This window comes from Sarcophilus harrisii, chromosome 4, assembly GCF_902635505.1.
Source record: "Sarcophilus harrisii chromosome 4, mSarHar1.11, whole genome shotgun sequence".
Taxonomy (NCBI): domain Eukaryota; kingdom Metazoa; phylum Chordata; class Mammalia; order Dasyuromorphia; family Dasyuridae; genus Sarcophilus; species Sarcophilus harrisii.
Genome location: NC_045429.1, coordinates 118,689,767 through 118,761,855, shown reverse-complemented (window position 1 = coordinate 118,761,855; position 72,089 = coordinate 118,689,767).

Here is a 72,089-nt window from a genome sequence, read left to right as displayed (position 1 = left end):
TCAAATTCTTTTTCTAAAATGAAGATATTTGGATATCTTATTTCCTCTTCTATTAAACTGAATTTTGTATTGTTGTAAATATTCATCCACTTCACTTATTTTGTCAGATTTACTGGAATGCCGCTGGACAAAATAGCTCCTAATGACTGATTTAATTTCCTCTTGATTAATCTTTTCATTTTTGATATAGGTAATTTGGTTTTCTTCTTTCCTTTTTTTAAAGAAATTAACCAAAAGTTTATTTATCTTATTGTTTTATCATAAAATCAATTCTTAGTTTTATTTATTAATTCAGTAGTTTTCTTCCTTTCAATTTTATTAATCTCTCCTTTGAATTTCAGAATTTCTAATTTTTTTATTAAATTGAGGGATTTTGTTTGTTTTTCCCCCTAGCTTAAAATTGCATGCCCATTTCACTGATCTGCTCTTTATTTTATTCATGTAAGCATTTAGAGAAATGAAATTTTTCCTAAGTGTTACTTCAGCTATATCCCACAAATTTTGCCATGTTTTCTAATAATTGTCATTCTCTTTGATGTAAGTGATTATTTCTATACTTTGTTGTTTTGACCCACTCATTTTTTTTTTTGGATTAAATGATTTAGCTTTCTATTAATTTTTAAATTTATCTTTCTGTAGCCCTCTATTACATGTAATTTTTATTGCATCAATATCTGAAAATGTTGTCTTAATATTTCTGCCCTTCTGCAGTTGATTGTATGTCCTAATACTTTGTCAGTTTTTTGCAGAGGCGCCATATACTATTGAGGAAAGGTATATTTCTTTTTGTTTTCACTCAGTTTTCTCCAGTGATCTATCACATCTGACTTTTTAAAAAAAATATGTTCATCTCCTTAACTTCTTGTTTATTTTTTGGCTAAATTTATCTAATTCTGATAGGAAGAGGTTGAGATCCCCCATTAGTATAGTTTTTTGGTCTGTTTCTTCTTGTATCTCACTTGACTTCTCCTTTAAGAATTTGAATGCTATACCACTTGGTACATATATGTTTAGTATTGCTATTACTTCATTGTCTATGGTACCCTTAAGAAAGGTGAAGTTTCTTTTCTTATCTCTTTTAATTAGAACTGTTTTTGCTTTTGTATTGTCAGAGATCAGGATTGCTACCCTGCTTTTTTTTTTTTTTTTTTTTTTTTTTTTAGCTGAAGCATAATATATTCTGCTCCAGCCTCTTACTTTTACTCTGTGTATGTCTCTTTGCTTCAAATGTGTTTCTTTTAAATGACATATCACAGGATTCTAGTTTTTAATCCACTCTGCTAACTGCTATTTTATGGGAGAGTTCACCCCATTGACATTTATAGCCTTGATTACTGTGTATTTCCCTCCATCCTGATTTCCCTTTGCTTAGACTTTTCTTTCTTCATTCACCCTATCCTTCCTCCTCATTGTTTTGCTTTTGACCACTACTTCTTTTCTATCATTTCCCCATTTTCTTTTCCCCTTCCCCTTCTCTACTTACAAGATAGATTTCTTTACCCAAGTGTATATGTTATTCCTTTTTTGAGTCAAATCCAATGAGAATAAGATTCAAACAATATTCAGCTTCTTCCTTCCCTCCCTTTATTGTAATAGGTCTTTTGTGCCTCTTTAGGTGATATAATTTACTCCATTCTGTCTGCCCCTTTCCTCTTCTCCAGTACAATTTTTTTCACTTCTTAATTCATCAGGAAAGTTTGAAAATCCCTTATTTCATTGAATGTTCATCTTTTCCCCTAAAAGATAATGATCAGTTTATTGGATAGTTGATTCTTGGTTGCAATCCAAACTTCTTTGCTTTCCAGAATATTATATTCCAAATCCTCTGCTTTTTTAATGTAGAAGCTGATAAATCCTGTGTAGTCATGATTGTGGCTCCTTGATATTTGAATTGTCTCTTTCTGGCTGCTTGCAGTGTTTTCTCCTTAACCTGGGAGTCCTGGAATTTGGCTATAATATCCTTGTAATTTTTATTTGGGAATCTTTTTTCAAAAGGTTATCAGTGGATTCTTTCTGGTTCTAGAATATCAGGGCAGTTTTTTTGATGCTTTTTTAAACGATGCTGTCCAGGTTCTTTTTTGATCATGGTTTTCAGATAGTTTTATAATTATTGTAATACCTCTCATGGATCTATTTTCTAGGTCAGGTGTTTTTCAAATGAGGTATTTTATATTTTCTTCTATTTTTTTCATTCTTTTGTTTTTGCTTAATGATCTTGATATCTCATAGAGTCATTAACTTTCACTTGCCCAATTCTAATTTTTAAGGAATTATTTTCTTTAGTTAGCTTTTTTGCCTCCTTTTTTATTTGGCCAATTTTACCTTTTAAGGAGTTGTTCTGTTCTTTTCCAAGCTGTTGACTTCTTTTTCATAATTCCCCTGCATAACTCTCATTTCTTTTCCACCTCTCTTATTTAATTTTAAAAATCCTCTTTGAGCTCCTCCAAGAAAATTTTTGGGCTTGAGGCCAATTTGTATTTTTCTTTGAGGCTTTACATATAGTTACTTTGGCATTGTTGTCCTCTTCTGAGTTTGTGTTTGGAATTTCCCTGTCACCATAGTAGTGGTCAGGTCTTTTTGTTTTTTGCTCATTTTTAAAAGTTGAACTCTGCTCCTGGGACACAGGGGTCAATTGTCTTAAGCTTGTTGCACTGGGATCCAGGTAATGGATAGAATATATGGTGGACAAGGGACCTTTTTCCCACCCCTGTCCCCCACAAATACTAAATACCTCAAAATCTTGGTAAGGAAAACCTTTAGAAGCATGCTACAGCAAGACTTGGAACTAAACCTATGGTCAAATCTTTTTTTGTTTGTTTTTTGTCATTGTTTATTTATTTTGAGTGCTCTTTAAAGAAAAAGAATAGAATTCTAGATTCTCACCACCACCACTACCCCTTCCCCATCCACTGAGAAGTCAAACAATATGATATAAATATATATGAAATCATTCAAAATCTATTTTAGCCATATAAGATATAGAACATAAGAAGATGAAACTTCAATTTGCATTCATCATTCATCAGTTTTCTCTCTGGAGGTAGATAGCATTTTTTTAATCAAGGGTCTTATGGAATTGTTTTGGATCATTATATTAATCAGAGATACTGGAATGATTGGATCAATTCATCATTATACCAATAGTGCATTAATATACTTATTTCACCTCATTCCTGCTAGCATTTTTTTCATTTCTGATAGATGTAAAATAGTACCTAAGAGTTTTTTTAATTTATCTTTCTCTAATCAGTGGTGATTTAGAGTATTTTTTTTCAGATGACTATAGACAGCTTTAATTTATTTTCTGAGAATAGCTTGTTCATAATTTTTGAAATTTATCAACTAGAAAATAGCTTCTTTTTTTAAAAAAACAAAAGATTCAGATTCCTATATATTTGAGAAATTATTTTTCTGGTTACCAGAAAAAGAGAAAGTTTTAAAAATATATATATTATTTTATGGTCTCTGGTCCCTGGTATATAACAGAGTATTGGATTCTGATTTCTAATCCATTCTGTTATTTACTTCTGATTTATAGACAAGCTCATCCCATTCCCATTGACAGTCATGATTACTAACTGTATATTTCCCCATTTTTTCCTATTTTCTTTTATCCTGTTCTTCCTCAAAATTCTGCTTTGCTCCTGATTACTGCCTCTCTTAATCTGTTTTCCCTTTTATCTTTCCCTCTCCCCCCTGCCCAATGTTTCTTATTCCTTTCCCCTCTTATTTCCTGATTGGATAAGTAGATTTCTATATCCAAGTTTGTGTATATATAATCTTCCCTCTTTGAACCAATTCTAATAAGAGTGAAGTTCAAGTATTTCCTACCATAATACTCCACCCCCATTTTTTCTTTCAATTCTTCACTTATTCTTTTAATACCCCCAGATAATTCTATAAGATTATAAGTTACAGATTTATTGATCTATTTCTGTAGCGGGAATTTTCATGTTTGGAGCTCTAAACCAAAGAAATCACAGGTCTGGACCACAAAAAGCTGACATTACTTCAGGGAAATCTACTAGAATTCAGAAAGACAGTAATTTAGAACAGAATGCCCCCAAAAAGAAAATTTACTAAAACTCCAAAATATTTCCCTACTCTGCCCTTCACCCAAGAGATGTATATGAATCAAAATAAATAAAGTCAACTCAAAAGAAATTGCCTCTCTAACTGGACTACTAGTACAAGACTGAACAAATAATTCCCATTTCTCCTATCTTAGCTTTATGATAAGAACTATATGTACTTGAGCTGGGATCAAAGGAGAAATATTCACACATCAAAAAATGTGTATTTGAAGGAAATGAGAGCAAGGACATTTTAAATACAAGACTATAATGTCCTTTGAAGTCATATCTATACTGACCAAATACTGTATCCCAAACTATTTACACAATCAAAGCCTCAGATTCACAATTAATCTAGCTTTGTCTTCTTGGTGGATTTGCAATGAGACAAATGAAAATTGTTTTTAATAGATAAAGCAATATGAGAAAAAATTGTATTTTGGGAATTTTGCATGAGAGAAAGCTTTAACTCTAAATTGTTTGTGAGATTTGATGAGTAAAAAAACCCAACCTCTATCATCTTGTATGTGCTACATTTTTAGAAATCAAAATTTTATGAATGTGACAAGCAGATGGTCACAACCAAGTCAATCTGCCAGGTGTTTTAATGAGTCTTAGCCCCAAATCTAGCATTGCATTATGGGACTAGAACATAATTCCAAGAGTTACCTAGGATACCTCCAGGTTGGCATCTTTATTAAATAACAGCCTTTGGCATGTGAGAATGCCTCAGGTGAAACACTTGAAAAGCTGCGTGAATATTATCATGACAAAGAGACCAACCAACTGGGGGTATATTCCATATTTCCCACCCCCCTCCATTGCTTTGTTAGACAAGAAAGATGACTTCTTTTTAAAAGAATTATCTTGGAAATCTTTGCTCTGATTCATAGCTAAATCCAAGGTTTTATACCTAAAATAGATGTTGTTTATAATGATTCATCCAGGTTACCTTCAAAATTGCCCAGATGATTTCTTTATGTAACTAGATGAGTAAATCTTCCCCTCCCCCTTGTTCTTAAAGGGATAATGAGCTGCTATCATTCAGTAGTCCTCTTTCACTGATTACTGCTTATTAAGCTTCAGCATGAGGCAAAGTCTGTGTTTCTACCCAGCCTTTTTTTTTTTTTTAAATCTCCTAATGTGTGTGCACACCATGCATATTATGATACGAAAATGCTCATTTTCTCTGCCTGGCCAAATCACCAAGAGAACCCTTGGATGTGCTCAAAGGCAGGCAACCTTACAGCAATTTATATTGACTGGGAGACAGGACTTGATTCATGGGGAGTTTCTAAACAGGGAACAGCATCTGTAGAAGCAGTTGGGTGGTTTTTTGAAGTATGAGAGAAACATAATCCTTAATACAATATTCAATTCAACTCAACTCAACAAATATAAAAATTAGGCATATATCACTCATTGTGCAAGGTTCAGAGACTACAAGGAAAGGAAAAACAGTCCTTGCCTTCAACAAGCTTATTAGAAGTCAATCTTAGAAAGCCAGGATAGAATACTGTGCTTTCATATATCTGCTAGAACTATAAATAAAAGGCATTTACTTCCATTTGTCTCACAAAAAACTTACTACCTTACTCTATATTTAGACCACATATATCTTGAGTCCAGAACTCATTCTAATCCTAGGCCAGTAGAATTTTAACAGAAGTCGATTTTATTATTATATAATAATTAATATATTATTATGTATTTCAATAAATAATTTATTTATATTAAATAGAAATATTTATGATTATCAATAATAATTTATAATTATACAATGATTTACAAATTGATTTGTAAATGATTGTATAAAATACAAATGATTGTATTTGGGTCAAATACAATGGTCAAAACTATTTTCAAAATAACATTAAGACAATATTTGACTATTTAAGTAGTCAAAATAGATATCTATGTGATGCTGGATCTTCTTCACATATCTCAACCAAAATAAGAAATCACAACAGATTGAATACAGAAGCATGAATAAGAATCTAGCTGCCTTTCAATGAAGCCAGACATTAAAGAGATTTGCAAAAACATGTAAAATAACACCACTCTTCTCAAAAATTTTTTGTATTGAAAAATATAGTCATTTTTCATTAAATATGTTATTTACACTCATATAAATGGTTGTTATTGTTATTTTTAAATGAATTACTAGCTAAATCCTTTTAAATTTTTTATCAGTTTTAATTTCTAATGTGGTATATTTGATAGATATGATTCAAAAGCTCTTTGGAGTCTTCAGTTTTTAAGAGCACTTTCAGAAGCATAGTGGATAGAGAAACTATTTTGGAGGCAAAATTACCTTGGAAGATGTCTTACCTCTTATACTTCCTGAGTGTGAGATCCTGAGCCAGTCCCTTAAATTCTAAGTATCCCAGATGGCTCTCTAGAAATGTTAAGTTGCAGAATCAAGATCTATTTTGGTTATGATTTGTATTTCTTAAACCCAACTTCATACTACAATAATGAATCAAAGGTCTGGTCTCCCCAAGAAATTTATAAAGCATTTTCCTCAAACATGACAACCTATGAGGTAGGCAGTGTTGTGATTATAAAACTGCACCCTTTTTTTAGATAAAGAAAGTGAGACTTAAAAAGTCCCACAATCAAGAAACAGGTGAAGCTAGAATTAAATCCAGGTGTTCTGACAATACATTACTTTGCTCTCCAGCAGCCATATTCTGGGGATTCCTATTCTGATACCTTCTGCTTTTAAATTCTACCCCCTAGGCTCATTTTCTTCATTTATAAAATTAGGAGTTTTGATCAAATGACCCCCAAGGTCCTAGGTATATTATTACGATCTTTCCTTTAAATGTTCAGAAGTGAGAGAAAAGACAATCTCTAGATTGTTCTCGTTCTAGTTTCTGGGACCCCTAAGGAATAATTTTAAAATATTGGAGACAGCATGACAATTAAAGGAAACATGAGAATTACTGGAAGAGAACATACATTCTGATTCTTGAAGTATAGGTTTCCCCAGGATATTAAATCAATATTTCCCCATCCAACCTGGCTTTATGTAGGGATTAGGGCTGCTCAAATGATGAGCAGAAAACACTGGAAATGTTTAATCAATATGGCAGAGCACATAAATTCAAAGTACCTATTTAATGGAATTATTTCATCTGATCATTTTCATTCTCTCATGGAAAAGTACTCATGGAAAATTGTCTATACCAACTTTTTCCTTCACATGAGGAGAGGAGAGTTCATCATCATTTGGATCTGACCGATTTTTTCTTCCCGAATCTAACAATCTTGGAGATGGAGGTTAAGACTGTTTTTACTCATTCAGAGTCTCAGAGATTTTTTGGTGGGCTAGGCTATGTTTCCAAATTTCCTTCCTCCCCTAGTTTTTCTTGAAGAAATTTACAGAAATGTTTGAGGCTAACCCCTCTTCAATGAAACTAAGCTGACCCATTAAAAATATATCTCAATTTGTGCAAATTCTTCATGAAGATACTATGAATTCTGGAGCTTTTGAAAGAACACTTGAAGGAGAGGAACAGAAAAACTTGATCAGCGCATAGAACTCTTTGCCTAAATTTGGACTAGCATGCATTCAGCTGCAGTAGACATTTTGTTGATGTCTTGCCAGTTAGTCTTACTAATATTCCAAAATTCATTTCCAACTAGGATGATTTTGGTATGAGAAAGGCAGGCCACAAATATTTTCTTTGTAACTAAGAAAGCCTCTTTTCCTGGCAGTGTTCTTTTCCACCCCACAGATGGTTGGATCTATATACTATTGGAGTTCTATTTTCTGTATATTCTATGTAGTTTACATACATATTATACATGTACAATGGTATATATGATTTATTATTTAGACATTATAGTTTGGGAGACCCTTATTTTAGTTATGTTATAGTAGTGATATACCCAACATTTTTTTTGCAATACCTACTTAATTCAAAGGAAAGAATTCACATCCAAAATAAATTCTAAAAGTAATATTAATACTTATTACTGGGAAACAAACTGTAATTTTCATATTTGGTAAAGTTCACAATTGACAAATCGAATCTTTTATACTCAGAAATCATTGTGCTCTGAAGAATCACTTCTAACTTCCTAAAACTGCAATACAGCTTACTAGTCCTCTTGTTATTGAATGGAAAGTTCTCAATTAAGAATTCTGATTTGTGTCAGTAATAAACTCTCATCAAGGACTCTGATAAATACCTCAAAGTTTTTTTTTGCAAGCATCCAAAATATCTACTTTAAACCTGTTTCTAATTTTTGGATTTACAGTTTCCAGGGTATACAACAGAAAGACCTCTAGTTTTGCAGTCTGAGGACTTGGGTTCAAAAATGATTTTACTATTTATTACTCCTTTGATCTTAGGAAAAACACTTTATCTCTCTGAACTTCAAGTTCTTTCTCTACAAAATGAGAAGCTTAGAGTAGAAAAGTCTCTGAAGCTTCTTCTAGTTTTAAATCTATGATATATAAATGGAGAGACCCCAACCTTCCCAGTCACAAGTGTCCCCTGTGTCTAAAACCATATTCCTACTATTAATTGAAGTCTTCCAAAACCATTTCTTTCATGTACTATTTCTACTTAAGGATTTTATTTCATGGTCTGATTCAAACCCATGTTTCCAGGCCAATTTCATAATATTCCCCCTTTAAACTTTAAAAATAGGAGGGCAAGTGATTTGTCTTATTTGCTGTTCCATGAATTCAGTAGTCTTTCTCCTACCCTCAAACCAAACCCCATGCCTGAAATATACTTCCCCATCCTCTTTACCTGTTAGAAACCCTAGCTGTCTTCAAGAGGCAACTCCTATTGGTGCCACTTCCTATTGGAAACTATTCTTTATCCCTTAACTTACTTTTTGGTATTGTTACCCAAAATTGTCATGTATATTTTCATTTCTTTATATTTCTATCCCCAATAGAAAGTAAGTTCCTGGAGCATGGAATCTTTTTCACTTTATCTTTTTGTTCCTAAGTGCCTTACACATACTTGTTGGATTACAAATACTTGTTGGATTGAATTGGAGTATTCTTTGCGGTCTCTCACTCCTTAAATTCCTCATAGAATGTCACTGGAACATCTACAATGCACTTATAACATCCCTTCTTGGTATTACAGCTGTTTATATACATATATATATATATATATATATATATCTTTTCCTCCTCTTTATACTATAAGCTCTTCTAAAACAAATACTTTCCTATCTTTTTCTGTATCCCCAATAGTCAATATAAAATCTTGTGCCAGATAGATGCTTAATAAATATTTACTTAACTAAATTAGCTGAATCACATGAGTAATGACTTAAATTGTTTTACACACAAAGTTATCGTGAAAAAAATTAATCCTCCATTCTCTTGAACAGAGGAAAAGAACAAAGGCTATAATATGAAAAATATATTAATTTGAGAAATAATTTCCTACCTTTTAGTGGGATTCAGTATTGGAATGGGTTAATGAGGTTATTTTTGCAATTTCCTTTTCTAGAGATTTCATCTTATATTTTGGGGGTAGTTAAAATAGGTTCCTATTTGAAGATAGAAAGATGGACTTTCTATCTGACTCTCTAATTCAATATTCTTGCACATATATCTTTCTATGCATGAGGTATTATAGAAGAGAGAAGACAAATACCTTATTCATCAATGAGCTTTTTCCTCTAGATAAGAACACTGAAGTATAGCCAACAAACCTCAGTACTGAGTGACTTAGTGGAAAGACTGTGAGCTTTGAGGTCAGAGAACCTGGACTTAAATCCCCACTCTGATGCTTACTACTTAAGTGACCTTGGGCAAATGACTTGGTCTCCTTCCATATCCTCATCTGGAAAATGAACAGATTGGAATCAATGGCCTCTAAATCTAGATTCTATGACTTTCCTACAGGGGATGTGAATGATTCTTTTCCTAAAGAAACCCTGACTTGCAAATTGCTAAGGGAAGGGGGAGCAAGCACAACGCTGAATGGATTGTTGAGCAAATCAGGAAGTTATGAACTATCAGGACCTGTAGGGAGAGATCAAGAGAGCAGGCATAAGGCACTCTGAGTTATAAAGGAGGCCTTCCTAATGGAGGAAGTTACTCCCTTTCCATGCACGTCTCTCAAGAGGACATTGCTAATTTGCTGCTGGCAAAGGGACAAACAATACATTGCCTTTTGCCAATCAGGAAGAGCAAATAAGACCTGTCCAAAAGACCAGGCAACTTCATGTGACTGAAATGGGAAGAGAAACAATGTTTTACATTTTTTTCTTCCTTGCAAAAAGTTCGTCCTAACCTCTTGAGAGATTGAGGATAGGAAAGGAGGAAAGAGCTGAAAGACTGTTGTCAATGGCAGATCTTTGTTCCCAGAAGAGAGATAAAAAGGGGGATTTCCTAATGTTCTTTTTTAGGGCCAAGGGCCTTAGGCAGCATCTATATAAGTGACTCTCAATCTTGTTGAAATTATGATACCCAAGTTTTATTTCTTTTTCTTTCATAATCCTTAAAGTAAAATGAAAACAAATTGATATAGAGCTCTATTTATTTATTTCATGATGCTCTGGAGTTTATTGCCAAACTCAATTTGGGGAATTATTTACATAATTACGTAGATTTGGATGAAAATGAAAAAACTCAGTAAAAAAAAATTAATCCCCTAAGAACATATATCAAACAGTTTTTCAAAGCTCTAGAGTTTAATTAAAGTTTTCATCGAGAATCTTCCACCTAGAACTGGATAGGACTTAAAAGGTCATGTACTCCTAAGCCTTCATTTTATAGAAGAGAAAACTGAACATTTGAGATATTAAGTAATTTGCTTAAGATCATTCAGTTAGCAATGGTAGAATTCACACGCAGGTCCTTTGATTCAAACTGTTGTCCTTTTTTATGATACCCTGTTGTCCCACTTCTCTTCAGTTTTATATAGATATTGCATTATTAAGCTACCAAGGACAACTGATTCAACCTGAGCACTTGTACTAATGCTAGTGAAGAACAAAAGTTCTTTTCATAAGGTTCCCATGCTGTACCAAGGATCTGGATACTCAGTTTCTAACTGAGGTCTACTACAGAACTTATCAAATATTTCCCATCCCTGTCCAAATTTTCTTATCTGCAAGATTGAGAATATTTCAACCTATTTCCACTCTAAAGTATTATAGGTGATAAGTACTAATTAGTTAGTGCTTATTTGTAGCAAAGACCCTTAGTAAGTAGAATATGAAATGAATTCATATCACATGAAATAAATCCATATCATAAAAGATGTGAAAAAAGCCAATATATTGAATTATTGGACTGAATTCTGAAAATGAAAATAGGGAGAGTAAGAATAAAATTAGATACTGTCTGAAATACTTCCATAGCTGACTAGAGAGTAGTAAAGCAGATATAAATAACTGGATGTATTTTTAGCCAAAATCTTAGTCTATATTTTTCCTTTTCAAAGTGGGATTGCTTAGTAAGGCAATGATTTGAAGAGTCATGAACTGATTGCATGAGATTGAGCATAAGAACTATTTGTAGTATGTAGAATACAAGAATTCTCCAATTCTCCAATCTCATATCTCAAAATATGACCCAACCTCTCCACTCATACAATTATACTAGTTTTGTTAGTACTCCTCTGAATTTCTTTCTCCACCATGAGCTCATACAAGAACTTTCCTGATCTCTCTATTCTCAACTCTCTGGTTTAAAAAATACAAAGTAAGAATACACCATTACCTCAAAATGTGTTCACAAATTCTACTGATTTAAGAGATCAGATAAAGATTAGGAAAAACTCTACTTTATTAGCATCAATGGTATATACTATAGCATCTTTGTGAGGTTTCTTTACTTCTTGAACAAATGAGTGAACCTTCACTAGTTCACTAGTATCAAGGTGTTGTGATTACTAAAGAAATAATCACTTCTCCAGGGTGCTAGAAAATGGACATTTTATAAACAGGCCATAGCAATAAAGATTATGTATATAAATGGAATCACAAGCTAGCTTCTTGTGTTGGAACTGGCCAATCAGAAAAAAAAAATGGTAGGATCTCTGAGTCTATTACAGTTTCCTCTTAAACTGGCAAGAGTGTTTCACTCATTAAATTGGATTTTCCACTTATAAAATGAGGGTGATCATGCTAGCCTAGTGAATGATGGTATCACCAATGTCATATTGAAGCCCAATGCTATCTATTGTTTGGCTTAATTGATCAATATGGTGCTCAATGTTAGTTAATCAACAGCCATTTATTAAATGCTTTCAAGGTTCTAGGTACTGTGCTAAACTCTCAGGCTCTTGTAAGCAAAAAATGCTTCTTTTTTTACCCAGATCTATGGTTTTATATAGAGATCCCTCAGAAAGATTTACTCCATCAAATTAGCTTTTCACATGTTCTGCAATATGGAGTCTTGGAGATTTATTTATCTGTGTATAGAGATTTTGAATGACTTGTACATAGTCATTGTCAGGATGTACCAACACTGGCATTTGAATCAAGGACTTCCTAGCTTCCTGATTCGAGGCTAGTTTTTTTCTGTTGTACATCATGCTAACTTCTAGGAAACATATGGAAAATATAATTTGCTCTTTGTTAACAACAAAATAAATAGCATCTATGCCTCTGAAATGGAGAATTTCCCATTGGATAGTGAGACTGCTTAGATTTTTATCTCTGAATATGCTCTGAAAAGTATTTGAATGTATTATAGCATGTATATTATACATAGTGATAAAATATGTCATAGATATATACATGATATATATGTGTGTTTATATATACATACATATACATACATATATATTATTTATTGAAAGAGAGAGACAGAGAGAGAGAGAGGGAGAGAGAGAAAGAGAAAGAGAGAGAGAGAGAGAGAGAGAGAGAGAGAGAGACAGAGAGAGAGAGAGAGAAAGAGAGAGAGGATTATAAAAGTTAAAAGTAGAAGGGAACCTAGACCCTGGTATATCCTTTAGGGTAGTCATCTTTTGTTATTCTCATTTCATGGGTGAGGCAAAAATGTTCCTAACATGTTTAATCTATATTCTCAATTTCCATAAGTATGAGTTGTATTGTAATTTTCTCACAGTTCCATTAACCTGCAGCGAATCAGCTATTTATATATCAAAATTGGAGTCAGTAAAACTTGAGTTCAAATCCCATCTTAGATATTTATTAGCTGAAAAACTGGAAACTGAATGGATGTCCATCAGTTGGAGAATGGCTGAATAAATTGTGGTATATGAATATTATGGAACATTACTGTTCTGTAAGAAATGACCAACAGGATGATTTCAGAAAGGCCTGGAGAGACTTACACAAACTGATGCTGAGTGAAATGAGCAGGACCAGGAGATCATTATATACTTCAACAACAATACTATATGATGACCAGTTCTGATGGACCTGGCCATCCTCAGCAACGAGATCAACTAAATCATTTCCAATGGAGCAGTAAGGAACTGAACCAACTATGCCCAGAAAAAGAACTCTGGGAGATGACTAAAAACCATTACATTGAATTCCCAATCCCTATATTTATGCCCACCTGCATTTTGGATTTCCTTCACAAGCTAATTGTACAATATTTCTGAGTGTGATTCTTTTTGTACAGCAAAATAACGTTTTGGTCATGTATACTTATTGTGTATCTAATTTATATTTTAATGTATTTAACATCTACTGGTCATCCTGCCATCTGGGGAGGGTGGGGAGTAAGAGTGAAAAATTGGAACAAGAGGTTTGTATATTGTTTTTTATTTATATTTTATTTGAGTTATATGCATGGATAACTTTACAGCGTTAACAATTGGTTTGCAATTGTTAACGCTGTAAAGTTACCCATGCATATATCCTGTAAATAAAAGGCTATTAAATAAAAAAATAATAATAATGATAATTGAAAAATTGGAACAAGAGGTTTAGCAATTGTTAATGCTGTAAAGTTACCCATGCATATATCCTGTAAATAAAATGCTATTAAATTTAAAAAAAAAAAAAAAGAGGCTTTCTGGTAGAGTGGTCAAAAAAAAGATGTGTCAGCCCACTAGCATAGTTTAGAGAATTTGGTCAATTTCTTCAAATTATTTCTTTTACTTTTGAGGACCTTCAAAATCTTTAATTCAATATTATTTTAAACATATCTTCAGTTTGTATGTATTTTGTATAAATATATAAATAAACGTGAATATTTACATATTGAATATAAATACATAAATATATATTTATGTGTAAAAAAAAGATATTTATTAGCTGGATGACTATGAGCAAAGTCACTAAACCTGTTTATGCCTGTTTTCTCTTTTTTTTGAGTGTTTTTATTTTTTCTTCACTTTTAAAAGCTTTTTATTTTCAAAACATATGCATAGATAATTTTCAACAGTCAGCTTTGCAAAATCTTGCATTCCAAAATTTTTTCCCCTCCTTTCCCCCACCCTAAATGGCAAGGAATCCAATATGTATAAATACATATATGCCTCAGTTTTCTCATCTATAAAATTAAGGTTTGTATTTGATGGCTTCCATGTCCTGTTACAGGTTTTATATATATACATACATAAATCCATGATCCCACGAATATAAGAATGGAAAGCTAGTTGGATAAAGGACAGAGCGCCTGACCTGGAAATGGGAAAACTCATCTTCAGTTCCCATCCAGTCTCATACATTGTGACCCAAGATAAGTCATTTAATCCTATTTGCCTCAGTTTCCTCATCTGTAAAATGAGCTGGAGAAGGAAATGGCCAACCACTTCAGTATCTTTGCATCTCTCTCCCAGACCTCGGCCTTGCTTCTAGCCCAGGCATCATTCGATTCAGGAAAGCAGTCACTATATACATTCTACTGACCACTTCTTTTGCAGGTCCTGAATACTCCACTTCTTCTTCACTCACAACTACTGAAGGCTCAGAAAAAAGTTTCTCCTATCAAAGTCCTCAGGGCTGTCAAATGATTCAATTTTTTAAAAAATGAATATGACTTTTCCCATAGAAACTGCATTAAAGATGTTATTACTGTCTGCTTTTGCTTCTCAATAGCAAGGACTATGGGACCTTTCCATCTGATTTTTAGCTAAAACTTCTCTCTTATCTCTGCATTAGAATATGGAGAAATGTCTCCAATTTTCTATTTGTATTCCAACTTAGAGCACAGTACTTTGCACGTAGTAAATGCTTAATAAATACTAATTCATTCATTCATTCCTATTGTTGCCAGCATGAACAAATAGATTGACAGCACAGTGTTAAGCCCATTTGTACAGCAGCTTGTTGTCTGGGTCATGGCTCCCTTAAAAGCCAGGATATACAAGAGGGAAAGGAGCCAAGTTGAGTCAGCAGAAAAGAGGGATGAGCCAGCAACAGCCTTCATCCCAGGTTCTTTTTGGCCATCTGTGGTGATGTCATCCTTGGTGTCCTGTGCTGGCAGATCCCAGTTCTGGGACTGGGGGTCACAGGGCACTGCAACACTTCCCAGAACATAATCTCACTCAGCAGCTCCACACTGGAGGGAGACTCCCCTGCTCTGTGATCACAAAGATAACAGGAACATCCAAAGCCATGGCCTTGAAGGGTAGCTTTACCTATTTGAATAAAACATGTACTGAAACATTTTGAAAACCTATCTAGTGAATAAAAATTTTAGCCAAGCTCCAGGAGGTAGAAGAGCTGGCTTATATTAAGTCATAGAGAGGTGCCCTCCACTGATTCTCACAGTGGGGGGGAAGGTCAGACTATGAGGAGAACAGGCATGTGTTGTGAATTTTGAGGATGAAATGGGTTTCAGTTTGAATTTTTTTGATGGATGAGAATTGGCACAAGGTCTTTTCCTCTTCTCCCCTTAAACTAAGAAAGAGCTGGCTTGAACTGAGAATACATAGGTTAAACAATAAAAGTCTGCCAATAATCACAGGGTTCCATGATTGGCTGAGAGTGACACTGTCTTTACAAATAAGGCAAATTCACATTCTTCCAAGTGCACAAGTGGGCCAGTCCCAAATCAAGGGGCGGTAGTCTGGGAAGAGTATTCTCTTTATTGGATCAACCAAGGAAGAAGATGTTTTGAAATCCCAGAGGGAAACTGCATAGACTCAGTATTCAACCCAGAACCTTAGATAATTTAGGATAGAATTACCCAGTCTATTATGCCTATTGTCTTTTTACCTTGCTCTTGTGTCTTATTAACTTGAAAACTGAAAATGGCACTGTTGAGAAAAAATATAAAGGTTAAAAAGAAATCTTTATTTGTGGTATGATTTTTAATTCTTTTATATATGTAACCACTCCAAACACTTTGTATTCTATTTAATTTAATTGTAAATAAACACACGTTTTGATTATGTATAGTATCAAATTTAAATATTGCTGGTTGTATGTATACACACATGTATATGTACATATATGTTCTACAGATCACACATATACACACTTGTGCTATATCTATATGTTTTCGGAGAAGGTGTTGACCTGCATTTATAGATAAAGAACTCTCATCCAGGAGTTCTCAATACCAAACAATAAAATCACAGGTCTGTTCCCTGGCCACATAGCTATGTATGTATGTACATATACATGGATATATACATATATAAATGTGTGTATTAATCTACTTGCTTTGTTGATTTAAATTCTGTCTTAAATCTTCAAATTCATACTTTTATCTAATGGGTGAACATTGTTTTTGGGAGATTTCCATGTTCCAAGAAACCTCATATAACTCTTAAATCTAGAATTTTCTCACAAAACTTCTAAATCATACTATTACTAAAATATCAGATCACTTGTTTAAATTTTCTTTTTGGAGCTTCTTCTGTTAATTGTTTTTTGTCTGTTAAGTTTTTCTTGGGCTTTATTTCAGTTTGTTTATATGATTTTATTTTTTTTTTTCTGTGAGTGACTAACACATAGCAAGTACTTAATGCTTGTTGGTTGAATGGCACAAGGAAAGACTGGCCAAGAAAAACTGGAAGCAGGTATTTATGGATCCCTCCTAATGGACCTTTGAAGTCAGAGACCCAAACTAGCTTGGAGACATGAAGATCAAAGGCACTTCAGACCATAAATTAGAATATGGTAAGAAAATATCTCTGAGAAAATGATTTCCTGGGATAATGAAGTCTTCAACTGGGCTTAGACCTAAGGCAGTTCTAGATGAAGGAAAATGAGGGCTCTAGGACCTCCTGGCCTTGTTATACTACATCTAGTAATGCACTCACTTCTTGGAACCATAATTTAAGAAGGCCATTAATAAATTGTAGAGAGACTAGAGTAAGAGGAGGGTTCCTTTTGTCCAATATAGCCAGGTGGATTTAAGATGATACCATCCAAGATGTGATGTAAAAATTGATAATGTTTAGCAAAAACTTAGAGAAATGATAGTGGTCTTTGAAATATTTCATGAAGAAAAATAATTAGATGATTTCTGCTTATCCCAAAGGGAGACTTTAAAAAAAACAATAAAGTTCATTCCTTCACAGTGAAGTTGTCCCATAGGGGAGAATAAGGAGCAAAGGATATAACTTTCAGAAAAGTATTTTAATTTGACAATTAGTCAAATTATTTAAGTGTGTGATGTGCTGCCTTAGGAGGTTAATGTCCTCCTTACTTGAGATGTTCAAGGGCAGGTCAGATGGTCATGTGGATATGTTGTAGAGTTGTTTCTCAAAGAGATGTGAGCTGGAATAAATAAGTTCAGACTTTTTGAAGTCAATTATCAGAATCTCAGTTTACTTATTTGTAAAATGGAAAGAAAAATGATATAGCCTAATCTCACAGAGTTGTAAGGATCAAATGAAGCCATTTATGTGAGTTTACTTTGGAATGGGAAAATCCTATAATAATGATACCTAATACTATTAAAAACAACAATCCATGATACAATTTTTTTAAACTAAGTTATCCAAGTTGTGTGATATGCAAAGCATCCCAAAAATCTTAGGGCAGTGAAATCTTATCTGGACCCTTTTTTCGTGATTACTACCTTTCCTCACAGGCATTTATTAAACTTTATTGAAGGTCAACTTGCATCAAGATTTGAGATGCTCAAAATTTCTTTAAGGTCTTTATAATTTTAGCTCCTTGGGGTTTGATAATTACATTTTTGAGCACTGGTTACAGAGTAGAGGAAAGGTTGAAGTTATAAGACACTGAAGTCTCTTCCTGCTGAGTTGTTTTTTGCATAAGGTAGTTGGGTCCATCATGGACACCATTAAAGGAGATTGTTTTTCTGAAACACGAAGAAGACATCATTATAAAGCTATTTCCTTGAAAAAAAGAGTATTATGTCATGGTTCTTGAAGAGGTTCATTTACCAGTTCAAGGACCATATCCTCCTCCTCCTCCTCCTCCACCTCTTCCTCTTCCTCCTCCTCCTTTTCCTTGACTTCCTCCTTCTCTGCCTTCTTACTATAGCATAATGCTTTAAGGCTTAAAAAATTCTTTATATATAGTATTACATTTGAGCTTCACAACAACTCTGTGAAGTATATGTTATTATTACCTTCATTTTATAAAGGAGAAAATCAATATAAAATATATAAATCAAATAGGTATTAAATATCTGAAAAAGAAATTGAAAACTTAGGTCTTCCTGACTCAAGAGTCTTCCATGAAACTCTCCTTGAAATGATCTTCAGATCTTAAAATAACATTTTATTATATTTCTCTTACACTCTGATCTTGTTGGGAAAGGGATTGGGTCAGTTTAAATTATAGTTATAAATCCTGTCTCTTATTAAATTGACATTTTTATTTGTTAATCATCCAATAAACATTTATTAAACACCTATGATATGCCAGACCCTATGCTAAGCCCTAGAGATACAAAGAAAAAAAAAATGAAACCATCTCTTCCCTAAGAGTTTACATTCACATTCTAATGAAGGACTCTCTCTCTTCTCTCTCTCCATATATATATACACACATACACACACAAAGAATACACACACACACACACACATATTCATTTTGTTTGTATATTCATAATATATGAATATACAAACAAAATGAATCCAAAGTAATTTGGAGAGAGAAAGCAACTAGAAATTTGGGGATCAAGAAAAACTATATGTTAAAGTTGGCATTTTTATCTCATTTTTGATAGAAAGCAGGGATTATAAGAAATGGAAGTCAGAATGGAAAACATTCTATATATGGGAAGTAGTCTTTGACTGAAGGCTGAGTCACTCAGGAAATGTGTTTTATTTAATTTTTGCATTTGCTCAAGTATCTAGAATATGGGTAATAGGTGCTTAATTCTGCATTGGGCATTTACAAACCACTATTGAAGTGACTTTTCAGAAAAAATAATATTCAATTCATTAGTTAAAAAAAAAAAAGCTGATGGACCACTGCTTTAAGGCAAGAACAGTTCCAAGAATTAAAAGCAAGCACTTTGAGGACTGATCTTGCCATTAAAGTTCATTTCTTTACAATGAAGTTGGAAAGCACAGTGTTGCCAAATGAAGGTTTAATCAATTCAGAACAGAAGCCAGTTCCTTCTCACTAATTCTGAGTTCTTGAAAACCCCCTTAAAAGTTCAATGCCCTGTTTTCATCATATTACCTTCTTTTTGCTGGTTCAGTCCTGTAGAATATTCATTAGGATCACAAAGTTTTGAACTAATTGTGACTCATACATATGGGAAAACAATGTATGTGCCTTTGCTTTCTTGTAGGAGCAGAAACTCAAATGTAGATACCAAATAAAGCAAGTAAAAGTTAAAGACCTCAAGGAACCAGATAAATGATAAAGAGACTTTTTAAAGATGTCTTCTTTATGAATAGATCTCTACATGAAGACATTTGTTTAATAATAAAACTTTACATTTGGACAGAGCTTTTATCTTAGTTGTTAGCAGTCAGTCTAGTGTCCTTCTCTTTCCATGAAGTGAAGAAGAATACAAACACACTTCTGAAATTACCCATTCTGCTTTCTCTCTCATTAGAGATCAACCTATTATTATTAACTTTCATGGAAAGCATTCAGTTATAGTTGGGTTCTCTTATGTAACCAGTATTACAGAATAAGAAAAACTTTAAAAAATTCTTGTTTGAGGACATAATTTAATTTTGAAAGCACAGATTTGCTCAGATTTACTTCTTGAGAATCAGACATCAAAAATGAAAAATAACCTACAGTATAACTTTTTACTGTCTTAAAAAAATCATCTTTTTTCTGATTCTTAGGTAACATAATTTCTGGAAAGACAGTGCTAAACCATTCCTTTTACTTATTTTTTTTTCTTTTTAAATCATTATGACTGCAAAAGTTATGTGCTTGAGAATTTGCTGTATGCTATTACGAGAAAAGAGAGAGTAAACCAGTGGGTTAAGGGGGTGGCAAAGCACTAACCATAACTAAATGCAAAGGGGCAGTTATGGGATTAGAATGCAGAGGAGTCCCCCATGCTAGGGTCCTACTAAGGTCCCGCCAAATGGTTAGACCCTAAGTTACAGTAAAAGATGAATACCAAGAATCCTTTGGGTAAATAGTTTGGCAGAGAATGGGCACTAAGTTCAGTTTAATTTAATAAAAGTCATGCCTACTGGGGCAGCTAGGTAGAGCAATAGATAGAGCACCAGTCCTGAAGTCAGGAGGACCCAAGTTCAAATCTGGCCTCAGACAGTTCTATGGGCAGGACATTTTTCTAGTTACAAAAATTAAAAACAATTCCTGTCTTTACATTGTAAAAAAAGGATATAATATGAGTACAAATAATACAAAGAAAATTGAGGAGGAAAATAGCAAGAACAATTGGAGAGATAAAGAAAAAAAAAGTGTCATAGACAGGTGTGACTTGATTGTGATTTGAAATTAAAGACAAGTTGTATATAATCAATTTGCAGTTTCATGTACAATCATCTTTTTTATTATACTATGTTAAAGTAATGCTTGTTTTATTCCATAAATTAAAAATAAAATTAATTAGTTAATTAAAGACTGAGGTATAAAGATGAGAGCATGCTGGGAAAGGAGAGGTGGAGGATAGAGAGATATGGAGTCAAAAGATGAGATCTTGGTTTTAGCAAATAAGTGGTAGCCCAACTTTCAAGCCTATGTAAAGACAAGAAGGAATATGTCTATTTTATGTCTTTGTTCTGAAACTTTGTCTCAACTGGGCTGGAAGTGCCGAGGTTATTGGTGGAACTAATCCCACCTCTGATTGGCATAGGATCTTTGACATTCTTCCTTTCAACCTGAACCATTTTTTTCCTATTTTCAGCCAACCTAGTGATCCCATGCCCACCATATTTATGCCAAATTTAGAACAATCATTTAGCTTATCCCATTCCTGAGTTCAAAAGGTTCAATAATCTCAGCCTTTCTGGTAGCTTAAATCATAGGTATACATCACCATGACCAGCAACTGCTTATGTTTTAGTCAATAAGACCCAATTTCAAGACCCATCCCTGATATGCTGCCTTTGTAATTCTTGCAAATCATTTGATGGCCTAGACAATTCTCTTAAGATTATAAATTGTATTGGTAGAGGGAGTTTCCTCCCTGGGAAAATCCTATGTACAAAGTCAAAAGTCTGGATCAAACAAACTTAATCCTAGGAAACATGCCATCAAGTTCCTGTCCTTGGGAAATCCCAAGTTTGGGAAACTACCTTGTGGCCCTCACAACATAAAACTATATCCATCTCTTACTATTTACTGCGTACATTCAGTTTTGCCATCACCATTATTACTACAAATGAAAATAACATCCTTAAATTAACCTTCCTGTATATTCTAGAGATGAGCAATACCACAACTGTAAGGTAATTGTGCCTTTAGTGGTGCATTCTCTCTTGCTGCTACATCAAATTGCTAATTAAGGGTAGATCAGGGAGACCACTAAAATATTAAAAATTAGCATGTTTTATGCTAGGATAGGAGGAGACTGTGAGAATAGTATAGTTTGATTAATTGAAATGTTGTCTTTTATCTCTGTTTTTTTAAAAAGGATGATTATAGAGGAGGGATAGGTATTTGTTTAGAAACTAAGGTGAGCAGAGGCGGGGAGGAAATAAGCATTCATCTCATTTGATTCTCACAACAGCCCTGTGGTTATTATGTCCATTTTGCAAATTGAGGAAACTGAGATAAGTACAGCTGAAGTATACAAATAGGAAGTATATAAAACTGGATTTGAACTCAGGTCTTGATTCCAGGACTAGTGTTTTATCCACTGTGCTCGCTAGCCGCAAACATATTCTTTTTATCTATCTATCTATCGCTCCATCATCCATCCATCATTTATCTATCTATCTATCTATCTATCTAGATATACAAAGAAAAGTAAAAACAGTTACTGCTCACAAAAAGTTTATGTTTTAATGAGCCCAGTATGTATACAATATTTGGCAGAGGCACTGGCTAGAAAAAAAGATTTTCTTCCTATACTCAGAGCATTATTCTCAAATAGCATGGCATATGTCAGCAAAGGGGCAGCAGAGCACTACAACTTTATGGTTTGATTTAATCCTGTTTGACTGTATGATGAGAGAAGGGAACCTTGGAAGGGAGGAATCCCTGAGAACTCTGTTGGGGTTTTTTGTTTGTTTGTTTTTTTGTCTGCTTTGGAGGGAGTATAACCTACTAGACACCATTCATCCCATGTTGAAAATGCTGGCTCAGGCACTGTGGTTCTGTTTTCTGAAAGCTGGTATAATAATGGCTGAGCTGTTGATGAATACTAATAGCAGCACTGTATATTTACACAGTTGGTCGAGTTGTGCTTGCTCAATGGCAGGCTTTACCTCAATGGAAATTACCTGGCTTCTGCATTCAGAGCACCAAGGACTGCAGGAGGCTGCAGAGTTGGCTCCAGGTGCCATTTCAACAATGCAAAAATGACTCATGGCCCTAATTATGTGCACGGGTGTAGGATCTTCCAGGTGCTCCTAATACCCATTCTGAGAACCCAGTGACAAGAAGTGGCCCAGATTCCTGTAGGAATGAAAGAGAGACAAAAAGAGAGAAAAAAGAGAAAAAATGGAACAAAAAAGAAAAGAAACACAGAGATAGAGACAGAGACAGAAAGATACACACTTGTGCATGCATACACCACAGAGACAGAAACAGATGGAGAGAGACAAAGACAGAGACAGATACACATACGAGAGAGAGAGAGAGAGAGAGAGAGAGAGAGAGAGAGAGAGAGAAACTATGACAGAAATAGTAGTACAAGGAACAAAGGACTCAGGCTTGGCTTCTGGGACCTGGAGTTGAATCCCAGCACAGCCATTTCTGTGAATTTGGGTACTTAACCTTTTGGTCACTTAAACCCCTAGTTAAATAGGAAATCGTGTTCTAGTTTTCTATTCTATAAAATAAAAGGTTTAGATTAAATGACCTTCAAAGTCGCTTCTAGATCCAAATTCATAATCCTTAAACAAGAAAAACAAGGTCAACTATTTGTCTGCAAAATTGAAAATCAGAGCTTCTACTTGTGGGCCTGAGTTTTTAAAAAGCACAAGATCTGAACTGGGACGTGCACCTATACTTAGATCGTCAGTGAAGTAGGCTCCCTTCTGAAAGTGAAGGGAGCACCCCCTTCATCCTGATCTTTTACCTTCTTAAAGCTGCTTTTGATCACCACAGGGAAGTTAGTTTATGTCATCCTAGAGTGAATATATTCACTTTTTTCACTTTCATATTTGGATTAGGTCAAACTTCGTGGAAAGATTAGGAAAGAACCTGGTTTCCAGGGCATCTTTTATACAGTGACAGTCACTACCAAAGTATTTCTGACTGTTATAAAAGCCCTTCCCAATCAAAACAAGTGCTCGTGCCCAGGACTGTTCCCAAGTCTCCCCTCCCTGCTTCTTCCTGCACCTCAGGCTCCTTGGAGGGCCTGGTAGCTTACTCATCTCTTGAAGTTGAACTCTATAAAGATAGACATATAGACCCAACACCTGGTCCTTTCAACTTGCCTGTTCAAGTGAATGTGTGACTGGGTGACTGTGTACGTGCAGCTAAACCTGTAGAAAAGGGGGCAGGAAGCAACATGGTGACTGAGACTGGAATAATCCCAGATGGTGCCCAAATTTTAAATTTTCTAAATGTATTCTTATACAGGAATATAGATATATTCAATATAATACATACCACATATCCTATATATAGATATATGTTTCCAAAAATAATTTTATATTGCCTTAAATGTGTGTAGTAGTTTACACTTTTTAAAATATTTTTTGGGATGATAAAAGAAAAAAAATAAATTTACATGATAGCTATTATATATTGAAAAGTATCAAGTTGTAGATAATAAATTTGCAGTTTCATGAGCAATCTTTTTTTTATTAAACTATATCATGGAAGTGTTTATTTTATTGCACTAATTAAAAATAAAATAAATTTAAAATTGAAAATATATTGACATGCATTATTTCATTGTATATGTATTAGCTGGTCTTTCCTTTATACACAGAGTTAGTCCTATTGACTTGCTGCACCCTGTAGAATGATAGTTCTGGAAGGGACCTTAGAAATGAGTCTACCCCTTTGTTTTATGGATTCATCAGCAAGTATTTTTTTCTAATAAATTTATTGATTTTTAATATCCATTGTTTTCTGATTCATGTTGGGGAAGAAAAATCAAAATAAAAGAGAAGAAACATAGGAGAGGAAAAAAAACCAGAAAAAAGAAGTGATCATAACATGTGTTGACTTATATTCAGTCTCCTTAGTTCTTTTTTCTGGATGCAGATGGCATTTTCTGTCCAAAGTCTATTGGGATTGCTTTGGATCACTGAACTACCAAAAAGACCCCAAGTCTTTCATAGTTGATTATTACACATTCTTGCTCTTATTGTGTGCAATGTATTTCTGGTTCTGTTTGTTTCGCTCAACATCAGTTCATGTAAATCTTTCTAAACCTTTTTAAAATCAGCTTGTTCATCATTTTTTATAGAACAATAACAAACCATTATCTTCACATACCATAACTTGTTCAGCCATTCCCCAATTGATGGGCATTTTCCAATTCTTTGCTGCCACAAAAAAGAGCTTCAGCAAGCATTTATTATATTCCTCTTAAGTGCCAGGCATGGGTACAGGAAAAGCAAAAAAAAAAAAAGTTTCCCACATTCTAATGATAAAAATCATAAGGACACATATACATAAATACATATTTTTACATAAAATATGTGAAAAAAATAATCAAAACATAATGGAGTGAGGAAAGGCAGGGACATTAGCAGCTAGAGGGAATCAGGAAAAGCATCATTTAAGAGGATGCTGAGAAGTAGGGATTTACTAAGAGGTTACACAAGTAGCATCAGACCTAGGATTTAATACAATAATAATAATAATGCTAGAATTTATATAGCATGTATAAATATATATGCTAAATACATCATCATGTTGCTGCTGTTTGTTCTTTAATTTTTATAGAAGACACATAAAGTTATAGGCTTTACTCTCTTGACCAGTGTCATCAACATCCAGAGGCAAGGTAACTGATTTACTGGGGTGTGCCCACTATGCAGGCTGCACCTTCTTGGGAGAGTTGAGTGCCAGGTTAAAACCAAAAATTGGGTGAGTAGACTTGGAAAAGCCTTGGAAAGCCTTCACACAAAAGGTACGAGTCCTTCCTCAATATCTGCATATCTCCTTACAGTATAGATACATATAACATATAGTATGTGTGTGTGTGCATATATAGCATCTATACTAAGAGGTATTCACATCTCTCAGATTGGCTAAGATGACAGGAAAAGAAAATGATAAATAGTGGAGGGGATTGTGGAAACTGGGACACTGATGCATTGTTGGTGGAGTTGTGAAATGATCCAACCATTCTGGAGAGCAATCTGGAACTATGCCCAAAGAGCTGTAAAACTGTGTAAACCCTTTGACCCAGAAGTACTATTACTGAGTCTGTATCCCAAAAATATCATAAAGGAGGGAAAAGGACCCACATATGTAAAAATGATTTTTAGTAGTTCTTTTTGTGGTAACAAAGACCTGGGAAATGAGTAGATGTCCATCATATGGGGAATAGCTGAATAAGCTGCACTATATGAAGGTAATAGAATATTATTGTTCTAAAAAAAAATGATGAAGAAGCTGATTTTAGAAAGGCCTGGAAAGATTTACACGAACTGATGCTGAGTGAAACAAGCAGAACCTGAAATACACTGTACATAATAAGAGCAAGAATGTGTGATGATCAGCTACAAAAGACTTGGTTCTTCTCAGTGGTTCAGTGATACATAGCAGTCCCACTAGACTTTGGACAGAAAATACCATCTGCAATCAGAAAAAGAACTATAGAGATTGAATTTAAATCAACACATGTTATGTTCACTTTTTCTATTTTTTTCTCTCATAGATTTTCCCTTTTATTCTGATTTTTCTCTCCCAGCATGATTCATAAAGCAAGTGTATATTAAAATAAATAAATTTAAACTTGGGCCAACCACTGAGCTAATCATTTTACAAATTTTAGCTCATTTGATCCTCACAAAAACCCTGTGAGGTAAAGAGTTATTATCATTCCCATTTTATAATTGAGGAAACCAATGAAAATAGAATTTAAGTCATTAACTTAAAGTTACAGACATAATAAATATCAGAGGGTGGATTTGAACTCAGGTTCAAGTTTAGGCATAGTGTTCTATCGACTGTATGACCTTGTTGCCTTGTGGCACATGCCTACAATCCCTGCTATCAGAGAACCTGAGGTTGTAGATTCCTTGAGTTCAAATGTTCTGAGCTACATTGGAGAAACCCAATCAAGGCAATTGTAATAAATTTGGCATTAATATAGAATTCTCCCCTGGATGATCAGCCCATCAAGTTGTGAAGGAAGAACAGACTAGCCCTTGTTAGAAATATAGTAGGCCTAGCCTCCTGTGCCAATCAGAGGTGGTACTGAAACCATCAATAATTGTTGCACTTCCATCCTGGGTGATATAGAGAGACCCAATTTTAAAAAAAGCAAGCAAATAAATTAGGTCTTCTGACTTCAAACCAGCATCCTTTTTACTATCCTAAGAATATCTAATTTATGAGGATCCCTTTTTTATTCAAAAACTTCATAGAAAGCTCTACTTTTGACTGATATTTCTTATACATGATAGTGGCTAAGAATAATATAGGAATCAGTTCAATTCATTGAACAATAACTAATCACTCCATCCATTGAGCGATCTAGTTTCCTATATAAATGCTAGCTGTTATTACATAGGATACTGAATCAGGTTGTATTTTTGTCAAAGGTAAATAAAAATCCAAATCACAATGTTTGATGCAGGTATATATCCACATACCCCTTACAATGCATCTGCCAAGACTGGGAACCATTGTAATATATATGCTTTGATACCCCCTAACAGGAATTGTGGAATTGTGTGTGTGTGTGTGTGTGTGTGTGTGTGTGTGTGTGTGTGTATTTTCTGGCAATAATGTTGGCTCACCAATTTAATTAAATTCTCTCATTTTATAGCTCAGGATACTAAAGCTTTTTAAAAAGTCATTTACTAAAGTCACATAGAGAGTATAGGATCCAGATTCCAAATCCAGATCCTACTAGGTTCTGATCCCAAATTCTTCAAGTCCCCTACTTGTCCCATTCTACCATAGTGCCTCGAAAAATTAAGGAAAGCCGATGGATTTATCACCGTGCCTCCAAATGAATACCTGGCACTTAACCAGAAGGAACCAGGTGCCTGGACCAAGATATGCTCACTCAGGATCTAGATTTAACTCACTGCCCATCCCTATCATTGAGTAATTTTAGTTGCAGTGAAGATGCCTGGATGAATAGTGTCTTCTCAAAGCTCACCAGCCCACAGCTGTCAGACGGAAGGCATAAAGATGCAAACTCAACTGGGGGAAGATAATGAGGCTGGGTCATCAGTACTTGGCACCTATGCATGTGTAGACTCTGACTCTTTCATCTGATCAGCTGAAGGCCCACTATAATGTCTAGTTCTATTGTGTCCATTTTCACAAGGCAGCATCTCTCTATTAGTTTTGAGTCCTGGCCTTGGCTCTGAGGAGCCTTTACAAAGCAAACAGCTGAGAATTCAATAATACAACCCATTTTTTGGCTTCAGCTTCTTTTGCTTTTGTCCACTTTAGGATATGTGCCAAGAAAAGAGAGTGGAGGTAATTCCCACCTTCATTTATAAACATTTCAAAGATGGGATCCAGGCTCTTGTCAATTTATAAAAGCCACTTGTGATCTTTAGGATTTTTACTGAAATTGGAAAATAAGACATAAATTCAAATTAATTATAGCTAAATCAACAAGGAAACTCAAAGATAAATAATATCAAGATGTGATAATACCCCAAAACACTGGTAAAATGCAAAAAGATGCTTGGAAATCTAGAGGCTTAGGAATCCCCACAAATAAAATCACAAACATTTAGGACTAAAAGGACAGAGAGTCCGTTGTTTGACCATGTCATTATAGGTAAGGAGACTGAGGTTAAGAAGAGTTGTGACCTGCCCAATATCAAAAACTCTACTCCCAACACTTCTTGAGACCCAGATGTCTTTCTGATACACTACACTACCAATTTTTTTTTCTCACATCATAGTGTGGTGACAAAACCTGAAGTCAGCTGAGACCATAAGGTTCTGAGAACCAGGAATGAATATTTTGTTCTGTATTTCTACAATAAGGACAAAAAAAAAATACCATTTCATAGATAAAATGGTAGCATTTTTCTTTTTTTCCATACTATCTACTCATCTTTACTAAAGATTGATAAAAATAATGATAGCTGGCAAATATTTAATGTTTTAAGTTTTGCAGAGTGTTTTGCAGATGTTATCTCATTTTATCCTAACAAAAACTCTGGGAGGTTGGTGCTATTGTTACCCCATTTTATGGATGAGGAAACTTAGGCAGACAGGAGTTAAGTGACTTGCCCAATGACACAGAGCTAATTAACATCTGAAACAGGATTTGAACTCAAGTCTTCCTGACACCAGGTCTAGAACTCTGTCCACTGAACCACTTAAATGCTTCTAGCTGATATTAGATGTAAAAAAGGGGAGGCTGGCTGCTCTGCTACAGCTTTTTACAAAATTAAGGACAATGGGTGAAAGTTGAAATTTTCATTTCAGTTTAAGGAGGAAAAAACCCCAAATTTCCTAATCACTGTCCAAAAATGTAATGAGCTTCTAGATGATAGGTCAAATCTATCACTTATCACTGAAAAGTCTTCAAGTAGAAGCTGACTGACCACTTATCCAGTGCATTATCAAGCAGATTCTCACGTAGGAACAAGTTGGCTTTTGAGGTCTGAGATTCTAGTTCTAAGATTTTGGGGAAAGAATAGCACTTAAAACATAAGAATCTCCTAAAACTCTTTGATACAATAACTGGAAAACACTAGTATGTTATTCCTTAAATCAAGTCACCTCTCCTTTACTAGGGACATGATGGCTTTTATGAATAAAACAATCTGTCTTCTTAGAATTTTAGGTTTTAGGGAGAAATATTATGACCTCCACCCCAAACCAAAATGTCTAAGCTGTGCCCTCTGATAGCAGACTAAGCTATGAAGTAGTACCTCTGTGACCTTATTGTCCAGTCATTTATATACCTTTGTACTATTCTATGGATAATCGGTGCCTGGAAAACATGAAACTGAAAGAGATGATGTTACAAGAGATAATTCCAAAGAAACAATGTGGTATAGAATAGAGAGCCCTAAACTGGAAATCAGAAGATTCGGGTCACTGAATGATCTTAAACAAGCTATTTTATCTGTATGAGCTTTAGATTTCTCTTCATTAGAAATTAAAGCCTCTTTTGGCTCTAGTAGCATGACTATGAGTGAATATTATAAATAGACATTTGACTAAATAATGTGGATTTATATTGAAATTTGCTTACAACTTCTAAATATTAGCAGCATTATTATGAAGGTATACCTATCATCCCTCAAGTAAGAATCATGAATAAGGGAAATACCAACTTCTGGTTCCCAAAATCTGCCTGCCAACTTCCCTATTTCTCTTGATCATCATTTATGTCTTGAGTTTCATTTTCCCTGTCACCTAAGCTTGATATCCTAATGCCATCTTTAATTCTTCATTTGATCATATCTCCTATATCCAATGGCCAACCCCCAACAATTCTATTTCTGATACGTCTCATTTGTATCTCTTTCTCTCTACTCATATGCCTACTATGCTATTTTAGACCCTCATCATCCTTTACTGGATTTATTGAAATCATTTCCTATCTGGCCTTCAATCCATCCCTCATACAACTGCCCAAATAATGTTCATAATGCACATAATTAGCCATGTCCTTTTCTGGCTCAGAACCTTAAATTTATTACATTACCTACAAGATGAATAGCAAATTCTTTAACTTAGAACTTAAGGCCCCTCAAAACATGGCTCCAAACCTCTTTCCTAGTTTCCTAGTTTATTTCTCCAAACAAACTGGATTATTAGTGCTTCTCTGATTTTGTTTTGCTTTATTTTATCAATGTACATTTGGACAGGTTATCCCCAATATCTGGATTGTATTCTCTTCATATCTTTGTCTGTTGAAATCTATTATTTCTCCCTAAAGTTCTGCATTCTACTACATACTCTCACCCCCAAATTTCAAGTGGTCTCTTCCTCCTTGTATTTGCTATAGTGTTTAATCTAAATCTTTGCCTTTCTATGTTGCCTCAACCATTTGAATGTATGTTCCTGAAAGTAAGGACTGTTTTGTTTTTCTCTTTGTAATTCAAACATTAACACAATATTTTGTACATAATAAATTCTTTATAAATAAAAAGTAAATGTTTCATTCCTGCATACATGTTTTGGTTCAAAATTTGCAAAAAAGATGCTGACCTGCACTAGTAGAAGCATTTTCCTTACCTGGAGGTTGTAATCACAAATTCAGTACTTTTCTCTATCCTTGTTGCTTATTTTTTAATTAACTACCTAATTCATTTGTTAATTTTTATTTATTTATTTGATCATTAATTCTTTCATTTTTTTTAAATTTTCAAATTCAAATTCTCTCCCTCTTTCAAAACCCTTCCCACATTGACAAGGCAAGTGATATGATATTCATTATATATGTAAAATCATGCAAAACATATTTCCATATTAACCATACTGCCAAAAACAAGAAATATAAAGAAAGTGAAAAAAGTCTGTCTCAATCTGCACTCAGTGTTCATCAGTTCTCTCCCTCTGGGTAAAGATAGCATTTATTTTCATCATGAGTCCTTTGAAATTGATAGTTAATCATATTGATCAGAGTAGCTAAGTCTTTCACAGTTGATCATTATTGCAATATTGTTTCTGCCTCTTTAATGTATCAGGCACTGTGCTAAGTTGGTTCTATAAAGACAAAAGTGAAACTGCTGCTTTTATCAATGCAAGTGTGTTAGAGGAAGGGGCAAAGTTCTCTTAACTTTTAGGTTAATGGACAATTTGGGTATTTCAGCAAGAGGATCAAATCGTCTAGCAATCATACTAAAGGCTTAGTTTATCCTGTGATCAGCCAGCCCTATTGAAAAACCTACTCCCCGAGACTTATTCATAGGATCATATATCTATAATTGGAAGGGATCACTTTCTGGGTCATCTAGTCCAAATTCCCCTTATTTCACAGATGAGGAAACTGAGGCTGGGGTCAGATCACTTCCCCAAGGTCACATAGGTAGCAAGTGTCACAACAGGGAGTGAATCCGGGTCCCCTAGTGACTGAATCCAGACCCCTTGACCAGAAATTCAGCACTCTGTCCTCTATATAAAGTGCATTCTTCCCTGGCCATGGGTCAGTCACTCGGGGTCTAGAAGGTTCTGTCCAGACTTGATCGAGCCCCTGTCATCCCCATGGCTTCCTCTCTTCTCTTTGCAGTGATGAAGAAAAGACAATAAGGAGCTGCATTCTCTACCCCACACCAAAGCTCTGCTATGGAACTCCCTTTGGATGCTAAATTTTCGGGAACTTGCCAGCTCATTTTCTAACTTGTTTTGTGATGTGGCAACAGCCTCAAATTACAGCCGCCTGAACAGCCCAGTAAATATTTACACAAACCTGCTGCTGATGGTAGGAGCTGACATGCATCCCCCTTTGTGCCCATGGTGGTGGTGGAGGGGAGAGAAAGAGGAGGGGGAGACACTGTATTAAGAGCCAACCAGCTAATGAACCTGATCCCGGCCACAGCTCAATACAGATGGCTCTTTCAATATTGGTGGCTTTCAAGCTACAGAGAGCATAAACTCAATAGCCGTCTTTAGAAGCCTCGTTTAAAGCCCCTGAATTTTGTTTGCTAGAGGCTAGGGCTGCCCTATCTTTGTGCAACCAGCAGCTGGCTCTGGCTTAGTGGTTTTGCATTTAGAAATAGTTCCCTCATGCCATCCTTGATTTTTCCCCTCTTTATAAAGGCACCAAAAGTAACAAATAAACTCTTTTCTTTATAGATCATACTAAATGGACATATGGTTCTTTAAAATGACCAAAACATGATCTCTAGGAGGTCAAAAAACACAGGCTCAGTCATTGTGCAATTAGAAACAGGTCTCCGATATCCTTCTGCTTCAGTCCTCCCACTAAATATGTTTTATTCAATGTGATCATCATCAATAATAATAACAGTTATTTAATAACCATTATAAATTATCAGTTATAATTATTAAATAGGTTTATAATTATAGTTACTATATTTACATTTAATACAAGTATTTAAATAATTATAATTATTAAATGTACTTATATTCATGCATCAAATATATAGGTATTTATATAATAAGCTTGTAATCATAAAATAATTATTTTTTATTATTATTGATACTGATAGTAAAATATTTAATACTTAATATTTTCCAGTATAAATGTTCTCAAAGCCCTGGGATAGAGGAAGGAAAAGAGAGTTGGAGGAGTATTATTATCTCCTACCATATGTTTGTTATGCCTAAGGGTCAGGACCACAGAATCAGGGGAACACAAAAGATTTAGCTTCAAAAGTCTAGAATCCTCAGTCTTGGGGCTTTGCTTGAGTGAGTTTGAAGTAAATGCTCCTCCCCCTCACTTTGACAACAGTCGCCCCTCTGTAAAACTGATCCATTTAATAAGAATTTATAGGTATCTTCTCAGTATGATGCTCTGTATTAGGATCAATATAGGAACAGTAGAAAACCCATCCCTGTCCTCAAAGGGATTATTATTCAAGAAGAATAAGGAAAGAGACTTCAATCAATAAGCAATGAACAGATGAGGAAGTTCACTGTACAACAGGCAGTGGAACGTAGGTCTACTAATTTGTGGGCCAGTGAATTGTGAATTGACCTGAACTATATAATCAAATCACTGGCATGGGAAAGTGGAATTGTGTGCCTTTTGAACCTTCTTTGTTTTCTCTATGTGACAAAGTTTAAATGGGGATGGACTTTTGGAGTTCTTCATTCAGGGAGTTATCCTTGCAATTTCCACAGGTTATAACAAAGGGGGAATGGGAGTTAATGAGCCATTTGGAGGAAGCACACTAGCCCTGAATAGTGACCCAGTATCTACACCACATACTTGTATAATGATGGCTGATAAGGAAATATGGTTGAGTGATCTGCACTTGCCCAAAAGATCTGGAAACTGTGAATCATAGTTTGGTTGGCAAGAGCATATAGCAATCCAGTATTTGGAGGTATGACCAATGGGTATAAATTAAAGATCATTGTGGAGTAAGTAGGCCCGGAGAGTGGATGGAGTATGCAAGCACTGTTCTAAAGGGTGGGAGCACAAATAAAAAGTCAGATAGTCTCTGCTTTCAAACAACTCACATTTTAATTGAGGGTAAATAACATCTATAGAAGAATTCCGCTGCTAGGAAGATGACACAGCCTAGCCCTTAGGGTGCAGGACATCATGGTGGGATCTGAGTTGATAGGGTTCAGGACTGGTATTTGGGAATTATAGCAGTTCTGAAGCAGTCTCTACCATATTGGGTTGAGAAGTAAATGAAATGACATGTAAAATGCTTTATAAATCTTAAGGCACTATATAATTGCTAGATTTTTATGGTTATTGTCATGCTTCTTTTTGTGAAATGAGAACTGCAAAGGACTAAGGTTCAAGCTGGAATGAATATGCATGCACAATGAGCTAAAGGCAATGCTAAGAAAATTGAAAAAAAAAATTAAAAATAAGACTGGAAAGTCAGTATGATGTCCCAGGATAAGGATCACAGCCATATGATGCAGGCTGGCCTTTTAACTGTGTGAGAAATGCAATGTGTAGTATAGCTAGGTTCCAATTAGCACAAATAACACATATCCTGAAGGAGTAGCATGTATTTGACTTTGAACTATTTGAAGTTATAATTATGTAAAATATGGTAATTGGTTACAGCCTAATGGAAATATGTAGTGTGTATTTGAATAATGCGACAAACTCATTGTTCATACTAATAGAAATCCAAGGAACATAGAATATTAGAACTGGGAGGGAGTTTAATTAGAGATGACTGTGTCTAACTCTCTATTAGTAACAGATGAAAAACCAGAAAGGATCAATCTGGTTGAGTCATGAGTGACTCAACAAGCAAATATTTAAGCTACAATTAAGTGCCAGGCAATGTTGTATCAGAGAAAATAATATATTCATACAATTTTTTATACACACACACATATCAAGGGACAGAGAGAGAGAAAGATAGTGAGAGGTGAAGAGGGAGGGAGAGAGAAAGAGAAAAAGAGAAACAGACAGAAAGACAGACTTGGCAAGGAAGATGGAAGCCAGAGTATAAAGGGTTTTAAAATTAGAAGAAATAGAGGGAAGGTAAATGGCACAGTGACTAAAAAGATGGCCCTGGAGTCAGAAGCACCTGAGTTCAAATCCAGCGTCTGACATTTGACATGTATTAGCTGTATGGCCCTGGACAAGTCACTTAACCCTGATTTTCTCACCAAAAAACACACATTAAATGGGAGAAGTAACTTATTTATGGTCATAAGGTTAATTATTAGAATTTCTAGGATTAAAAGCCAGTTCTCTTAAATTCTCAATTTAGGCATTTTCTACTATATCCTCTGCCCCTATAATTGTACCCAAAACACAATTGGAGCTACGGGATAGGAAGTATTTTTGTAGCGAAGGTCTGCAGTTGGTTAGCTTGAGGCATGAATTGAGTCCATCAGAGCCACACTGGTGGGTAAAATAGGTAGAAAATTGCAATTATCGTGAAACAAGCAGATTAGCCCTCATCCACTTACCAAAGGTAGAAAAAATGAGACTATTTGAATAAAAATGTATGCCATAGAAAAGTAGCATGACTGTTGTGATTATTGCTAGTATGGGCCATTCAGGGGTCCTCAAATTACGACCGCGGCCAGATGCAGCAGCTGAGGCCCTCACCCAGGGCTATGAAGTTTCTTTATTTAAAGGCCCACAAAACAAAGTTTTTGTTTTTACTATAGTCCGGCCCTCCAACAGTCTGAGGGACAGTGAACTGACCCCCTATTTAAAAAGTTTGAGGACCCCTAAATTTAAGATCATCATCATAATTGACATTTCTTGAAGACCTTAAAGTTGTGCAACACTTTTTATATATTATCTCACATATAATCACATCACAAAGATTATGCACTATGACCAGGTTGAATTTATATTAGAAATGCAAGATTGACTCAATATTCAGAAAACTATCAACATGATATTCCATGTTAATAACAATAATAATGTAAATCATAGAATTATGTCCAAGTTTTAGAGCTAAAATTTCAGAGTTGGAGAGGACCTCAGAATCCTTGTAGTACTACATGTACCTGAACAAGAGTTTGCTGCACAAGTAAATGGTCATGTGTTCTCTGCTTGAAGACCTGAAGTGATAGGGAACTTACTACCTTCTCTAAAACACATTCCATACTTAGGTCTTATTGTTAGGAGGCTTTTCCTTAAGACAAAACTAAATTCTCTGCTTTGCAAACTCCCACCATTTTTCCTAATTCTGCCCTTTAGAGACAAATAGAAAAGTCTTCTTCTTGTTCTACAAGACAATCATTCAATAACTCAAAAACAACTAGCACGTACCCACTAAGTGTACTATTCTCCAGACAAAAAAAGGCTCTGCTTCCTTCAACCCATTCTCAGTGAGCATAAGCCAGAGGCCCTTCACCATCAATCAGGTTATTCCTTTCTAGGTAGTCTCCACTTTGTATCCCTAAAATGTGGTTCTCAAAGCCAGACACAGTCCTCTAAATCCTTTTCTTGCTGAACCACACTGGTGACTTTCCTCAAGCTTTCAGTAAACTAAAACCTCCAGGTCCTTTTGAAATAAACTACATTATACTTATAAAGCTGATGATTTGTGCACAAATAGGAGATTCTATATTTGTCCCTATTAAATTTTGTCTCTTTAGATTCTTTCTGGCCTGGGGGTGGTGATCTACTTCCTGAGGGTCAAATCTGGCTCATACTCTGTTGGCTTAGACTCTAGAATTCAGTCACCTTGGTGCCATGATGAGTGATTGAAGGACAACTCTGGTGGACAATTTTTATTGTAATGATTATTCAGGCATTTAATACTGTTGGATTCTCCCTTGAAAAATCAGATTTGTAGAAACTAATATCAACAGACCTAATTTAAAGAATTTGGAATATCTCCTTTATTTCATACCACCAAAAAGTAAATAAACAGAATATAAATGTCAACTTCTAAGTAAAATATAATTTTTATGCTAGTACATATATTGCAACTTTCTAGTATTGATAACAATAACAATTCACACATATATTTCTTTGAGGTTTTCAAAACTCCTTACACACATTATACTGCTTGATTCTAATTACAACTATATGGGGCAGGTCTTATTATTATTCTCATTTATAGGCAAGAAAATGGAGACTTAAGAAGTTTAAATGACTTGGGTATCAAAAATGTAGAAGTCAGAAGTCGAATCTAAACCCAGATACTCTTGTGATCCAGTCTAGTATTCTATGGGTTAAGCCATTTTGTTTCTACCCCAGAATCCACAGTGAGATCTGAGAGATAATTGTGACATCAATATATATATTCCTTTTACCATTGCAGATCACAGGTCTTCTGAAATTTAAGATCTTCATGAGTTACAAATATATATACATATGTGTGTGGGTGTGTGGTTGTGTTCATGAAAAGAAATTAGAAAAAGAGAAAGCTTTCTCTTTGTATCTCATCTGGGAGAAGACTAATAGAATATATACCTAATAAATAAGGATGGGATGTGAAGTCAGTAGTACGTAATGAGTTGAAAAAAAAATTGAAATTGTAGAAAGAGGTTTTTATTTCCTTTTATAACTTGTTCATATCAGTTTTCTAAATGTATGTGGAGATTTGGGAAGACAGTAAGGGCAAAATTGAAGAGTTTTTAGTGTAAAGTATTTCCTCCATGATTTCCCAAAACTTGGATTTGTAATTTCCATGATTCATTATTTATCACACACACACCCACACACACACACAGAAACATAGTAGACAACACTGCTCTGGCTAACACACTCTGCTTCAGGAATGTTTACAGGCTTTATAGATGGAGGCAGGTCTAAGCTTGTCTCCGAGGTTCCTATTTGATAGCTGTTCAGAATGATACCCAGGTTTTATTCAGCTATCCATTCTCCCAGTAGGAGACAGAAATTCTACATGTTTTTCCTCTTCCAGGCAAATTCCCTTCTAACTTTTTTCCTCACTTAAAGATAGCTACAGTTCTATAATTGCAATGACTAATCTGTAAACAGAATATCAGTCTTTTAAGACAATTTTTAAAAAATCAAACAAAACCACAGATATTTATTAAATACTTGTTATATATAATGTAGCTAGAATTGAATTTTAGTGTAATTTTGTTCTTAGTGGGAAGAGGGGAAGAATAAGGATGAAAAGATTTTAGTCCAGACCCATAATTGTTATAGGGAATACCTAGTGTGGAGATTCTTTTCACCAATGCAGATTATAGATCTTCTGAAATTTAGGATCTTCAAAAGTTGACTGGGGAACCTTGAGTTTAAGTAAATTGTCTTTGATCACAGAGCTAGCAGGTATCAGAGACAAGACCAGAACAAGTCGTTCTAATGCTAAGACTCTATCCAATATGTCTTATTGCCTTATGGTCTTAGAAACAGAGAATTTTTGAGCTGGAAGATATTGGGGTGGGGTGGGGGAGGGTTTTCCAAGTGCTTTACACATATTATCTGATTTGAATTTCATAACAATTCTGAAAGGTAGGTGTTATTAATTACCTCCACTTTACAAAACTGATACCGATAGAAATTAAGAGATTTGCCCAGGGTAACATAATTACCAAGTAACTGAGCTGAATTTGAACTCAGGTCTTTGTGACTCTAGAATGGTATTTGTTCGTCCTAAACCTTAGTTCTATAAGTTCACCATCAGACCATGTTAATCGGATGGTAACCTATTGAGCAAACCTAAATAAGACACATATTCTCACCATCTCTGTTTTCTCACCTATGAAATGGAGAGGTTGGATTAGATTAAAATGACTTCAAAAAACATTTCTTGAAGACTGTGCTATATACAAGTTTCCATACGGGCTATGTTTGTTGAGGGTGATATATTTTTTCCTATTATATGTAAATATTCATTTTTGTATGATTTTGAGTTCCATGTTTTTCTTCCTCCCTCCCTTCTTTCCCCTCTCCCTAAGACAGCAGTCTAATATACGTAACACATGTATAAGGTGATATATTTTTTAAAATAATTTTAAAGAATAATTGTCCCTAGCTTCAAAATCTAAATCATCTCCAAAAGTATCTCATCTGTCATATTGACTGAAGACTATCTAATGTTGTAGTATAAATGTCCTGGTTTTGTGAGAAATAGTGCTGGTATTTTGCATAGCTGGGGGCTAGACAGACACACAGCATTGTCATAAAACAAATGAGAAACAACAGTGTTGCAGAAAGAAATTTTGGTTTGTTTCTGTTTTGTTTTAATTTTGGGGGGATAGGTGATCCTTCTCTAATGCCATTAGTGTAAGGAAACCTCATGAAGAAACTTTAATTGGTATAATCTACAATTGTTTGGCTCAGACTTCTGCCTGAGCAGAGAACTAGCTTCCAGGACAAAGAGAAGAATTAAATTTGAAATAAGGAGACAAGGATGCTACACCATACTATTTCTACCTAGTGGTACTCTTATACAATTCACTTCACTGGGACTCAGCTTCCTCAGTATAAAATGAATGAGTTGTCTTAGACTATTTCTGAGTTCTCAATGTCTCTGACTATAATGTTTACTTGAGGTTTTCATTACACTACTTATTTCTAAAGCCTAGATTTCTACATCCAATGTTAAATTCAATTTTAAATTAATGTTAAATATTAAATTTCTAAATTTAGATTTACTGAAGGTAAAATCACATTCCCTCCATGCTATGAAAACCTGACTCTATGTTTTTTCTTGACATGTAATTCAGGGCCCATGACTCTTACATTATAGAAGAGTGAGGTTCTCTTTAGTTCTCCTCCTGGTCACATTCTGCATCTGACAGCATTAATCAAGACTGATACAGATATGTACCAGTGGATTGAATGACCCAATACAAAAGGTCAGCAAACCAGATTCACAACATCTGGATTATTTGATTAATAAACTAAAACACAGAAATATCATTTAAAAAAGTAGCTGACTCAGGAGGATTGTGGTCCTCTGGAATAATAAATGTCTGATTCCCAAAGCTTTGGTTTGCTTCACACAGACAAATTTTATTTTTCAGAGAAGCATTAATTCATTCATTGGAAAACCAGTCAGAATGTTGGTTTGCTCAGTGTTCTTACTGAGGCAGAGCTATTATCCAACTCCACATAATTGGGGATAAATTTATGATGTACCTCTTCAATGATTCTCAGAGGCCATTTATCCAAGAATTTCTTTTTATAAATGGGGAAGCAATGAGCTGATAGCTTTATGTGTGGCATTGAGCCAATTCATCTCCCAATTCACCAAAATAATGCAATCATATGCTGTTTATTAATGGTAAATCAATGAAAGTAATACTGAAGACTTTTCAGGAGTATACATGAAGAACATCCAACTCCTCATCACAATAACTCTTCCATCATGGTCTCACTAATCTTGAAAAATGTTTCTTAGGGACAGATCTTGAGCATTACAAATGGGAATCAAAGACAAAGAAAAGTGAAAGGAAAGACCAATGAGTAGGAATCAGGGAAATCAGAGACCAGAGTTCTGTGTCACCATGAATTGGTGACCATTGGATTTCTCTACTCCTTCCTTCCTTTAACTGCAAGATGGAGAAGTTGAGTTATATCATCTCTGAGCTCTTTTCTAAAGCTAAAGTTGTTTGATTGTACAACTAATTGGATTTGACAAAACCAATTGTTTGGTTCTCTCAGACAATAAAACATGAGCAGAACTATTTGAAATAATTTGTTGAGTAATTTCGATTGCATCTAACTTTCAATGAACCCATATGGAGTGTTTTTTTTTTTTTCTTTTTTCTAGCAAACAATGTTAAGGGACTTGCTCAGGGTTATACACCCAGTCAGATAATGTGTCTGAGATCAAATTTAACTCAGATCCTACTGACTTTAGGATCACTTTTCTATCCTCTGCGTAACCTAGCTACCTATTTTTTTAAAGCTAATATTTAAATAGTACACACCATGTGTTAAGTCATTTTGCTGGGTTTTTTGTTTGTCTTACAAATTTCTCATTTGATTCTCAGGACAATGCTGAAGAATAGGTGGTACTATTCCAATGTTTTAGTTGAGGAAACTGAGGCAAAAAAAGTCAAATTTCTTACCAAGGGTCACACAGCTATTAAACGTTTAAGGACATATTTGAACTCAGTTCTTCCTCATTCTGTGCCTGATGCTCTATGCAGGGGTCCTCAAACTTTTTAAATAGGGGGCCAGTTCACTGTCCCTCAGACTTGTTGGAGGGCCGGATTATAGTAAAAACAAAAACTTTGTTTTGTGGGCCTTTAAATAAAGAAACTTCATAACCCTGGGTTAGGGGGATAAACGTCCTCAGCTGCTGCATCTGGCCCACGGGCAGTACTTTGAGGACCCCTGCAAATATCCACTACACTACCCAGCTTTTTCTTTAGACTCCTAAATAAATTCTTTTTTTTTCAGATTTCTCCAACTGAATATAATATCACATAATAGGTGATCATGTGTTTTGACCAGAGCTAAAACATCAGGTCAGTTGGTGGGAGAATTGAGATTGGAACTAGGGTCCTGCTCTCTTTAAGACCATTAGGTAATATTCCTAGGTATTCCTAAGCACCTAACTGCTTAATATCTAGCACTAAGGCCACATGCTAGGCACTATGTTTTGGGCAATATTTTCCTTTCCTCAGCTTATACTTTCTATACTCTCTTCTCTCTTCTTTCAAAAAACTCCTGTTATTTAGGTGGTCCATTTTTTTCATCCTGCCCACCTTACTGCCTTACCTTTGCCCATTTTTTATGAACAGTGCCTCTTCATCCAAATTTTTTTTCTTCCTTATTCCCCATTGGAATACTAATTCTTTTAGTTCCCTCACAAAAAGGGAAAAAAGGCTTTATAAGGTTCCTTCCTCTTAGAAATTTAATTAAGCTACATTGAAATGACTAGAATTATTGATGGCAGCTAAGTGGTATACTAGGCTTGGAGTCAGAAACTCATCTTCATGCATTCAAATCTGGCCTCAGACACTACTAGCTATATGACCCTGAGCAAGTCACTTAACCCTATTTATCTCAGTTTCCTCATCTATAAAATGAATTGGAAAAGGAAATGAAAATCTTGACGTCTGAAGGATTTGCCCCTAATCTTACTGAAAATGATTAATCACTTGTTGCTATTCACAAACATCTTGAGAAAAATAGGAAGGACATAGATTCTGCATTCCACCTGATTCTGAATAAGAGCAAAATTCATGGGCAGTGCTCCCTGCCCATTGAAAACAGAAGTCATGATAAGCCTTCTGCTCTGATTACATAAATCTGGATTTATGTGCCAAAATAATAAAGTTACATTTAGCTGAACTAATGAAAAAAATCTAGTTTGGTGAAAATTACCGCCTCACTTATTAAGCAATTAATTCCATTTTGGAATAGCCCTAATATTTAAGATGTTTTTCCTTATACTCAGCCCAAATCTCCTTCCTCATACTTTCCATCTATTAACCTTAGATATTTCTTCATGAACTTCACAAAACAACTTTTCCTTTATCCCCTTCCAAAGATGGGTTTTTGTGTACCCCATTACAAGTGGATAATTCACTATTCCTGATTCTACTTTCTTCCAGTCTGGCTAGGGAAAGGAGGAAATAAGCAACTATTAAGCACCTACTATGGGCAAAACACTGTGTTAAATACTTTGCCATTGTTATTATCTCATTTGATTTTTACAACAACCCTGAAAGTCAAGTACTATTATTATACACAATTTCTAGCTAGAGAAACTTAGGCAGAGAGAGATTAAGTTACTTACCTAGAGTAATAAGTGTTTGAAAGCAGATTTAAAATCAGGTCTTATTGACTCCAGGTCCAGTCTTCTCAACACTGAGATGCCTCTGGGTGTCAGGAGGGGAATTTCAGACCCCATTGCACATAAGGAGGGGGAGGAATTTGGGAAGGAGGGGTTAAATTCCTTCTCATAACTCTAAAAATAGTACCACATAGATTTTCTTCTACTTTACCAAAATACAAAACTAGCCATTGCCTGATAGCACATCAGTTATGCATCATAAATGTTATAGCTATTTCCAATAAGCAACAGACTTTATATACTTATGGGATTCTCTGCCCATTCTCTCATTATCCTGCCTTTTATGATTAATGTTGAACATAATTATCTTTTCATCTTTGAAGGATTGATCATTCTTTGACCTTCTTTAAGGGTAAAGGAATTTTAGTGAAGGGAAAGAAATTATTCCAGAGAACATTCCAATTTTCTGACATCAAATATATACACATATATACATATACATATACATGCATATGTACATTAACATAAATATTCTACATACAAAAGAAGAATTTGAAACTAGGCAAATGTTGGAGATTTTCTCTTTCTTGTCAACTCCTCTTTGATTCAGCATATTTAATTTTCAATTCATTTCTGCATTTCTCTTAGATTTTCCATCCATCACATTTTTCATCCTCATAACTTTCGAACAGCTAAGTCTTCATGAAAATCTTCATTCATCTCAGTGTTGTTGGATTTGTTTGTTTTAGCCAATTCAAACATCATGTTCCAACAGTCTGACCCAGGCTTTGGCACCTTCTCCCACCATACTCATGGTTGCATGAAACAGCTGGTAAGACAGTCCCTGTTCTCCTTAATGGCTTATAGAGAGGCTATTTCCTGACATTTTAGTGCCTGGAGAAGTTCCAGATGAGTTACTATCAACTTTGCTCAAGCTGTCCTCAGAATGAACTAGAACTCAGGGCCCCCCAACCTAGAGTGATGGTGGCCTTTTGGTAGAATGTTCATGAAGTTCCTCATCCCAAACATATTAGTTGTCTCTGACAGATGCCCAGGTCAGTGCCTCCCAGTCATTAACTGCTGGGAAATCTTCTGAGGGAGGAAAGTATACACACTGTGTATTTCTAATGATGGACTGACCTCTCAATGAGTTGGCAGACTCACTTCAGTGAAAGATATGATGGTTTAAGTGCACGAACAAAATTCTCAAAATATTTTGTAGATTTGTTGCTTTGGGGACTTGTACTGCAATCAGAAAAAGCAGCAGCATATTAAAGGAAACATGTGGTATTAGGGTTGGGTGGAGGGGATGAGGAGGAACAAATATACAAAATGAAAAAACAAAATTGGGTTTTTAAGGTCAATTCTATAGAGTTTATAATGTAGAATCAGAGTTCTTAACCTAGGGATCTAAGGACATTGGATCTTTAAAGGACCTATTAACATGGATGGGGAAAATATATTTTTATTTTCACTAATCTCTAATTGAAATTTAGCATTTCCTTCAATTATGAATGAAGGCAACAAATGTTATTTGAAAAGAAGTCCATGGATGTCACCAAACTGCCAAAGGAGTCCATCCATACTACAAAAAAGATATCCATTATACTCTATCCTTCAATCAGCTTCCAAAGTTATTTTCCTAATGAATAGGTCTAACCACACTGACCTTACTATCACCAGAATCAAATATCAAGATTTTTGTCCTGCATTTAGATCTTTACAACTTGACCCTTTCCAATTTTAATAGCTAATATTTATATAATGTTTACTATGTGCTCTACACTGTATGAAGTACTTCACAATGATTATTTCATTTGATTATTTCAACAACACTAGGAGTACTTTCTATTATTATTATTCCCATTTTACAGATGAGAATACTGAGATAAAGATTTAAGTGACAACTCATAAGGGAGGACGATTTTTTACTCGGGTTTTCCTGACTCCATAACTGGTGCTCTAATTACCATACCACCTATACTCCATTCCCTTTCACACATTTTATGATCCAGCCATACTAAAGTACTTATTGTTCCTCCATCTCATGTCTTTCTGCACTGGTTGTTTGTCATGTCTGACTTCAGACTTTTTGAGTTCTTTGCCTTTTCCATTAGAAGGTAAGGATTGTTTGTTTTGCTTTTTTATCTATATTCATGATGTTTAGTAGTCTGGCACATAATAAGTACTTTAATAAATGTTCATTGACCAGTAGATCTAGTCCTACATCTTTCTTTGGCAAGTGAAGAAAGAGCCGAAGTGATTGAGGTCATATTGGAACTAAGAGACAAATCCATGATTCAAATCTAGGTCTTTGGACCCCAATTCCAGAATAATTTTCCCCATATTAATATACAAGGCTGAGACTTTGTGTTTTTAGAAATAGGCACAATATACATATTCTAGAAAATGTGAATTATTTACTTTAGATAGGGCTCAGAGAATATGTATGTAAATCACAATTTTATAACTTGAATTATTTTAAATGAAATAAAGAAACTTGCTAGTTAATTGCTCTCAAAAGGGATTCACCTTCTGAAAAGCCAATATAAATTTTATGATCACTCCCTCATATATTTTGTGACTTTAAGTGATTAAGTAGGAGAAAATAAGGGGACAAAAAATTAAAATGAAAAAAATCTCAGGAGAAAGAAAACACAAAAACCTTGAACATTATCAGAAAAACAGAGAAAATTTTAAAAGCAAAAGGAAATATGACTTCCAGATCTAGATAGCTATTAACAAATACCACAAGATGAGGAAAATTTGACACTTAATGAGATAAAGGACCCTATGGATTTTGAACAGAACATGGAACCAACAAATATTTTGATGAATAACTTAAAAGTGAAATAAGAATTATGAGAAGAGAACTTATGGCCTCAATTGTAGAAATAATTGGCAGGATAGAAAAACTTGAATTCATGATGGCAAATCTCACCAAAGAAACAAAAGAGTGGAAAACTTAATGGGAAGGGAAATACATAGAAGTGAATGACAATCTAGAAAAAAAGAGATGCAGAAAACAATAATATTAAGAAAAGGCATGTACTCCATACACAGAAAACATAAAGATTTTGAGACAATTTAAGGATTCTAGATCTCCAAGAAGAACATAAGTAGGAAAAAAATCTGAACTCTGTAATGAAAAAATAATATAAGAAAGCTGTCCAGAACTTCTGAACACAGAAAAAAGTGTTAAACTAAAGAATAAATAGATCACTTCCAAGGAGAAAAAAAAGAAACAGCAAATTCATTATGCTAATGGTTAAATTTAACAATTCCATTGAAAAACATAAATTTTGCTAACAACCAAAAGAAAGACTTTTAACTATAAAGGCAAATATGAACCAAATTCCCATAACATTAAATGTGAATGGATTAAGCAAGTCAATAAAATGAAGAAGTGACAGATTGGATAAGAAAACAAAATCCCACAATCTGTTGTTTATGCATTTAATAAACAACACATATGCAGAATACAAATTAAAGTCTAGAAAAAGTTTATTGTACATCAAATGAAACCAAAAATAAGCAAAAATTGCTTCTCAGACAAAGCAAAAAAATATTCAAGACATAAAAAGGGATAAATAATCATATCAAAAGAAACCATAGGCAACAAATTAAAATCAATATTAAACTTTCATTTTCTAAATGTCTTAGCAAGTAAATTCATAAAACTATGATACTACATAGACCATAACACAATAGTGACAAAAGATTTTAATGTTTCTCCCTTAGCAAATTTGGGTGCTTATATAATATAGTTATATAAAGAAGGGTATCTTTGTAATAAATATAAAGAACCTTGTAAACCATAAAAGTCTACATTAATCTCAAATATACTCATCATTGTAATTATTATTGTTTTACTTTATTATTGTATTTACTTAATTATTATATTACTGTTTACTGTTTATTATTGTTTTACTATTATTTTACTTACTTTACAATTATTATTGTTTCTTGTAGAGAGCCACAAACAATGGGTGAACTCTTGGTGAGGGATAAGACCCTTCAGCCCAGGGGAGCTTGCTGATGTCTGGTTCAGCTCTCATCTTGCCTTGGGGCATCTCAGCCTTCCTGAGAAGTGGGGAGGGGGAGGAACATGACAACCTGTGTTCTACTTGAAGCAGAGATACTTACACTGAGATGCATTTGCATAATAATAGCAGAGTACTTATAGTTTGTACTTGCTCAGTGTGCTGTGGTGATATAATTGTACTGATGTATTTAGGGGCTGAGAAGACTTGAAATAAACAGACTCCATCTTTGACCATTTTCATGCATCCCTGCTTCATCACTCCTCCACTAAAACCAAGGACTTGGGCTGGTCCCAAGATCCTCCAGAGAGTTAGTCTGGATGGTACATTTTGGCACCCCAGTGTGGGAGCTCTAGAAAGCACCCTCCCTTTTGGCAGCCCAACTTGGGGGCTCTAGAAAGCATACTATAGTTTCTCTCATCACTGGAAATAGAAAAATGCTTCCTTTAGATCTTGATAAAATGAGTGTTAATAACAAGTGAAAAGAACAGTATTAAATTTTTTAAAAATGAGTTCAAATATTGGTTATGTTATTTTACTTCACCTGGGTCTCAATTTCTCCATTTTATAAAATTAGGGGAATTAATTAAATTAATTAAAAATCTCTAGGGCGCCTTCCAATTCTAGAGCCTATCTTATGTAAACTTTTTAAAAGAATTGAATATGCACAGTATCTTTTAAGCTAAATATATAATCTAACATATCTTTTATGTGTGCATATTTCTGTTCAAACTTGGGATAATCACATCATTAAGCTTCAGTTTCCTCATCTGTAAGATAAAAAGGTGAACATAGTGACCTCCAAGCATTGCTTCCAGCTCTATAATTTCTTCAAATTAATTGTGTTCTGTACCATGAGAAATTATGTGACTTCCTTAGTATGAAAAATAATACCCCCTCAAATAAATTAATTCAAGTCTAATTTAGTATAACTAGAAATATGGTAGTTGAGATTTCCTCACAGATAATGAACAAAGATTTTAATGTTAGGCTTGTGTTATTCCCCAAAGAAGTTAAAGTCATGATTCAATCAATTCCTATAAATAATGCAAAGTTTCTAGAAATGAAGGATTGGAAAACTATGTTTACAAAAAAGAAAACTTATTCAGGCCATCAGGTTTTATTTGTTCTATAAAAGTCCAAGTTAGTAAAAAAAAGTAAAATTAGCAGGAGTAGTATATTTATATATATTTATATGCAATGGTAATAATAGAATTTATATAGCATCTTTAAATTTGCAGAGTACTTTATATAGGTTATATTCTTTGACCTTCATGACAACCTTATGTAGTAGTTTCTATTTTTATCCCCATAAAAATGGATAAAGAAATAGCCTATGACAGATTAAGTGACTTGCTAAGAGTCCCCATATCTATTAAGGATCTAAAGCAGGATTTGAATCCCTAGCTTTCTAACATTTAATCCTCTTGGCTATGGCTCTGCCTATATATAATAGATATTTAGTATTGGACAAAAACATTAACTCAAAAGGATTCTTCAAACGGTTTCTTAATCCCATATATGGTTGGAGCAATATCTTAACTCATAGCCCATACAAATTAGGGGAAAATTTTTCTTAGAATATACTGAAATAATATTTGGTATTTAGTTGACTCAGGCAACTAAGGGCTAAGATTTTTGATGTATCTGAATCCAAAGCAGTCATGATGACCTTAGGGATAGAGGAGTTTCTGAGGCTTGGCTGGTAGATTACAATGTCTAAAACAAGGGAGGTTTGCTCAGCTCAATCACCTCATTATGTTCAATACCTAACCTTGTTGAATATCTGTTGAATAATGTGTGCCTGTCTTATTTTGTTCCAATATATAACCTAAACTATCAGGGAATTTGCTCAGTCAGGCTCATGCCAGAACACCATATAAGAATCAGACCTGATATTTAAAATTAATTTACTGGACCTTTCTGTACAGTAGAGTCATACCAATGTGATTTAAACATATTAAATATTTTAATCTAGTCAAATTCTACTGCATTTATGTTTAAAAAGATGTAATTTAATAGAAAAATAAAATGAAATGTTTCTGTGGCAAGAATATAGAACAATCAGTGAACTGCCAATGTGATCCAATGTGAAGAGAAAATAAGGAAACCCCCTGTTCATTAGATGGATCCATTATGAACTTGAGGTGTACAGGTGTTCATGGAAGACTATTAGTCTGGTATAAGGGCAGCTGAGGCCTTTTTAGAGCCGCTTTCCACCTTTGGTAACCAACCAGTCACCTAATTCTCACCTTTGGCTCCCAGAAGCCACAGCATGTGCCTATTCATATTCCAGTAAACCACTTCAACAGAGGGGGTAAAGTAGGTTGAGGGTAACCAACAAGTTACTCAAACCTATCTGTGAGTTAGCAGGGTATCTGCCACAAGCATATGAAAACTTCTTCCAGATGACTGGATGGATGAGAACAATTGGTTCTAATTACATGAAAGAACTGTTGGAAGTGCTGTGGAGTGCTTAGAGCTTGATTAGATATTGAAAATACCAAGGTCATCTACTGAATTCCAAATTATCATCAGTCATCTTCACTTTTTTCTTACTGCTAAATTCGAATGATTTTGGAAGAAAGAATGAAACTGAGGACTTTACACAACTCCGCCTCACTTAAATTGAATTTATGCAAGAGTTAAAAGACACGATACATACAATTTAACATTTTTTTTACCTGTCTCAAAGTCCTAAGATAAAGCGGCAAATGCATATGCACTAGGATATGTAGTCATAATTCTGCATGTAATCAGCCTATACCATTAGGTTGTCTTCTCACTAGACCAAAGGGATTCAGCAGCTCCTGAATATTTGAACATCTTTTTTAAAGAACCACATTGTTCATTTCTTGTGAAGAAGAGGATAGAAAAGATGCTCTAAAAATTGTCTGCATCATCCAACCATACCCTGACCTGCTTATCACAGCAGGCAAGGAACCTACTTTGTGGCCAAAACACAAAAATTACACAAAAAATTTTGCAAAGATGATTCCATTTATTGCATCAAGATTAGCTACTGCACTGAGGGTAAATTGCTTAACTTAAAAAGGGTACCAGCCAAGACTAAAGTGGAGGGAGAGCTGGTGTATGACTTTTTGTTTCCACTCAATGATTGTGTACTCAGTGCTACCTCTGAAGTTGAGATGGAGCAGTATATGAATCAGTTCTCTGCCTCTTGTGCTAATCTTTGCCTGACAATACCAAGGTTTTCTACCAGCCAGTGCCATGCCATTTATACATGGAATCACCGATTCCAACAAATGGAAAAATTTTGAATTCTGTGGATAAGTTCACTTACATTGTCAGTATACTTTCCAGGGATGTCCACATTGATAATGAGTTTGAGACATGTATTATCAGATCTATTCTAAGAAGATTTTGAAAATCACATAGAAACATAAGATATTAGATACTGAGATCTTTTCTTAAACTAAATTGCCAAGCATTCAAATTCTACTACAGGGAACATAACTCTAACAGGCTGACCACATTGTCTGAGGGTCAAATGTATACTTGCACAAAAAATTAGAAGATAATTCTATGGAGAACTCACACAAGTCAATTGCAGTAGCTCCAAAGAAGTATGACATGCAAATTTAGAGACATTTTCCACCCCAAATGTTCATATGGACTATTCATTCTGACCTATGGTAGAACCTTCCAAGGTTGTTTTAGTCTTTTCAGTAATGGTTGGACATATTATATATACATTATTCATATACATTATATATATATATATACATTATAATTTTACTTCAACACATCATTTCGGGCCTTTCTGAGAAGAAAGGACATCAATTTTGAATGTAAGGGAGAACACAGTATGGTGGGAAAGTGCATTGGATTTGGAATCAAGGATCCAAATTTAAATTTTGCCTCTGCCAAATCTTTTGACCTCAGTTTCTTCATTTTAATAATGAGAAAAATGAACTAGATGTCCTCTAGATCCTTTCCAGCTCAAAAACTATGATCACATGATTCTATGATTTGATCAAGAGGAACATAGGCTTGGCAGGTGTAAATAGGCTAAACCCCATCTCTAGAGAGGATGATCTTTCATGGAAACAAAAATTCATATTTCACATACATACAAATACACAATAATGTGAAGGATCCATTATTTTAGTTGGTACAGGAGCTCTGTATAACAGCACAGCACACAGTCCATCTACAACTCCAGTCTTAGAGATTAACAGAGTATAAGAGAAATTGAACACCTTATTCATCGTTGCATAGCTGCTAAGTGTAAAGAGGTGAGATGTGAACACAGGTCTTCCTGACATTGTGTTTAGAACTGTAATCACTATTATACTGCCACATATATATATATATATATATATATATATATATATATATAATACATATATACATATACAAAAAGTTATGATATAAGCATCTGGTTATGTGGTATGAAGAATGGATAATAATAATAATAATAATTAGCATTCATATAGTTCTTAGTATATGCCAGGCATTGTGTTAGTCCTTTACATTTAATGTTCACAAGAACCTTGGGAGGTAATTTTTTTTTAATCTCCATTTTACCATTGAGAAAATTGGGGGCAAATGGAGTTTAAATGACTTGTCCTGAATCACACAGTCAATATAATTCAGAAAAAGAACCTAAATCCAGTTTTTTTTTTTCCCTAGCTTTGAGGGTAGGTCTCTATCTACTTTTCCCATATTGCAATGAAATACATTCAGTGAATAGCACCTTCTCCAAGGCCTCTTCCTCAATTCCTACAAATACTGGCAAGTTGGAGTCTTAAAAGGTAATGAATATTTCTCCTTTTAGGATTCTAGGAGTGGAAGTTTCTGGTATTAATTGAGAGCCCCATCTAGTGTGCTTCCGACTAATTATCATCCCAGTAGATAGACAAGTAGAGTATTCCTTAAACATTATTATATTATTGGCACTGTACTAAGATATTTTTAAACAAGATATATACAGGTATATTGACACAAACCCAACTCCACCCAAAACCAGGAACATACTCACTCCTTATATTTATAAGGTTTCTTAAGAATGTAATCTTGAATTTAGGAGAATATATGTGGCAGATTCTGGTTATTAAGTCTTTTCCTCCATTCTCAGAATCCTGATAAAGTTCCTCTTAGGTGTGTTATTGAACTGTGAGGATCAGTTGTCCTTTTAGAGTCTTGAACTGATTTGCCTTAATATGCCTTTCCGGTGTGTTGTCTCCTACTGGTTCAGTCTTTTATAACATGATCAGAGAAGAAAAAGGGAGTAAAATTCTCTCTCCCTCTTGTTGTACTCTGGGATAGGTTAAAAAAAAAAAAAGTCTGTCTGCTTAAGGTGTAGTCAAGCCTGAAACCTCCTAGCCTTTGACTTCTTTGCTGCTAGACTTCAAGATGATTTACTATGTTATCTATAGCCCTACTGGGGATGATTAATTTTCTACAGTCAATCACAACTATTTCCTGCATATCCCTCTAGTCTTATTTGATGATCAAAGCTCTTCACACTTCCTAAATTTATGAGGGAATTGTTCACATCTAGCTTACTCCTTTGATTGATTGATTGATTAAGTCTTGTTTGATTATTTTAGTTTGGATGGAGTCAAAACCTCATCCTATAATTAGGTGGGAGGGAAAAGAAGGAAAGATTTAGAGATACTAGTCTATTGCTGCAGGGAAATAAAGAAACAAACATATGTTTTTTGTAAAACTGAATCAGCCATTCCACTAAAAATGTCAAGTTCACATATTTATACTGGAAGGAGCCTAGGACAGGGTTTGTTGAGAGAGAAAGGAGTGATTTTTGGCTCAAAGGAGAGATATTATATTACAATTAACAATGGGTAAAAGGGTCATCTTCTGATCTTTAAAAAAAATTCCAAAATATAGAATTCACACTAATTGTACTAGTGTGAAATTTAATGTAAAATAAAAAAAAAATTACCATTGAAAAAGGTTAGTAAAAACAAGTCTACTGGGAAAGAGTTGTTTTCTTCATAGGAAAATTAATATCATTTTGGGAGATGTTGATTGGACCAGGCATAACATCAATAGAGGGTGTCACAAGCTCAGCAGGAAATCTGTTATTCTACAATGCTCATTTTCCAATCTCAGCTTTACCTCACCTACAAAGTTAGATGTGAAAGATAAAATTTCCAAATATAGAGCAAGGTATTGCATTTTAAAAATGTAGTTCAAGTTTAAACAAATCCTAAATAAATTGAATCACAATGTATCCAATAGTGGTAGCAGTGAAATAATTAGTTTTTAATAGATATTCTACCTAGCCATATTCCAGTTGGAATCTTCAGTGTTTGATGTTCCACAAATGACACCAGACATAAAAGCCTTAGAGGTTATCTTATTCAATTTTTTCATTGATTGTAATGTCACATCAAGACTGCATTATTTTTAATTTTATGATTGACTATTCACCACAGTGGAGTTGCAATACTTGTCCTTATTTTCAAGACTAAAAATTCTTCAAACTGTAAACTTTAATCAACACATTTACAAAGATCTCTGACGTTAACCTTTGGATCATGACAAACTTGAATCTTTGAAATCCATTTCAAATTACAGAAGACATGCCCATATGAAATTTTTTGGTTACCATAGAAGATGACCATTATATCATAAATGGACTTGAGCTATATTTTACTTTTATTTTGCTATTGTATCTAGTTTCATCAAATTTATTTAACTCCTTTTTGCAGCTATAATAGAACAAGCACGTCTGAAAGAGTAGCTTCACATTTTTAAACGTGTTTCAGCTTTGGATCCATTCAGGAAATATTCAGAAAATCATCTTGAACATTCAGAAAGGTTTATTTTTCTGAAAACTTGAGCTTTTCTTCTTTCATTCCATGTCCTATTTTTTACTTTTCAAATTTCACCACCACAATTATGTTTTCCTTCAACTAAAATATTTCCTTAAATGTGGAAAAATGCCATTAGAGGAATGTATTTATTCAAATTGAATGTATAACTCTGGAAAATACTGGTACATCACTAATAATATAATACAGACTTAGCCTGTTGATCCTGTTATCAAGAAGCTCTTAATGATAATAAGCAAAGGTTGTGGCAGGATGACATAAAGAACAGGAGTGAATATAGGGACCAGTCCATGGCAACAGCACTCACTGGCTCCTTGGCAAGGGTAGAAAGGATTAAAAAGTTGCAATAATAATAATAATGTGAATGTAAATGGCCTCAATTCACAAGTTCTCATTAATTAAAGTCTGCAGTAGGATTCAACAAAGTTGGTAAGGAGAAGATAACGAAATATGATTAAGGCACTCAACACAAATCTATCATCACTTCTTAAAAAGCAATTCAAAACTCATGTTCCAGTGTCCTCTTTGCTAGCCTGATGCAGACAATATGTTTTCTTTGATAGCACAAACATAATGCTTAGTATTATATTCCTAGTACTGCTGACACCAGGTGGACAGAATCAGCAGGTTCCAAGGAAGATACTTACCTGTCTCCTCTCTCCCACTCTGACCCCCTGCAAAACTCATTTCAGAACAGCAAAACTGGCCTGAGATGCTCCACATCCAGGGAAATAAACCTCAGGCCCTGCCATGCTGCACCCATAACACCTGTATATTGCCCTTCTTTCACCCAGCCTGCCAGCTCTTCCTGGCTGAAAAATGAGTCTGATTGCCATCTGCTGCTCATTCAACTCCAGGCTTTGTGTTCAAGAACTCTGAGGTTGGGAATTAAGAAGAGAATGTTTTGTAATGAAGAGGCAGCAGCCCATGGACTACATGCAGCCCATGACACTCCTGAGTATAGCTAATAAAATAAATTTTTAAAAATAACAACACATAGACAATGTTTTAAAATTAAAGCAATATGCTGATGATTTTGGTAGTCTAATAATGGCCTTCTTTACTCATGATTATGAATATGAAACTTTTTGCTGGTAAGTTCTTGCATTTCCTCAATGTTTTCCTATCAGCAAAGAATGAACAAACACTTCCCAAATCAATAAATGTTAAACTTAACAGCTCAGTTAACAAAGAGATCAAGTTCTTGAGTTCTTACAGTAACATATAGAACAAAAGAACAGTATCTGGGACTAGAACTGGAATTTCTTGTTACACAGGGAAGCTGCAGAATTTCTTTTTTAATAAATCAATACCTAATGGTAAAATGCTACCGACCTCAATGTTGGATTGTAAAGGACATGAGTGTAAGATTTTCTCAGTATTCAGCTTTTGCTACTGGGTGAACTTCACTCCATAGTCACACATGGCAAAAAACCTCTGCAATCCACCCTCTTCCTTGCCTCTTAGCCCATTCTAGCAGTGGCAGAAAGGGAAAGGAAAGAAAATAAGTGTTTACATAGTACCTATTATGTGCCTAACACTGTGCTAAGTGCTTTTAAACTATTATTTCATTTTTTCTTCCCCAAACCCTATGAGGTAGATGTTACTAATATCCTCATTTTATAGTTGAAGAAATTAAAGCAAAGTGACTTGCCCAGGATTGTACGGCTAGTAAGTGAATAAAGGCAAATCTGATATTTTACAATTTCCTTATAATTGAAGTTAGAAATGATCAAAATAGATATGACTCTTTACCTAATCCTAATTTTCCTGGAACAAAGTATAGCAACATTTTAATCCAGTCACCTTTTTATCTACCTTTAGAAAACAGAGATCCCAATAAACTTGCAAACATTGTCACTTTGAAAATACAACACCAAAATGTGAATGACCAGACCTAAAGCATTGTCATCAATAGCCCAATGTCAACTTTTATTCTAATAATTTTTGTCAATAATTAAGTGACATGGGTAGTACATTTCCCCAAATGTATAGCTATAGGTACAAAGATGGATAGTTAATATGTTCATTGAGAGAGAAATGATCCAGAATGTCACTACCTGACAAAATAATGGGTGGAAATTAATGAGATACAATTTAATAGAGATTAATATAAGATGCTACACTTTGATTAAAAATTTGACAAGTATAAGATAAGAAAATCCATGACTAGCCAGTATATTTCATATAAAAAACATATATAGATTTTGGTGAGCAGCAAACTCAACATGAATCAGCAGTATGATATGACAACCAAAAATTCCTAGGCACATGAAAAGGAGCCAAGTGAGCAGTAAATTGGAGCTGACAGTCTGGATGTTTTCTTTCCTGATCAGACATCAATCACATTTGAAAATACTGTCTATGTTCTATTTTGTTCCATTTGAGGCACCACATTTTAAGAAAGATATTGATAATTTGGAGAACATCTAAGAAGGATGCCCAGGATAGTGAGAGACCTCAAAACCATTTCATATGAGGATAGGTTGAAGAACTTTAGTCAAAACTTTCTTGGATTATAATCTTGGAAACCCAAAAAGTCACAAGGACCTGAATTCAAATCTGGCCTTAAAAACTTATTAGCTGTGTGACCCTGGGCAAGTCACTTAATCCCAGTTACCACCAAAACCCAAAACAGAACAACAACCAAAAAAAACCCAACTCAGAAACTCTCAGGACTTGTTTGCAATGGGCTAGTGACCCCCAGGAGCAGAATCCAACTTGTATAAGCATGAATTGTTCCTCATGGACTGCTGACACATTTTTAAATCCTGGATAAACTTCTTTAGAATGGAAATTATACTGCATATTCCAAGTATTGATGTGTAGTGGGAAAAGCACTGAATTTAGAGATGGAAAATCTAAGTTCCAATCCTACTTTCTTTAAAGTCCTTTCCTGGTGCTCTTTGAACTTGCTCTCTTCTGCTCTGTATGTATCTTGTATATACCTAGTTATAGATATGTTTCTCCCCTATTAAGAAGTGAGTTTCTTTCAACCATTCGAAGAAGATTTATTAAGCATCTTCTATGTGTAAAGCACTATGCTAAGTGATGATTATACAAAAAGAGGCAAAGATAGTCCCTGCCCTCAAGGGGCTTAGAGTCTAATGGGGAAATACAATGTAAAAACAAACCTATACAAAGCAAGCTACATATGGGATAAAAAGGAAATAAATGAGGGCAGATACTACTTATTTCATGCTGGAACTACTATTAATATTGGATTTTCTACCCCTATGGCCTCATCTTCAAATTGGCATGTACATTCTAGAGTCTACCATTTCAGGAGAAGGCTTCCATGAAAGATATCTTCAACTCTATCTGGATTATATTGATGACACATTTCTGTAAGATTTTATCTAATATGCTAGCTTTCTTTTTTAAAAAATAAAGTTTTTTTATATTCGAAACATATGCATATTTGGTTTTCACAATTTATTCCTTCAAAACCTTGTATTCCAAAATTTTTTCTCCTCTCTTCCCCCCCACCCTCTCCCATTAGATAGCAAGTAATCCAATATATGTTAAACATGTGCAGTTCCTCTAAACATATTTCCGCAATTATCATGCTGTCCAAGAAAAATCAGATCAAAAAGAAAAAAATGAGAAAGAAAACCAAAATGCAAGCAAACAACAATAAAAAGAGTGAAAATACTAGGTTGTGATCAACATTCAGTCCCTACAATGCTCTCTCTGGGTATAGATGATTCTCTCCATCACAAATTTATTGGAATTGGCCTGAATCACCTCATTGTTGAAGAGAGCCACATTCATTACAGTTTGATCATCACAAAATCTTGTTGTTTCTGTGTACAATGATCTCCTGGTTCTGCTCATTTCACTTAGCATCAGTTTATATAAGTCTCTCCAGGCTTTTCTGAAATAATCCTGCTGATCATTTCTTATAGAACAATAATATTCCATAACATTATAATATTACCATAACTTATAATTATAATTATAATATTATAATATTCCATAACATAATAATATTACCATAACTTACTCAGCCATTCTACAACTGATGGGCATCCACTCAGTTTCCAGTTTCTTGCTACTACAAACATTTTTGCACATGTGGGTCCTTTTCCCTTTTTTATAATTTCTTTGTGATGCAGCCCTGGGAGAGAAACTGCTAGATAAAAGGGTATGCATTGTTTGATAAATCCCTTTCAATTACATACCTTCTCTTCCACTGATGCTATTGTTGAGTCATTTTTCAGTGACATCCAATTCTTTGTGATCCTATTTGAGCTTTTCTTGGCATGGTTTGTCATTTCCTCATTTTATAGTTGAGGAAACGCAGGAAAGTAGGGCTAAGTAAGTTGCCCATGGTACATAGCTGCTGTCCAAGACTAGATTTGAATTCAAGAAAACCATTCTTTCTGACACTTGGCCAGGTAATCTATCTACTATGCTACCTACCTGCTCATACAATGTACTACCTCCCACATTTTTAGATTTCTTTTTATATGTAATCTTCCCCCATTAGAATGTAAGTTCTTTGAGAGCAGACAGTATTTTTCTTTCCATTTCTATTTGTCTTCCCAGTTCTAGACATATAGTAGATGCTTAAGAAGTTTTTTTTAATGATTGATTGATTGTATAAAATACCAAGTATAAAATGCATAGTAATTGCTAATTTTCATCAATGGAAGCAGTTTATACCCTAGGAGTTCCCTTTGCTGGTGAAATGCTAGGTCTACATCCAAATGAAAGAAAGGAAAGCAAAGCAAAACAAAATTCACAATAGACTTCAGTGTGAATAGTAAGGGATTCTGGAAATAAACACTTCACACTAGTGAATAATGATTCAGAGTATCCTTGCTATGTAAAATGAATACAGCCATCATTTCCCCCCATGCCACACATATGGGTTGCCAAGATGAGAAATGGATGATCTATCCTTTTTTGCTATTCCTGTTCCATGTTGCTTGCTTATTAAGAAATGACTCAAATTATTTACCTAGAGGTAAATCATTGCAAGCTGTTTTCATATATCCAATAAAGTAAGAATAAGAGGAAATAGCTTATATTACAGCAAAGGAGATTCAGATTGAATGTAAGAAGGAATTCCTTGACAGTACTTAATATTGGAATGAAGTATGTGATGTATCCTTCAAAATACCAAGAAAACTTATCTGACTGAGATTCTTGGAGACAGAATGGAGATGGAGGTGGATACTTTTAAATATTCATTAGTCCTAAAATTCTATATCATTAAAATAAATTATTCAGGATTTAGTTTGATTAGATGAAAAGCAAAAATTTAAGGAAAATCTAGTTTTTATTGCTTTGGTCAAGATGCACTTATCAATGCATTATGTATGATAATCAATGTAACAGACACTTTAAGGGCTCACACAAAGGGAAAAATATGGTATCCAAATTCCAAGAAATTATTTATTCTGAAGAAAGAAAATAATTAGAGAATCTTACCTCTGCTTGAATTAATAAATCCATTTGTAGGAATAGATGTATGTGTGGAGTAGAAGCCCCATGAGAGTAGGTTCATAAGTTCATTGACTTAAAGGTGAAAAAAACCTAAAAGTTCATCTATTCTAGCTGTCTCATTTCTCAGATGAAGAAACTGAGCCTTAGAGAGTCAAACTATTTTATCCAAAATCACATAGTGATAAGGGGCAGAATTGGTTTTGCAAATATAGCTCTTCTAGCACATAAGCTGAGTGCAAAAAAATGTTTTCTGAATGAATAAATGAACTTAGTTGGGAGGTTCAAAAATAGAAAACATCCTTTCCCCTTCACAAATTGATATGACACAATCATCCTACCCCTATGGTTACAAGGTAAAATGAATTAATGTGGAAGAAATTGAGAAAGCTTGCTGATTAAAATCTCAACTGTTTATTTGCAATAAACACAAGAATAGTTCTGCTGAGAGATAGCATTGCAGTTCAGAATACAAATTGGCTTTGACTTACTGCCAGCATTGGGGAATCTCCTCTTTAATACCCACATACCAATGCTAAACTCTAAAACTTGAGAGGTAGAACATGAATTGACTGATAGGATTGCCAACAAATCATCTACCAAGAACACACAGAGAATTACTATTTCTTTCCAAGTTCCTTGATGATGTGATTCATCCAAAATCCTGACTGGATTGTATAAATACTACCAAAAAAAAAAAAAGAACTGTTTACATTTTTAGATAGACCACATCTGTTTGTGTATTATGCAAATCAAGGCAGCTTCTTTTTCGGCAAACATAACCCATTTCCTCTAGATTTTACCCATGTTAAAGACTTTTCTTGACTTTCCTGGAATAATTCCCAAGGATAAAGCAACGATTACTACCCATTTCTGATTTCTGAAACATTAACAAAATCTTTGAGCTACAAGCAACTCTAAAATTCATCTGATTCAATCTCCATCCCTATAGGAACCTCTTCCAGAACATCATTTTTTCTTATATTAAATGCTGTGGCTTCTTCCAATAGGCAATCACTACTTTCTAGATCCAAGCTTTGAGAAGAAATAAAATGTCTTGATCTTCCTGTCCCTTAGCATCATTGAAAAGCTCTCAAAATGCTAATCAGTGCCTACAAAATACTACATTCAGATTTCCCAGGATCCCAATTTTTTTTCTTATTGATTCAGTGATGTTTTTCCTTTGCTTGTTATAAAACAATAGGATCATTATACAAAATAATCTTCACAAAGGAAAAGAGAGAATCCATAGACTTTACAGGCCCCCAAATATGCGATTTCTTCTGAAAACTTCTCGGAACTCAGAAAATAAATATCTTCTGAATTCCCTGAATTGTTTTCCTGAATCTCCTACCCTTCAGCGAGGAATAACCTAATGAGGAAGAGATTTGCATATGACGGTAAAAAAAAAAATAACTATTTTCCTGTACTAATGACCTCCAATTGCTGGTTAGGGACAGTCTTCCACAATTGGTTGGTGGTGATTTCATCAGTACATCTGGAGTGATTTACAATTATAATCCAATGATCTGGCTTTCTTACACACACACACACACACACACACACACACACACACACACAAACTTTTCCCCCCTTTGAAACTGTGCCTTTGGCTTCAATATTACCCTGAGACTCAGATGCTCTTGATACAGTCTGTTTTCCCTTCTGAACTAATTCCTCATTATATGCCTCATTGTACCAAAGTGCTCACTGTTATAGAGATTCTAAAATTCTGACTTTAGTATTACCTGTGAGGGTAATAATAATGTATTTTAATATCAGTTCTTCCTGCAGGGAGTTGGTATAAGCATAGGAACACAGACAAATGCATTTCTTCTTACAAGCACAGACTACAAAATTTTACAAGAATCATAGTGTCAGGGAATGTGCTTCAGAAACACGGATTCATAGAATCATGTAGAGCTATATCATCACCTGATTGATTTCCTTCATTTTATAGGAAAAGGTATTTTAAGGAAATTGAGTCCAAGGCCGGCAGAGCTAGGACTTTTCAAGTTCAAAACTCTTTATATTGTCAAATACTGCCTCCCCAACTTCAGGATATGCATCCAAACTGATCTTCAACTCTAAGTAAAGGAACCTATAAGTAATCTGACTCACCACAGTCATGCATACTACCACCTACTTTTCCATCACCTTTCCAAACTTCCTCCTATATTCCTTCTCTTAAACCTGACAGATTTACTCAGGTCACTAAGTCTGTGCATGTTACCTTGGATAGCTTCAACTCTGAGAGGAAGGTGTCTGTGGGTGGGTGGTCACCCTAGCAGGTGCTGCAGAATGGAAGGTATTGACACTGAATTCCTATGCAGCCCCTCTCTGGAGGCTTTACTTGTTCTCCTGAAATCAGTTAGGATGAGAAAAAAGGCCATCTGTGAATTTTGGCACATCTTGAGTTCAAGCCTTGATTCTTTTCTGCATGGTGGTTTTATCTAACCCAGGACCATAAATAACTGTCAGGTTAAGCCCAGGCGTGCAAATGTTACTGTACACCCATTGTGAGAGCTCCCTTTCATGTGGGCATCCTCTGAAACCGGGCGGTCCTATTCCTACACCCTCACTTACACCGAGCCCTGTTCCAACCACTCTCTTGCGGATGTGCAGTTTGTTGGGGAAGACAAATGACTGCAGTTATTAAAGACAGTCTTGTTCTGAGCTTGCCCAGTAGTATCATTGTAATGGCTCCTTCTCTGAACACAGTAGTTCCCCATAGTTGAGAGGGGGAAGGGAGAAAGCAAAGATACTGATGGAGGGAAGACCGTTCCCCTTTTACCATTTTATAAAGGTCAGCACATCACTACACAGCTTTGTTGTTCCAAAGGTAACTCCTAGAGACGCATCATCCTCTTTCTTTTTTTGGTCACAAGGATTATACAGGCACAGAATCTTTTCCTGATTTGTCCCATGCTATTCCTCTTTCTCCCATTTGTTGTCATGATAAATCAATAAATACATGTTGAACATCTACTATCACTGAGACACTGCACTAGTTCCAGGCAGAGTTCTACCCCTAAGTAACCCACTTTCTAAATGTGGAAGTGAAGTATTTATAAGAAATAAGTAACGTGAAAAATTCTGAGAACTTGTAGGAAACTAGTCTGAACTAAGGTGGAAACAAATAAGTAGAGCCAAGAAAGCAATTTTCAAGAAAACTTCAAGAATATAAAAACTACAACATTGAAAACCATACAAACTACTGGTCAATGTAGAGAAAAATTGCGATTTATCTGTGTGTGAAGTTGGGCACTTCTGGTTAGAAAGAAAGTAGAACACAGGTGCAAAATGAGGAACATATTGTCAGACATGGTCAAATGGGTTGGTTTGTCTTGCTATACTTTTTTTTAAACAGGGAAAGGTTTTAATTCATGTATATTTGCATATGTTGGGGGTTGTTTGGATATGAAAGGGAGTATAATGTGGTTTAAAAAACACACTGACACACTTCAATTGGAGTCAGAAGACATGGCTTACAATCCTTTTATTTTCTTAGAATGTTTGCTACTTAATGATATGAGACCAACCCAAAACAAGTCCATACTGACCTTAACAAATAAGCACCTCTTGTTATCTTTGTTTTCAGGATCTTTTTAATCTTCCTGTTTGTGTATATATTGTATATTTGTTACTGTTGTTGTCTTTAACGAGACAGTTGGTTGTATTGAATTCATGTTGAATTTTTATATGTAAAATATTACATTTAAAGATTTCTTCACATTTGTTATTATAATAAAAGAATAATGGATTACAATCCTTATTGTGCCATTGACTTATCTATGTAACATTGAGCAAATCTCCAGGTTTCAATTTCTTTGTCTAAAAGTTGGGGGAATCAGGCTAAATGATTTACACATTCCCACTTCTGACTCTTTCTCACTTTCCTCATCTATAAAATGAGGATGTTGGATTCAATGGCTTCCAAAGTCCTTTCCAACTTTAAATCAATGATCCTCTGTCAGCAATTTTTTAGAAAGAATCAATAAAACTTTTTAAGAGGATAAGTCATAGAAATATGAAAAGTTCATCAATAGCATAAAGAAGTATATTATTTTAGAGGTCTATCTCATAATACAACATTAATTATTTCATTTGTGTCCAAAAATATTTGGTCATCAACTACCATAAGTAATATAGTGGCTAACATTCCTTCTACTTCTCTGTCCCAATTCTTCACAGAAAACCTTTCATGTCTCCATACTGCCATATTGTCACACTGAACATAATCACCTGGCTAGAGCACCAAGTTAGGTTGGAAGATGTTAACCAATGCCTTTCTAAAAAATAGTTTTTGATATCTTTCTTATCCCATCCAACATAAGTCACAGTCCAGTCATGGTTGTGACAAATTGCCAGACTTCAGATTATGAGGAAATTGCCTACAAAAAAATTTGCAATTTACAGGAAAACTACCAGAATGTAAAAAGAACAACATTGAAAAATATACAAACTACTGGTCAATGCAGAGATAAATTATGATTTATCTGTGTGAAGATGGACACTTCTGGTTAGAGAGTCAAACATAGGTGCAGAATGAGTTACACATTGGCTGCCCTCTGCCTAGGGAAGTTTCACTCAAACATTACCAAAAGGCTTTCCTTCCCCTGAACTTCTCTGTGCCCCCTGGGCAGTATGATTATTTCCCTCTGTTCAGTAGAAATCAAACTTGAGTTTTCTGTATGAAGTTCATGTGCTAAGCTTCTTGGTGCTTCCATTACTCACCAGATCTAATAGCATGGATTCAGTTAAGTTCTGGGCTCTCCATTTTGAAAGGACATTGAGAGGCTGAAGGGCATCCAAACAAGAGAATCAGGAAGATGAAGGCTCTCAAGTTCATGTCTTATAAGGATCAGTTGAAGGAACTAAGGAAGAGAAGGTTTAGGGAGGATGTAACAGCTGTTTTCAAGTATTTATAGGGCTGTCATATGGAAGGAGGATTAAGCATGTTCTGCTTTTCCCCGGGAGATAGAATTGGGAACAAAAAGGTTGGGTGTGTCTGAGAGGTAAATTTAGTATTAATGACAGGGGAAACTTCCTTAAAATCCTAATAATCCCAAAGTGGAAATGGTCATCTTGGGAAGTAATGGCCTCTCCTTCACTAGAAGTCTTCAAGCCAAGGCTGAATAATAATTTATCATATTAGAGAGGTAAATTGCCCTATTTTCTGTTCTTCACACATAGGACATTACATTTATTGTCTCCCAGGCCTGGAATGTACTCCTGCCATACCTCTTCTTTATAGAATTATTCCATCCCGTGAAGTTATTACTCAAATACTATCTTCTGAATGAAATTTTTCCTGATGTCCCCAAGGTCTAGTATTTTCCTTGCCAAACTACCTTGGGTACCCTATACATATTTCTATTTGTTAATTTTCTATTTATGCTATATATTTTAAATGGACTTGTGATGACTAGGGATTGTTTCATTCTTTGTACTTTGATCAAAGGGCCTAACACTTTGTAGTTGTTGATTGATGAGAAAATAATTCAAAATTACTCAAATTGAACAAAAACATGGGAAAAGTATCAAGTTACTCAGATGTTTTTTCTCCCTAACTCTCAATCTTTCTTTTCTAAGCTTCCCTAAATTTTGTGTATTATAAAATCCTGAAATCCCAGAATTTATAGGGATTTGAGGTTATCTAATTCAATACTTCATTGGAATTACCTTTATAAAGACTACCCACAAAAGGCATTCAGTTTCTCCCTGAAGATGTCCAATGTTAGGGAACCACACTGCCTTTCAAGGCAGCTTATTCCTTTTAGGGGCAAATCTTATTTTAAAATGTTCCTTCCTTATATTAAACTGAAATCTGTCTCTTTGTAACTTTCACTCATTGGTCTTCATTCTATCAACTGGAGCCTAACAGAACAAGCATAACCCCTTCCTACACAACCATCATTCAAATATTTTAAATGTACAGAACATATTTACTCTTCTTTTCTACTCTAAACAAAATGTCCGAGCTTCTTCAATAATTAGTAGAGGGCATAATTTAATCTCTTCTCATCAGTATGGGTCATCCTCCTCTGGTATCTATCTTGACAATTGTCTTTCTAAAATTTGGTCCACAGCATTCCAAATGGGATCTGAGAAGGGCTAAGTGAAATTGGTCTATTGTTTCCCTCATTCTGGACTTATGTTTTTGCAGCCTAATATTGTCCCATTTTTTTTTTTTTTGGCTTTTACATTACACTGCTGATTCATATCCAGATTACCACAGATCATTTTTTTTTCTAAGAACTATAGTCCAGCTTTATCTTTTCAACCCTTATTTAAAAAATTGACTTTTAAAAATTCCAAGTATATATGCCCAAAGGGCTATAAAACTGTGCTTACCCTTTGACCCAGCAATACCACCAGCAACACTGTTTCCCAAAGAGATCATTAAAAAAGGAAAAGGACCCTCAAGTACAAAAATATTTATAGTACCTCTTTTCGTGATGGCAAAAAATTGGAAATTGAGGGAATGCCCATCAATTGAGGAATAATTAAACAAGTTGTGGTGCATAAATGTAATGGATTATAGTGCTATAAGAAATGAACAAGTGGATTTCATAAAAACATGGAAAGACTTCCATGAACTGATGCTGAGTGAATTGGACAGAATCAGAACATTGTACACAGTAACAAGTTTGTATGATGATCAACTATAATAGAGAGCAAAGCTCTCTTCAGCAATACAATGATCCAAAACAATTCCAAAAAACTCATGTGGAAAATACTATCTATAATCACAAAAAGAATTGTAGACTCTAAATGCAGATTGAAACATACTATTTTCACTGGGTTTGTTTTTTTTTTTTTTTTGGTTTGGTTTTCTTTTCTCGTCATCTTTCCTTTTTGTTCTGATTTTTTTTTACAACGTGCCTTATGTGGAAATATGATTAATGTAACTGTACAAACTGTACATGTATAACCTATACCAGATTGCTTATTGTCTTGGGAGGTGAGGAGTAAGGGAGAGAGAAAGAAAAATTGGGAACACAAATCTTATAAAAATGAATGTTGAAAAGTTAAATAAATAAATTCCATGCATAAAGCATTATATCATGTTACTACCCTAAGCTAAACTTTTTAATGGTAGAGCTGAGACTCAGTCATCTCTTCAGCCCCAGGTCCTGTGCTTTATATAGAACAACAATCTTGCTCTCAGAAGTTTCAACATGCATGCTGTTCTGTACACATATACCTGGAATGCAGCCACGTGCAAGCCCTCATCACCATTCCTCTCAGGTGATGGAGAAAGTACTAGGAGGGACAAATAAATCCATCATGGCTGGGTGTGAGGCTGTTGAAGGATAAAGATAAAAGATAAGGACTCTTCATTTTGCAAAGATGAAGATTGTAAGACATCCTCAAAATATGAAAAAATATACTCTCAGAATACTGATCATTTCTTGAATGATCAGAGAGATTAGCTGAGAATAAGTAGAAAGAAATACTGCACTGAATGGCACTAGTCAGCAGAGAATCTATTATACCAATATTTAAGAGTATTCATCTGTATTTACCGAATGGAAATGGGAATTATTAAGTACTTACTATATTCCAGGCTCTGTACTAAGGGAAAGGAAGAAGGATTTATATATTATGCCAAGCATAGTGCTAAGCACTTTTTACAAATATTATCTCATTTATTCTTCACTGAGAGATAGGTATTACTATTGTTTTCATTTTAGAATTGAGGAAAGTGAGATAAAAAGAAGTTGTCATTTGACTAGAGTCTAAGGTTGAATTTGAACTGAGGTCTTCCTAACTCCAAGCCTAGCACTGTGTCAACAGCTTCCTTTATGCCAAATTAAAGTAAAACACCCTTATAGAAACTCATAGGAAAACAAAACACAAATGGGGCCCGAAAGAGTAATTTTATATAGCAAGTCATAGGATCCCTGTAAGTAGAGTCATAGGTAGGGGTGTGGTGGTAAATATTTAACAAGCAGTTTTCCAAAAATAACCCAGGACACATTTTTAAGCTTAATCTGCTTTCTTAAAAATTTCTCTACCATTTTATTAAATATAGTCTATCAAGAAAAGAATAAATCAAGCTTCAATTTTTAGTGTTTTCCTAATTCTAAGATGTCAATTCTTACATTGGAAATTTAGCAATCAGATTAAGCCAGAAAAGGTGATCATAGGAAGATTGATTCATATGTCCTTTCCCTGCTATCAAATGGTAACTTTGATTTCATTGTTCCCAGAGCTAGCATAGACAGGAATGTTACAACACAGCAGCTTGCCATTAAAAGAGTTGGAGGGCCAACCATTTTACTCTCTTACTCATTAACCTCCACTGATACCTGATTGGCTCTAGGGTAAAAATATAAACACATTATTTGGAATTTAAAGCCCTTCACAACTATTTTTTCCCCTCGGTCTCATCATACATCACTCCCTTTCCTACACTTGATGGCTCCACCAAAATGCTTTCTTTGTTCTTTCTTCCATCTCTCATCCCCTCATTTAAACATTAGTTGTTTCTCATGCTTGGAATTTAATCTATGTCATATAACTCCACTCTTCTTTCAAGACACAGCCTTCACAGCTATCACCTACATAGCATTTCCATCATTAAGGAAATGCTGGAATGCATTTCCTTATCATCTTAGTATTTAACCACTTTTCATTTGGTTTGTATTTATTCTATTTATATTTATTCCATACATATTTATGCAGGAACAAGTTGTCTACTGATAGAATGACTGTAGAAATGGTTTCAGTTTTAGTGTCTTTATCCTTATAGTATCTACCTCTCAGAAATGTTATAAGAATAAAATGTAATATTATTTGTAAAACAATTTGCAAATCTTAAAGGACTGCTTTATTATTGAACTCTATTATTGAGAATATTGTTGTTAATCCAGTACAGTGCTTGGCACATGGTAGAGTTTTTGAAATATATATTTTTTATTTTGAACTTAAAAAATATATTTCCACAACTTAGTAGAATAGGGGGGGAAATGATTATACACAAAACAGCAAATATTATGTACAACTTGCTATTCCTTTTAAATATTTAATTAATTATCATATTACTTTCTTTTTTTCCTCTCTTCTTTCCTCTTCCCACTACTCAAGAAATGACTACCATTGGACAAAAATATGCATATGTGTGTATGCTTCTTTATTATAGCTTTTTATTTACAAGTTATATGCATGGGTAATTTTTCAGCACTGACAACTGCAAAACCTTCTGTTCCAACTTTTCCTCTCCTTTCCCTCACCCCATCCCCTAGATTCAGGTAGATCAATACATGTTAAATATGTTAAAGTATATGTTAAATACAATATATGTACACATATCCATACAGTTATTTTGCTGCATAAGAAAAATCAGACTTAGAAATAAGGTAAAAATAACCTGAGAAGGAAATCAAAAATGCAAGCAGACAAAAACAGGAGTAGAAATGCTATGTAGTGGTTCACACTCATTTCCCAGAGTTCTTTTGCTGGGTGTAGCTGGTTCTCTTCATTTTTGAACAATTGGAACTTATTTGGTTCATCTCATTGTTGAAGAGAGCCACATTCATCAGAATTGATCATCATATAGTATTGTTGTTGAAGTATATAATGATCTCTTGGTCCTGCTCATTTCACTCAGCATCAGTTTATTTGGTGTCTCCAAGCATCTTTAAAATCATCCTAATGGTCGTTTCTTACAGAACAATAATATTCCATAACATTCATATACCACAATTTATTCATCCATTCGCCAATTGATTGGTATCCATTCAACTTCCAGTTTCTAGCCATTACAAAGAGGGCTGCCACAAACATTATTGCACATGTGGGTCCCTTTCCCTTCTTTAAGATCTCTTTGGGATATAAGCCCAGTAGTAACACTGTTGAATCAAAGGGTATGTGCAGTTTGATAATCTTTTGAGCATAGCTCCACATTGCTCTCCAGAATGGCTGGATGCATTCACAACTCCACCAACAATGTATCAGTGTCCCAGTTTTCCCACATCCCCTCCAACATTCATCATTATCTTTTCTATTATTATTATTATTATCCTAGCGAATCTGACAGGTGTGTAGTGGTATCTCAGAGTTATCTTAATTTAAATTTCTCTGATTAATAATGATTTGGAGCATCTTTTCATATGGCTAGAAATGTATGTATGCTTACATGTTGTTTGTTTGCTTGTACTTCATTCTCAAAGAGAACCATAACATCAGAGTGATGATGCCATGATATGCAAATGAATTTAATTTAAGTGATGGAGGGCTGATGTACATATGTATGTTTTGTATGTGTGTATTTCTACATGTATGTGTATGTAAAAGCATCCTATACATACTTTTATTTAACAGTTCTTTGTCTTGATGCAGCTAGCTTCTCCCTCCATATATCCTTTGTAATTAATTTGGGTATTTATAATAGCCAAAATTACTTAGTCAAAATTGTTCTTAAAACAATGTTGCTGTTTAAAGTATGTTCTTAATAATTGCTTTTTGATTAGTTGATTGATTAACCCCTGATTTTTCAAGGCCACCTGTTGTTATACTGTACCTAGACTTGTACATTTAGGAAAAGTTCTAAGTAAAGAGTTGTCAAAAAACAGTCTGGTGCCAAATCCAGCCTGCCACCATTTCTTAATAGCCTACAAGCTAAAAATACTAGAACATTTTTAAAAAAGTATTGTATACATTATAAAAATAATTAGATTTATTAATGTTGAATATTAAGATATGACAAATACCCTTAGCTTGTAAGACATATAAAAATATACAAAAAGGCCATATTTGGTTCTTTGGCCATATTTTGCCAATCCCTACCTTAAGTTCTAACTAATATATCTATCTGCTTTTACTACAAACATTTCTTTCCATGTATCCAATAGCTTTTAGTCCTTTCTCTATGTCAGGTGACAACCAGTCTAATAACCTAAATAATACATGTGGATATCAGCATGCTATTCATACCAAATGCAGATCAAAAGTTTGTTTGCAACTTATAGGTTTAGAGAACTTCTTTAAACCAGGGAGAGATGAAGAGACTTGCTCAGGATGACGTAATCCATAATGTTTTAGAAATAGATCTTGAACTAGAATCTTCCTGTTCCCAAACTTTGATCTCCATCCATTGTGTGACAATACCTTTAGAGCTGTTAATGAAACAAAAAGTGCAAGCATGTTCTAGATATAATATTAGGGACAGACTCTGTTCTTTGAGGAATTTAGTCTGCTCAAGAAACCCAGAATAATGTTTGTCAAAAAATCCTGGACTTAATTTGGGGTGGCAAGACTTTGGGGAAAGACATTGTTTCATACGACATAACACCCTTTGATAGAAACTATCTGAAAGTAAGAAAGAAAAGAAAAAAAGAAGGGAGGGAGGAAGAAAGGAAGGAAGAAGGGAGGGAGGAAGGGAGGAAGGAAGGAAGGAAAGAAGGAAGGAAGGAAGGAAGGAAGGAAGGAAGGAAGGAAGGAAGGAAGGAAGGAAGGAAGGAAGGAAGGGAGGGATTGAGGGAGGGAGGGAGGAAGGAAGGAAGGAAGGAAGGAAGAAAGAAAGAAAGAAAGAAAGAAAGAAAGAAAGAAAGAAAGAAAGGAAGGAAGGAAGGAAGGAAGGAAGGAAGGAAGAAAGGAGGGAGGGAGGGAGGGAGGGAGGAAGGAAGGAAGGAAAGAAGGAAGGAAGAAAGAAAGAAAGAAAGAAAGAAAGAAAGAAAGAAAGAAAGAAAGAAAGAAAGAAAGAAAGGAAAGGAAGGAAAGAAAGGAAGGAAGAAAGAAAGAAAGAAAGAAAGAAAGAAAGAAAGAAAGAAAGAAAGAAAGAAAGAAAGAAAGAAAGAAAGAAAGAAAGAAAGAAAGAAAGAAAGAAAAAGTCAAATGAGAAAATAGGGTGAGATCAGCCTTAATCACTGAATGGGTATGGCCTCAGTCAAACTGAGACCTGTTGAAGACCTTAGCTTAAAAAAGCCAAGGTCTCCCATTTCATCCAGAGCCATCTCCAGTCAACTTGATCTATGTCTGGCCACTAGACCCATATGGCTCTGGAGAAGAAAGTGAGGGAAGTTACCTTGCCCAGCCCTCTCTCACTTAAATCCAATTCACTTGCATGTCATGGCATCACCTCCCTGATGTCATAGTCCTCTTTGAGAACAAAGAACGAACAACAATCTGCAATAGAAAATAAGGTAATTTTCTATTTTCATTAATAATTCTTAACTTGGTGCTAAGGTTACTTGTTTCTGCCTGCCAAAAAAGTTTTAATGATATCAACACCTTATTAATTTTGTCATACCGGAACAAAACTCTGGTCCCCCTACTTTAGTAATAGTTGTAGTAAATTATTTAAGATAGCCAAATTCTAGTGAGTTATGGCTCATATCGATATTATTGGTTGGTTTAACTATCAATCATAATTAGAATAGGAAAACATCATTTTAATTTATTGTATATAGTACTTAGCCAGTGGGTTCTCTAAGACTACAGTATGATAGTGGACTGATTACTTTACCAGTTCCTGAGTTTCCTCATTCAGAAGGCTAGTAATATGTAAGGTTTATTAATATAAAGCAAACTGATGAGATCTGCTACAGGAACAAAAACCACCTTGTTATTTTAGGCCCCACATATCCCCTAGGAAGCACAATCATCCATCCTGACTTACTAGATTATCATTTCCATGTTTGTTATTCAGCTTTTAACTTGTTTTCCATCACTCTGAGCTCTTTCAGGCTCCCCTGAGATGATTCCAGTTTGGTAAGCATTGTAGCTTCAGTCAGGAATACCAAATTCTAGTTCCTGCTCTCCAGCAACACAGATACCAAATACAAGAGAACACTAAATTTAGAAAAGGGCACATATGGACTGGTGGGCTGTTTGTTCATTTATTTATATTAAAAGCAAGACATAACAAAAAAAATGAGAGATTCAAAAAAAAAGTTTAAAGCTACATATAATAGTCTTCTTCATAATAAACAATAGAAACAGCTGATATTAACATGAACACTTAAAGGTTTACAAAGTACATTGTCTCCTATGAGCCCCACAACTACCTTGTAAGATAGGCACTGCACTTTACAGATGAAAAAACTGAGTCTCAAAGAGACTGACTCTCCCTTGTTCCCATAATAAATGTTGAGGCAGGATTTGAATGCCAGATATTCCTGACTTCAGGTGCAGATTCTTTCCACTACACCATAATGCCTCTCAAATGCAAACATAGCAAATATATACCTGAGACGCTTGCACTGTCTATAGTTATCCTTTCTGGGTTAGGGTGATAGAAGAGAAAGCCAGAGTAATTGTTTGAAAAGGGATGGATATCAAGGAAATCATAAAGGAGGGAAAAGG